This window comes from Lygodium microphyllum, chromosome 3 (genome assembly GCF_053477565.2).
Source record: "Lygodium microphyllum isolate KBCC chromosome 3, Lygodium_microphyllum_v1.1.10, whole genome shotgun sequence".
NCBI classification, from domain to species: Eukaryota; Viridiplantae; Streptophyta; class Polypodiopsida; order Schizaeales; family Lygodiaceae; genus Lygodium; species Lygodium microphyllum.
Window position 1 is genome coordinate 100,630,370 of NC_141137.1, and position 72,089 is coordinate 100,702,458.

Consider the following 72,089-nt stretch of genomic DNA (forward strand, 5'->3'; position numbering starts at 1 on the left):
ACTAGGCAGTCTACTAGTGGATACTGTTTCTTTCTAGGCAGTCATGCATTTCATGGCTAAGCAAGAAACAGCCTACAGTGGCTACCTCGTCTTGTGAGGCTGAGTACAGGGCAGCCTTCACGACAACAGTGGAATGTATGGTTATGCAAATTGTTGGCTGGGTTCTACACCCATTCTTTCTGATAGTTAGAGTGCTATTGTAGTAGCACAAAATCCTGTGTTTCATGCTTGCACAAAACACACAGAGGTGCATTACCATTATGTCAAAGAGAGATGCTATGCAGGAGAGATCAGCTTGATGTATGTACCCACACAAAAAAATGTTGCAGACATTTTCACCAAGGCACTACCATGCGAGAAGTTTGAGGCTTTTCGAAAGTCCTTAAACTTGTTACCCTTTGGTGATGGATCATCCTTGTACTTCATCACATTGGCACTGCAGGGGGGTGTTAGAATTTTCTAATTCTATGGGCAGCGCCCAATGTAATTTGTGTGGTGTAGACACTTATTAAAGTGTCAATGTAAGGTGTGTATACCTAGTGTCTTAGAAACTTAAAGTAGTGACACTAGGCTCTAGAGTAAAATAAACCTAACTCTAGTTAGTTGGTGGAAGGCTGGTTAGGTCAACCCTTGACCTAAACATAAGTTGTACTTTCACTCTATCTTTCATTCTAGCAAGTACACTACTCTTTTTGCTTCAGCTCACTCTCTTGTTGTCATTGTCTTTCCTCTCTCTCTCCGTAGCTGGCTGCGATTTTCTAACACTTATATGGGCTGAAATAAACCCCTAGTGGTACAAAAAGTTTGATACCTTCATGCTCAGCCATGGATTTAAATGCAATCATGTAGATCATTGCTTATACACTAAAAAGACTGATGATGGAAGCCTTATTGTGCTGGTCTTATATGTGGATGACATGCTGATTGCAGGAAAGCATAAGAGTACTTTGAATGCTTTTAAAAAGCAGCTGAGTTCAACCTTCTCAATGAAAGATTTGGGGGTAGCTGAATACATTTTGGGTATGCACATTAAAAGAGAGAGAGGGCAACACTTGTTGTTTCTCTCACAAGACAAGCACATTAACTAAGTATTTGACATGTTTCATATGGCTGATGCTAAGCCTCTTGATGTGCCTTTACCGCCACATACAAAGCTTAGCAAAGTTGATTGCCTAAAGGATGATGCAGCTGCTAGTGCTATGAAGGGCATACCTTATGCATTAGCTTGTGGTTGCAACTCGCCTTGACATTGCTCATGCAGTGGGAGTTATTAGTAGATTCATGTCTAACCCTGGCAAGCCACATTGGGAAGTAGTGAAATATATCTTCAGATACTTAAAAGGTACACAAGAAAAGTGTGTATGTTATGGAAAGAGTACACTAGAGTTGTAGGGATTTTGTGATTCAGATATGGTAGAAGATCTTGACACTAGGAAATCTACTAGTGGGCATGTCTTTACATTGGTTGGTGGGGCTATCTCTTGGTGTTCAAGGTTGCAGAAAGTTGTGGCACTGAGTACTATAGAGATTGAATGTATTTCAGCCATAGAAGCTTCTTCGGAATCTATTTGGCTTGGTTGTTTGGTCAAGGATTTTGGTCTTTCTTCATGTACTCCAGTGTTTGGTTGTGATAACTAGAGTGCAGTATGTTTGGCTAAGAATGCCATGTTCCATGCACGTACCAAACACACAGATGTTAGGTTCCACTTTATTCGACAGGTCTTGGATGATAGTCCAGTCACACTAACTAAGGTTAAAACCCAAGATAACCCTCCTGCAGATGTTCTCACTAAGAGTCTTGCAAAGCCTCAACATGAGCATTGCATCCGTTTAGTGGGAGTTGGTTAGCTTAAAGGTACCACTTCGGGCCTTTAAGTGGGAGGTTGTTGGATGTAAAGTCCCTTCATCTCCATGTATAAAGATATACGGGTGTGAACACACCCTTATTGTACCCTAACATATAAATACATTCTTTTATTTTTTGTGTACCATTACAATCTGGTACACTGATCTCTACGTTCACTCTCTCTCTTTCTCTTACTCTCAACACTGCTGCTCTCGCTTCTATTTCGCACTCTCATTACGCACTCTCCCCTTTAGTCCAAGGAACCATCTGCAAGGTACTTAGTCTTATAGATCCACTTCACACCTATCACCTTTCGCTTTGGGGGATGTGGAACCAATTCCCAAATCTGATTATGCTCGATAGTATTGAGCTCCTTTTGCATGGCTTGATTCCAAATATCTTGTGCAAGAGCCTTCCTAATTGTAGTAGGCTCATTGGCATGAAGAATCTGTGACATAAAAGCGTAGTTTACACAAAGTGAACTAGTCCGCTAGGCTTTTAAGTGAGTTGATTTGCATGGACCTGTAGGAGAAGTAGAAATGTGAGAAACACTTGAATCTTGCATGAGCTGTCGGTATCAACGAGGAATCTGAATAGACTTGTCCTGTGGCAAGGGAGACTAAATAGCCTTTGGTGCCTAGAATGCACTTGTTTGGGGTAGAAACTCAAAGGAAAGGTAAATCCTTCTCATCAGACGAAGACTCCCCCTTTGACGGTTGAGCATCCCTAGAGGACTCTGGAAGGGAGCTTGAAGGGGTGGATTTATGCAATGAAGTGGTGGCATCTGTCAAAGGTGGTACGGAGGCTGGGGTAGAGGGTGGAGAAGGAAGAGGGGGAGGAGTTGAAGATAAAGAAGGGATGCTAAGAGGCAACTTGGAAGGAATGAGATGAACTGAGGGTAGGGGAGGGCCAGTTAGTGATGAAGAATCACCTGCAATAGAGTCATCAGTAGGATCCTTGGAGGCCGGAGCTGCCTCATTGAAAATCACATCCTTGCTTATCTCAAGTTTCCGTGTCGTTAGGTTGTAGAGTCGATAGCCCTTCGTGGTAGTGCTGTAGCCCATCGAAATGAGCTTCTTGGACTTCGAGTTAAGCTTCGTCTTCCTCCTTTTCTTGTCCACATGGACAAATGCATCACATCCAAAGTTGCGGAAGTGAGAGATGAAGTGCTTCGGCCAAAGAAAGCCTCATAGGGAATCATATCCTATAATGTGGAAGTTGGGGAGCAGTTGTGGATGTAAACCATAGTAGCCATTGCCTCATCCCAAAGGGTATGAGGAAGACCCCGATGCTTCAACATCGATCGGGCCATCTCTAGTATGATTCAATTTTCACGCTCCACCATACCATTCTCCGAAGGTATGTTTGGATGGGTATACTCCACCCGAATGCTGTGATCTGGGCCATCTCTAGTATGATTCGATTTTCACGCTCCACCATACCATTCTTTGAAGGTATGTTTGGATGGGTATACTCCACCCGAATGTCGTGATCCTTGTTAAACTGAGAAAAAAGGTTAGAAGTAAACTCTCCACCATGATCTGCTCATATGCCATGAACTTTGAAGGTAGGTTGTCTCCACAAATAGCTTTCACTTGTAGAAACAGGAGTACATGTCACTTTTGTACTCTAGAAAATAAGGCCACACATGACAATTGAAGTTGTCTATAAGTAGCATCAAATACTTGGCCTTCCGAACGGAGGCTGTAGGCATAGGTCTGCAAAGGTCGGTATGAACCAACTCAAGTGGAGCAAAAGCTCTTCGAGTAGTAACTTGGGGATGAGGTTGCCTATGCTGCTTTCCCTGAAAATAGGTAGGGCATAAAGTGTGAATAGGAGGGAAATTAGGAAGTCCCTTTGCCATCTTCTTCCAAGAAGCCCATCATATAGCGTCAAAATTTAGATGACCATAATGGGCATGCCAAAGCAGCCCAAGCTTGTGGAAAGGCCTTGTGGCTAAGGTTGTGAGCATGTAAAGCCCATCCTCTTGGAATCCTGTTCAAAGAACGGCACCCGTAGAAGTATCCTCCATTGTTACTGCATCTTGTGTAAATACCACATAGGTACCAAGCTGTGTAAGACAATAGGTTAAAATCTATATCTGGTACATAGAGAACTTTGGCCGAAGAAGACTACTTGTCTAGTAATAAAGAAATAGTTTCCACTCCTTGAATGGAAACGGTAGAGTTGTCACCAATGATGACTTTGCCCCCTGTGGCACTTAGATCCTAAAGCCAATCTTGTCTGTAGGTTATGGGAGAAGAGGCCCCATTGTCAACGAGCCACGACTTCTCTTGAGCGGAAGCAGCAAGGGCTATGTCCTCCTCGGCAAATATATGCAAAAAGATAGACTTTGTTGTCATTGGGGCAGCCTTTGTATTCATCGAATCCTTCTCCTTTGGCTTCAAATGGGGGTACTTTTGCCAATACTTCTCTTCGAGATGAGTGTCCTTTCCACAGTGTGGACACTTGGGCTTCTTCTCTTTCTTCTCATCCTTCTTGTCCTCCTGCTTGTTGTCCTTGGCGTGTGTCTTTTTCTTCCCTCCACTTGTACTTGCAATTAATACCTTGGTGGAGCCGGAACCACTAGCCCCAACCTCTTTGAGTTGCTTGTCATACTCCCAGACGAGCAGTGAAAGCTTCTTCCCTCATAGTGTCTCATGGGTCCTTGATGTGACAAGGTTGGTGTAGAAGATATCGAATTGAGGAGATGGTAGCTAAGTCAAAAGGATCATAGCCATGTCTTTCAAAGATATCATCCAACCAAGAGAGGCAAACTTACTTCTCATGTCCTTCATCTTTGTGATGTGCTTCTTTATAGAGGAGGAATCATCAAGATTGAGCATTCGAAACTTCTCAAGGGAAATCTTGTGGGCAAACATCTTGTGTTGATACAAAGATGCAAGCTTCTTCCACACTTCTGCCGCGGTCTTCAACCTGCAAACATGCACTATGACAGAATCTTGCAAACCTCATAAAGAGAAAGGATCATGCTTGAGAGTTGAGTCGATCTCACAAGGTTGCTTGGTCCATAGAAGTTCCATTTGCTAGATCCTTCTTAAGATAGGGGATGGAATGTGAAATAAGAGTCCAAAGATCGAAGGTGTCGAGTATGTACTTCACCTTACATGACCACAACGAATAGTTTGAACCATTGAGTTTGTCTTCTCTAGGTAATGAAGGTAAGATAGATACCTGCACCAAGGGTATCAAGGATGGCATCTTCACTTTGGACAGAGTCTTTTGTGATAGATGAATAGAAGGGGACAGGTGCGAATGGGGGACTCCTCTCATTGACTATAATTGCGAAATCGTGTCTCGGCTTAGAAGAGTGTTTGGAAAGAAGCTATCCTTTGAGTTATGAAAGCTTGCGAACTAGTAAGACATCCTTGATCTTGTAATCACCCAAAAAGCTGCATTATCAAAGGAAGACTTTAGCTTGCCAATAACCAAATTTGGTCAATTTGTACAAGTAGGTGTTAAAAAAGCTGGCCGACTAGCACTTACTGTTGGTCACTAAAGAAAAATGTCAAAAAAAATAGAGAAGACCCTGGAAAAATCCCGGATGACAATGACAATGTTCGGCAAGTGTAGGTAGACTATGGAAAGCAGAAACTGGCCTAGGAGTGCACATAGGAAGGTGAAAAATAAAGAAAATGCTCCTAAACTGCTAGAGCTCCAATGTCTCCCTCAAAATCTGACAAGAGCTTACAACCAGGAGATGATAGACTGACATAACTAACTTAGGCAAGCTAACAGACTACAGTGTACATCTAGTGTCTTAGGATATTAAAGTAGTGGCAATAGGCTCTAGAGTAAATAAACCTAACTCTAGTCAGTTGGTGGAAGTGTGGTTAGGTCAATCTTAGACGTAAACCTGTTTGTACTTTCATCCTTATTTTAATTCATGAAGCAAGTACACTCGTTCAGCCCACACAGTCTATTGTTCACTGTCTACTCTCTTGTTTCTCTCTTCGCCATAGTTGGCTGCTTTCTCACATATAAGGCATAGTGTTAATGGGTGGCATTCTTGCTAACTAGGATGTAGAGTGGTTTACTTTTGAGTGTCTAGTGATGGCATAAAACCTTAATGTGCATCAAAGACAATGTGCACTAAGATTGAATAATCTATTCTAGGTCTAAAGTAAGGATCTATATTGAAAGAAAAGGAATCTAAATGTGAAGTGAATGTGGAAGGAAAGGGCTGGAAATGTAAAGTTGAATGGGATATGCCCCTCCTAAGAGGTATATCTGATATGAAGAGTCACCCGAGCCACTACAGTGTCTCTTGAGATTTCACTACTGTCATTGTCACTGTAATCTTCACTTCAAATCTTCTTCAGCTACTTTTGCTTCTTCGAGCTATTTCGAGTTTGTATTCTTCCTCTTTCAAGTTTGCAAAACATTCCCTAAGCTAAACATCCATCATTAGAACAGATATAGAAGTAAACAAAGGCTTACAAAACAAAGACAGAAGCTCTACAGAACACTACAGAAGGTCAACAGAAGGCTTAAAAACCATACAACTCAACCAAATACTCAAATGGAATAGAAAATGAAGGATATTAACTTGTGGGACATATTTGAACATAGAGTTTTCTTTTAAAACCATATCGGGTACGATACCAATCTGGGTCTCCATGGCGACTTACAATTGATTCATGCATAATAAAAGGAGTAGTATAGACAAAATTAGATTCACACAAAAAATGGATTGTACAAACTTGTGACTGGACTTGATTGTGAAGAGTTTGAACTTTATGTTGTCTTGAGTGGATAGTCTTTCCTCAACTAAGAGGTGACCAAGATATACCTTGGGAAGGAGTATGAGACAAATAAGAGTTAGGCCTCGGTGAGTGATCCCTACAAGAAGATTAAGTAGTAGGAGTGTTCCTCCAAATTGAGACCATAATGCCTCCATAGGGCCTCCATTGAATGAGTAGTTGGAGAAAGCATTAGAGGATGTGAAGATGGAGTTGTTTGAGCCATCGTGACTTAGTTACGTGTTATTGATGTATCTTGCACAAAACCAAGCTCCACAATAGCCACAGGATACTCTTTAAAAGAGCCTTGGCTGTGAAACTACGTGAAGATATGCTAAGGTTTGCATAGAGAAAACATAGAATGTATGAACATGGCTTAAAGACAATAACTCAGACTATAATGCAATAAACACAAACCCTAAATGCAAAACACAAAACTCAAGACTCAAAATGCAAAAACACAAACACAAACACAGAGAGAAGAGAACTCTAAAGTGAATGAATCAATGTTGTAAATGAACGAGAGAATGTACACAGTGCTTAAGGGCAGAGCTGCCCAATAGCTGGTGGCTCTCATGGGAGCCGGTTGAGGGAGGTGGTGTTGTGTGTCATCCACTAGAGATGGATCTTGAGTTTAGTAACCATCAATCGGAGTAGAGGCTGATGAAGAAAAGTGCTGAAAACAGAAAAATGACCTATTGTATATGCAAATGCAAATCAGGCCGATGCTGGAATTGAAGGGCAGTAGGCTGGAAACTAGAACGCAGCAGTCTGGGGGGTTGGAACTGCTAAACACAGCAGTGTACCCGCTTGAAGATGATGGCAGCTAATCATTGGCAACAATGGGAGGCTGGGGGACAGTTGTAGACTACATAGCAGTAGTCGTTGGGAGCTATATAGCTAGTGGAAGATGGCTGATGGCCGAAACTTGCAAGACAAGGATGGGCTGAATGGTGGGCAGCTTGTCTATGTAGAAGGATCCTCCCAAATTAGGGTTTTGCTCATGGGACACAAACTCTCTAGGACTGCACACCATTTAACGAAACTTTTGGTAATTTACATATTTTGGGGCTGTTTTAAATAGCTAATCAGTTTGTAATGTGTTTTTAGCTCAACATAGGATGGTAGCCAATTGTATATGGGGCAATATCGTGATGCTTATTTGACTAGCAAGGCCTAGAAGATTTACACTACTAGGCCTTATAAAAGACAAGGTTGCTTATAGGAATTGACTGTAGAACACCCTTCCATAATTGAGAAGCTTGCTGCAGAGATGCTCTTGCGTCCATTTCAAACTGAGAACATTTGACATGAATGGTCAAGCTAACAAGTGAATAGGTGATGCAATTTACAACAAGATTCATGTTGTTTGGGGAAGGTGCGCCAACAGGATTTTAAACACTACTGGTGTGTCTCTAGGTTCCACCGATGCCTGGGCTTGGGTTGTTGTAATCCAAAGATAGACTTTGCAGATAGACCATGGTTTCTTCTTTATGCAGTTTTTGTAAGGTTAAAGAAGAACATATTGTGGGCTTGTCATGTATGTAGTGAAACATGGGAATGGATTAACAATGTTTAACTGCATACTGTTCTGTAAGGGTGGTCTTCTTTGGTAAACCAGTCTGCGTATGAATGTTGCCAGTGTGTTTTGTTGTGGAATGGATTTGAGTGGGCTGGTATCATTTTGGTTCACTTTCAAGTCAGGTTTATTCTGTCATCAATAACACTCTTTTTAAGTTGTAATATCGGCATATGTTTGGGTTAGCTTAGTGTTGTTGTAAAAACTTTTGTATGGTGCAGTATTCTTATTGCATTACTTTAATGTTTCAATAAATGAAAAAGAACATTGATGGGCAATGTTTCTTAAATGTCCATGTTAAACCATGAGCTTTGACAATGTGAAGTTAGGATACTGATGCCGATTGGGTGATGGGGCTGGTATTGTAACAGCAAGGCCTAAAAGTTTTTTTCCTTCCACAGCAAATACAAGACAAGGTCAGTATATATCGTGATTCATAGATCACTCTTCCCTGTTTGGGAAACTTTGCTTGTGATAGCTAAATGACTTTGGAAGCTACTTGTCTGTGTTCAGGTTTGACTGATACTTGGAAAACTGCTGCTGGGTGGTTGCAACCCAAACATTGATCCGCATGTGAACTCTGGCTTCTTGTTTTGCTCTTTGCAAGTCTAAAAGGCATATTTGCTTTTTGCAAGTCTAAAAGGCATAAACTTATTAAATTATTTTGGGCCTTGTTTTTTTGTTTATGCTTGGTTAAAGAGGAAAATATATTTCCCTTATTTTGGGCTTGTTCAATAGCTAGTAAAATAGCACAAATGGATTAAGACATGGCTTGATAGGGTTGATTTCTTTGTGAAATCTTCCTGGTGATGGTAGTTGGTAGCTAGTTGTGCTGTAAATGTTTCTATATAGCTCAATATAATGACAGCATTAGATTAGCATTTCAATAAGCAAAAAAGAACATTGATGGGCAGATAATTTTTGAATATCCATAGGAAAATCATGAGATACTTTTGGTATTGGAGCAGTTTTTTAGCCTAGAAGATTATCTTGGTCCATGTAGACACAAGGTTGGTATTATTGTAGTGCTTTATAGGAGCGAGTCTCAGGCCACTTCCCAAATTTTGAGAAATATGCTATAGAAATGTGGTCACCATATTTTTCCCGGTAATGGTGGTGTTTCTCTTTGCTCTGATTTTGGTTGGCCTTTCCAAGTCGCTCTATCTTCCGATCGAGATTAGACTATGCGTTTTCCCAATGTAATTCCTTTTTATAAACGAAAAGTCACATGCTAAAAAGCCTCTAGTGAAGATACCTGAAGTTTGACACTTTGAAGACCGAGTATTTTAAAATGCTTAATCTCAAGTCTCAACAAACCCATCGAAGAAGTTTGACATATGGAGGCCAAGCGTTTTATGTTGTCCAATCTTACAGTTTCAATGGATCAGGTGATGCCACTTTTGCAACAACACACTCAAATCCATTGGTTGTGTCAACTTTCTTGCCTTCCTGATTTGAGGCCCTTGGGTTTAAATTGTTAATGTTATCTGTTTATACCCATTTTCTTTTTTTGTTATGCACTATGTACATAGGCACGTTTTTGAAAAAGTAAAAAAATCAAATCAAGTGTCAAGAAATAGGCTCTCTACCTAAATATATACTTTTCAAAAGTCTCTTCATTTTGTACAAATAGATGTTCACTAGTTGCAAGTCTGAAAGGTTTCTTCGGCACCTGGGACGGGTAACAACAGCATTTTATACATTTATGAGGGGGACCCCAATAGCGACAATGAGCAGGGTGGAAGGGAACCCAAACCTCAAATGCCTCCAGAATGAAAGATGGTGTTTAACTGGGGCTGTCCTGGCCTTCTCACAGACAATTAGGTTAGCTGCTGATCCTACAAGTGTCAGATTCCCAGCTATTGTACTTGCCCATGCCAATATTAGCCATGCCTTTGTAACATTTCCTCCTGAGAGAGCTGATGATGCTGCCACCCGTGGTCCAAGGAGCAGCACTGAGATATGATCAGATACATCCATTAGTCAATGTTCACATCAGAGCATATTACCATAGGATGCTCAGGTGAGGGTTTGCTGTTAAAAGTCTTTGTTACATGTTTTCAACAAAACCTGTTAAATGTGAACTCAAGTTGCATGAGTGATCTTTCGCTTTTGAATACATGGTCTACAGATTCTAAGTCATAGCTGATGAATGCACGTGGCATCATCTTTTTGTTATGCATATGGTTTGACATGGTCACCATAAATTCATTGTTTTCCATAGCCTATATTGAATGCATGCAACACAATTTTCCTTTGTACACAGCACTTGACATGGTATCGGGCCTGCTGCTAGACTTCAAGCTGCCCCTTCTGGTGTTTGCAGGGGCAACAAGAGAGCCTGCAGCATTCTGAGCTAGTTGAAAGTTTGCATATTAGTATCAAACTCATCTTAATTTACTTCTTAAATGACCAAATTGATATCAAAAGCTCACCGGTAGGAACATTGGAGGCAACGTTTGACAAGAGAAGGATCACTGCTGTAAGAACTATGACACCGGGTGCATGATTTATTCGAGCATGTGGTTCGATGGCCTTCCAGAGAGCTGCTGGTATGCCAGTCTTGTTAAATCCATCCACTGTGATGAACATTCCTGAAAAGAAAACGAGAAGCGAGTACGAAACCTGCATTGGTTCAAATCATTAGTCTAAATATACTTTCATGCTGTACTTTTGCATTAAACCTATTATGCTTTGAAAATCATCAAATTCTACTGCTGCGAACATAGAAAAGCTTTTTGAGTTTCAACATATTGCAACAAAGATAATGATAAAAGTAAATGAAATTCACAAAAAGGGTCTTCTGTAAGACAGAAAATTTCCATCAAGGCCAATTACTTATGTGCTTTTGCAAGACAACTCTCATATTTAGCATAAAACAAGAATTCTGCAGAAATAAGGAGTATTCAATGACAAGCATCTAGCATTGGGTTTGGTCTCCTTGTCCTATGTCCCCTGGAGGCATTTAGGGGCCTTTCTAAATGAGGACAGCTCTGCTAGGGGCGAGTACTCAGGCTCATTCACAGCGCGAAAGCTTGTGGCATAGTTATCGCTATGTTTTTACTATGTATGCTGTGGGTGGCCTGCTAGCAGGACTGAAATGTTTCGCAAATTTAACCCCATCCTAGGATGGTTGTTAAATACTGTGTTTGACAAACTCAATTCCAACCTGGATGGGAATTTATTGCTATAATGAGCAAGCATTCAAGTATTTTGACAGATAACAACTCAAAGGACCCTCTTGTTCAAGGCACTTGTGATACAAGTCTGTGGAAATATTTGATGACAACTTAGAACTCGCGTGCCTGTGTACAAGCACCAAACAGTGCTAAATAAACTTTGTCTTTAGGAGAATTTTGTGGAATAAGTTAGCAGCTGCACAAGCAAAAAGACAGGCAAGTAGATTGTTGTGTTCTGTGGATGGATACAAGGACAGGCAAGGTCTACTCCAGCATGGACTCCTTCATTTGCATGTGGAAAACTTGTGACTAGAATGCTATCTTCCAGATTTGGAGGTGCCAATCCTAGGCCCCAAATAGGAGAATGAGTTGATGTTTTTCTAGTATTATGAGAACTTTCCAACATTTTGTGCATAGTGCTCTTGAGCAGGAACATAAGGGATATTCACATACATCCTATGGTTGCTGACAAGCACTTACCAAGGGTCCTTGGTCCATATCCTTCCAGCTGGTGCAAGGAAGATGAATCCTGCCAAAGTAATCTATTCCCAAGCATTCAGAGTTCCCATCTTTTCTCACATGGTAGTGTTCTATGACATCTTTGTTGAGCACAATGCTCAGGTGACTAGTGCCCTCACAGATTTATCATTTGACTTGAGAGCACGGAACTATTGGGCAAAATACTGAAAGGTGATGCTTTACTAAAAAGAAAGTGAGAGGCAAGGTGCGCTTTGTTATTAGCTGAAAATGTTAAAAATCCTTCCTGTGCTCTCTATCTTTATTAGTGTTTCATTTTTGGGGATCTCTACACATGCACATCTAAACCATGAAACTCAAGATGACAGTAGAAACTGACCTTGTTAAGGCTTGGACCTGCATCAGTGAAGTCAAGTACGATAAGAGTAATAGCAGCTGCCAGTGTACTCCAGGAGAGATTGAGGCCAGCCAGAAGGGCTGCCAACATACCAATGGTAACACAATAAACACTGATCCTCAAGACCTTGTTTTTCCACTTTTTGAAGGCATTTTTCTCCTTCTCACGCTGAACTGTTAGCGGGGATTCACGAGTAGGGGGGGATCTTGGGGAGTCTAGGCTGTGAATTTCCCTCTCTGACTTTGATCCAATAGATATACAGGTACAGGTATGAGCAACACGCATCTGATCCTCTGGAAATGTCTTGTTTCCCTGAGTATGATAGGTTTTGGGATCTATCATTGCATCCAAATAGAAAGTGTTCACAACCTTTTCTCCATTAGCATGTGCAGTTAGATGATCACCAGTGCTGAAGGTGCTTTTATTGTGGTCATGATGCTCCAAATCATAAAAGTGGTTGATATCTTCGACAAATCCCAAAGACCTACAGCTTTGGAACATATCAGAATCATCAACACTTAACTTTGCATCAGGTGCATTAGGCAGACTAAATTTGTTTTTTTCATAAGAATCTGCATCTCCCAGGCTACCATTCACTTGCAGCTCTTTTTCTGAATTTCCCAGACTAGCATGTGTTGGCAGCTCTTCTCCTGAAAGTCGTTTCCAATACATTCCTAGAAGGAGCCCAGTGTTGATGGTGACTCCTAACAGCATTGCCGGTAGGATGCCCAATACAAACTTTCCGAATGGAATCTTGCTTTGTATTGCAATGACAAGATTCTGAGGATTACCTATAGGTGTCGTGGAGGAGCCCAAATTTGCACTTGATGCAAGGGCTAGTAAGAATGGCTCAGGGGGCAAGTTTTTCTCTCTACATAGACCTAGAATGAACTCAGTGAAGACCACACAGCATGTGTCATTGGTGAAAATAGCACTTGTGAGGGCTATCAAGAATGAGAGTCGACATAAAAGCTCCTTGCCACCTCTGCATTTCCATGAAAGTGCCTGAGCCAGATACTTGAACATATCTGCTCTCTCCAAGTATACGCTGACAACCATTGTTCCAAACAATAGGCCAAGAATGGGAAGATTCACCGAATCATATGCTGCATCAGGAGATTCCACTTGAAAAATCACCATCAGTGCTGCTGCTCCAATTGCTCCAGCTGTTCGGCCTATTGGCAGGCCTGGGAATGTTGGGAATGTTGCGAGTATCCAGAACATTAGGAAAGCAAAGCTGCCCAACACAACTGTTCTTATTGGCGCTAAAGCCATCTTGAGAATGCCGTCCAACTAGTAAATTGAAATGAGTTAATCTAAGATATATGATCTAGTGATTGTACGTATGGTCTTGGAAAGCTTAGATGAGAGACCTCAGCTGCTCCTGTTGCCTACAAGAACATATCCAAAGCCCAATTTAAGTAACAGTGCACACGCACATACACACACGCACACGCACACACACACACACACACAGGTGTGTGCATGCACACGTAGGAAACTACAATTGTGTGCTAAAACACATCCTTAGGGAGTCATGTAATTTATGCTAAACATGAACTGAACAAACACCCACACATCCATTCGATGCATTAGGAATTGAACCTATTGAAGGTTACTGCTTGATTCTTAAATGCGTGCATATGCATTTACACAGCAAACACACGTGTGCACCACACACAGGTACACGATGTGCATATGTACACATTCATACATGGATGCGTGCAGTGTGTGTATGAGCTTGGCATGTATTGTGCATCTCTTGTCCTATGTAGAGGTAGACTCAAAATCAGCCTCAAGGGCGCATACAGAGCAGTATTGTTGATCATGATTTCCCACCCCCACGCACACCTCCGCCCCAAAGAGAATCCTTGATCATTCATTCATGCATGTAGTTGAAGGAACACATCAAGTTCATTATTAAATCTTGTAAGTAGACTACAGTCCTCAGTTGATCCAATTCTGCACACTGGGTGCTGTGAAGGTCTGTGCTTGATACTGCTTTCTGGCTGAAATTGTGCATCTCAGTAGCTTGGATGGTTTATTACTATGAGGATTGTATGAGACTTTGTGCCAAATGTATAGGAATTCAAGCTTTCATTAGGGAGACCTGAAGTGAGGCACAGCTGCAAGTTTACTGACATGCGAGGTGTAAAACAGGCTAGATGCATGCATTCTACCGGTTTACTTTTCCAAGAAATGCTCATTTCATACTCTGCGTGCAATGCAATTATACCTGTATCTTATCAACCTTAACCTGTCTTGTCCACTTAATCCATGTTGGTCTAGTCCACTGACTCCATTATTCTCATAATTTTCAAATTGCATAATTTTAAGCAGTAAGCCAATGTGACTCCTACTTCATGATGCTACGTTAACTTCAAAGGGAAAAATAATCCAGCATAAATCAATGAGGATGTAGACTCTTGCTTCTCTCTCTCTCTCTCCCTCGTTGTAATCACATTCGATAATTAGCAGCAACGGCAATTAAACTTACAGAATTGGGCTGAAAATTTACGTGGTAATTAGCAGCTAAAGCAATCAGATTTACGAAGATGGCAGAATAATCTGTGCTGAAAATCTACTTCATAGATAGCTAAGACATCGATGCATGCAATAACTTTCTTGATCAATGAACAAGAGAGTAGGAATGGAGACGGCTGAGCTGAATGCGTGTGTATTGGCAACTACTGCACAGAAGAAGGCACTTGACTGAATAGTCAGGAGAGGGAGGGTGGTTAGTGCTAATGATGGCATGATGGGGGTGTGCAGGCGAGCTAGCCAGTTCGCCCCCATTTATAAGGATATGGATGCGAGTGCTGGAGTCTGGGCTTGCGTCCCTGTCTTCATATTCGCGAGTCGATGTGAGATAATATGTAAAACAGACGAATCTTGTTTTGGACCCATTCACACCGCTTGTCGGCCACGCCCCTTGAACCTCCAAACCTTAGAAACCTAGGACCACATTAAAATGTTCTAAGCCATCAGGTCACATTTTATGCACACTAACCTCCACATCCAAGGGTGACGCCTGAAATTTTTGGTTAGAAAATACGAGAGAGAGAGAGAGAGAGAGAGAGAGAGAGAGAGAGAGAGAGTGTGTGTGTGTGTGTGTGTGCCCACTTCTTGTCATGACAAGGTGATTAGAGTTTCTTTTCATAATTCTTCCTAAACCTTTTTTATCCCTTCTTATTTCAGCACTTTCATAAGCTCTTTTTACGAATTTGTGAAGGTGGATTCATTGTGGCTTTGATGTTCCCTTTATGTCCACATTAGAGCTTACATGAATGAGTTTTCATGTTGTTGTAAGATGTCATTCTCGAGATCCATATTCTGAAATATATGACTCATTGCTAGCTTCAAGGGCAACTTTTCTTTGAAGTGGAGTTTGCTACGAATTGCTAAGCTAGAGCATATCTTAGATTTTTGTTGGACTCTTGACGTTCCTATCTTCACTAATAAAGTGTTGAGTGTATGGAGTTTTCATTATCTTGTACGATGCCATTCTCAGTAGCCATATTCTAAAATCTATGGAGCAGAGCTTTTAAGGGTAACTTTTCTCCAAGGCATAGGTGGTAATGGATTGCTAAGCTAGAGTGGCATTAGATTTTGTTAGACTTTTGATGTTTACGCCTTTGTGAAATCTTAACCTATGTATAGTTGACAAATGGCCTTTTCTTAGACATTCATTCTAATAAAAGGCCATATTTTAAAATCTATGGAGCGGAGCTTTTAAGGGTGACTTTTCTCCAAGGCAAAGGTGGTAATGGATTGCTAAGCTAGAGTGGCATTAGATTTTGTTAGACTTTTGATGTTTATGCCTTTGTGAAGTCTTAACATACATACAGTTGACAAATGGCCTTTTCTTAGATATTCATTCTAATAAAAGGTTTGTTGTAAGACACATGCTTTATTGTTATTGCGACATGTTTTTAAGGCATAACCTTCATTCCTCCCTCTTTTTGGTACCTCTAATTTTATGATTAGAGCTAAGTTAATTAAAGATATAGATACTCTAAAACCAATTATATTTGTTAAAGCTAATATTGGTTGGATTCTCTAGTTGAATAATGTAAAGAATAACAAAAAACGTGGTACCTTGCATTCATTTTTTTGAGAGAATGTTATGCAAGATGATGTATCTAAAGAGATGTGAAGACATATGTAAAGTGCATGCTCGAGGTTCATTATTAATTATGTAACACATGCTTAGCTTGTTCCACTATTACTAAAGGGATTTAGCTTTTGATTGCCATCACTCATAAGCAACTTTCAACAATTGACACAAGTTGAAGGCTTAGTAAGTTGTGTTCCTATCCCTTAATCTAGGTTAAAATTTTGAAATCCTTGTTTTGTTTGTTTTAATAGGTGAAATTTATCACTGGTTTTAATAACTAATATGAGCCATTTAAAAATTTGATTATAAAGGAATTCCTAAATTTGCGGAGGTTGATACTTGCATATTGGCTACAAGTAGTTGAATGAGAGGGATTAGCATTGGATATCATGCTTCACCTTAGAAAATCTTGCTTATAATCATGCAAGTATGAGCTACTAAATTGTGAGTGAAGATTGAGCCTTATAAGAATTTAATTCTTAGTGATTCTAGGCATGATCAGAGTTGTTGTTTAGGTTATCTATCCCTTGAGAGTCTTTAAGATGCTAAATAGTTTGAGATGCACTTTAGGGTTCTCTTTGGGATGGATAAGATTGTCTTTGGGAAGTATTTTGTTATGCTTTATTGCTTCTAGGTTTTTGACAACTCTAGGGCTTGAGTTTCTAGCTCTGAAGTTGAAAAGTTAATTCTAAGAGAAATTACCGAAGGCATTTAGGCTCATATTTGGCCTTTCCCCTTTGTAGTTAATCTTAGGGAAAAAAATTTGTGGAATTATTTACTCAATCAAGGCTTTGTCTTTATGTACTTGATTTTACAACTTTGACTAGCAACCTTGTTCTTTTCATTACTTATATTCCATTATATATGGTTTGTGAATTGCATAAGTATCTTTCATAAATGTATGACCAATCATAATTGTGCCCACAAAAGGCATTTTGGTAGGATGTGTGTGTTTATGGATCTAATTATATGATGTATGCATGTACTTTGCCTCATGGTACATTATATGAGATGTATGATTGGGCTAATATGGTCCTTATTTTCATGGGATTGTTCCTTCTCGTTTAAACTTTTGTGAGTGGTTTAGTGATCCATTTATCCTCACTTGTTTAAAATAAACTTGTATAATAAGTTCTATAAAAAATACCTGCTAGACTTTGAATAAGCAAGTGCTATACATGCATCTAACTTTAAGTGCACACAAGCATGACGTTACTTGCATGTGCTTAAATGTTGCTAGATTTATATTGGTATGCATGCTTCATAACACTTGGATGAATTGGACACACGTACACATGTTGTATGCTTATACACAAGTTCACTTGTTAAAAGGAAAAAAACATGCAAGTAAGGACACATGGACACTATGTAAGAAAAAAGGTCATGCATGGATTGTTTTTTATTCATGTATACTTATTAAACAGGGTTATACAATGTGTAATCTTATGTGGATGAGTACAAGCATACAAAATGTTATGCATACTTGCATGATGTATTTAGAAGAAATAAGGTTAACCATGCATTTGGTATATTATACAAGCTTATGTTTGTGGATTCAAATTATAATTTATATTTGGATTTAGTTAGGGATATAGTCCTTATTTTCATGAATTGTTCATCATCTTTAAATTTTAGCGAGAGATTTACCTATGCTTTAACTTCACTTGTTTGAAATGAACTTGTGGAATCATTTCTATAGGTAACACCTATTAGATTTTGACTATTCAACATAGGGCACATATATCAAATCATTTTATATATAGGCATGCTTTTACTTGCATGTGTTCAAATGTTAATGGATCCATATATGTAGGGGAGGTGTCAAAGTGGATTGTTGTGACACGTGGGTGTTGTGCGATGACATGGTGCCATGCCATGTTGTGGTTGTGGGTAGGCTCCTAGCTCGAAGGGGGAGCTGTGACGTGTTGTGCTTTGTCCAGTTGTGGTGTCGTGCTGTGTTGAGATGCCATGTTGAGTTGGTTTGTGATGCGACGCATGAGACCAGGACCTAAGGGGATTCATAAGCAACCTCCATAGCACTCAAATGTCTCCAAATGTAAGCACATATATGCTCATATACAAGTTTGCTTAACACTCAAGCAAACATACATATAATAGCATATCTACAAAAAACTAAAGATCATTTATGCATGCTTGCACTTGTTGACATCCACATGTATGTTTATATGGAAGGAGTATGCTCTTATGTAGATGAATGCAACATATAAACTATCACATGGTATACGAATATGTAATAAACGTAGAGTAGTTGGGAAAATCTTTTCAATCCATGGACTAGAATTTTGCTACAAATTAGGTATAACCTTCACTACTAATCCATGCCTTCTAGAAAAACTATGAAATGTTCCTTTTCCACCTAAGGAATATTTATTACACCAAGCTTTGATATTGAGCCACATGTAAAAGGTTCTTGATTGAGATAATTTATGATTATGCTCAAGAGAGCACTTCTTTGATGAAGCCCTTTAGTAAGTTGAGTTTACTTTTGTGAAAAGTTGCAAGTGAATCATCAAATCCTTGTAAAAATTGTTAAGAAGATCCTTACTATTTTGGTTATCATGGTTGGTACTCCTACTTGTAGTACTCATATTTGAGTGAAAAGGGTCCTAATTCAATGCATTGTTGGCTATCATTCAACAAGATATTAGGAGAAACATGTGCTTGTATATGTGCACATGCACATGCACTCGTGCATGCACATGCACGTGTACGAATGCAGGGGTGTGCGCGTGCGCGCACATGCACACACACACACACACACACACACACACTCTCTCTCTCTCTCATGCGCGCGCACACTCTCACACACACACACACACACACACACACACTCTCTCTCTCTCTCTCTCTCTCTCTCTCTCTCTCTCTCTCTCTCTCTCTCATTCAAGACACTTGTAAAGCTTGGTGCAACAAAGGTAGCCATATCACCCACTTCCAATAATATGGATTTTAGTAGAAAACCAATCAAAACAAGAGATTATGGAAGATAAAGTTAAATAGGTGCTAGCTCCCTCTCCCTCTCAATCTCAACAAAATGAGAAACTATTGTAGCTTTTCCAAGTTGTTTAAGTTGGTATACTCATCAAACAATTATCATTTAATCACTCCTAAAAGAGTTATGCACATAGCACATAACTAGGTCGCAATCACATACTTAAGGAGCCTAGGTTCAATAATCACTTTTTGATTTTCTCGATTGAACCTTAAGAAATCTTCTAACCACTATATTGTGATTTTGATAGTATTGACCAAAAAGTGATGTATTTATATTGCTTTTAAGCGTTACCTTGCTTAAAGGTTCATGCACTCTTAAAAATTTTAATGTTAAATATCTTTTTGTAAGATATTACATGATGCTACAAATATTAGTCAGTCACCTTAATAAAGAGTATAAAAAAAATACTATGTTATTATTGTATACATGTAGTGGAAGCTCCATTAATCCATATGCATATATTCGAATTGAAGCTTGATTTGGATTTTAGAATAAAGTAAGTCAGAATTTGGATTTTAGACTACTATATCAAAAAAGCAAGTTAGGATTTAGAGAGCATACATCATTATATTATTTTGATTTAGCATCTTTTTAATGTTATAAGGTTATTCTTTTTAATGAACATGTCAATATAAAGAGCTTCATTCAAGTGGAACAGCTTGGTAAGCTATCGCAAAATTATAAGCTTAAAGTGAATTGCCATGTTCATTGTTTATGAAGAAAGTCACAAACATTTCACTTTGGGTTGAAACTTTGCATATAAAGACCTCAATTTTAAAGATCGTAGAATATATTAATATGCATTAAAGTGAACATGTGAAAGGAACCTTATTAAGATTACTCAACATTCCTACAGGACATTTAAGAAAACATGTGGCAAGAAGCTTCTCATGAGTTCATGTCACTTGTATATGAGCAATTATAGTAACACATATTGTCTAAAAGGAGACATTGGCCAAAAAATTATATTATCTATTTATAAAAAGGGTTTTGTGATAGTTTTGGCTAACAAATGTAGAAGAATATGTATTAACAACTCTAGAAAGGGGACAATAAGTTCCAACTTTGTAGCATGTGTTGAAAGCATTGACAAAGTATATTATAAATTAAAAGGTATGAGAAATAGTGACCTTAGTATTCTATTTATTTAAAGATGCAAAGTGACATCAATGTTTTCAAAGTTCATGGCTTTGATTACTCCCCCCCCCCACCAACCAAAAGCACGCGCGTGCACACGCACAGGTACTCTACATTTTAGTGAAGCTTGAGTTTGCCCCCTAATCTCTAGAGATTTGATGGAAGTTCAATTCATTGACTCAATTTTGAATAGTTGCACTTGAATATTTGGCTGCATGTAATCATGTAGTTTGTCACATGAGTAGGATGACAGAACTAGTAGGTGCAAGTTGTATGCATGGTGAAGGTCATAATTCTAAAATTTGTACATTGGATCCTTGTGTGGGATAGGATTGTGCAAATTAAACATTCCATATTTATTAATGGCATTTAAAGTATTATAAGATATTGGATGACTTGTCTTAAGTTGCATTTGTTTGGTTAAAGTTTTAAATTTATGTAATTACAAAAAATATTTGGAATTTTAATTTTTTAAATTGTATTGGTACATATAGTTTATACAATGATGTTTCCCACAAATGCTATTTATAAGAATAGATTTCAGAAGAAAAACTAGAATACATGTAAAACAACCTGAAACAACTTTGTGTGTATAATTTTTGTGACACTATGCCAAGAAAAAGAAAGAAAGTAGGAAGGTGATATATTACCATATATTAGAGGCAAATAGAACCTATATAATAAGTCTATGTCTTGATTATCATGCAAAAACCAAAAAACAATTAATTAGAGGCATATGCATCCCATGTCTAACATGCTATAAGAGTACACCAGTAATGAACTCCATCATGGGTATGACGGGGTGTAATATATCATATATGGGGTAGGGGCCTAGGAGAGCTCTCATATCTACACCAATGCATCCTAGGATATATAATCTCTCCTTTGTCTCAATTAGATCATGCATGAATTTGAGTTATTTGTGCCTAATATAGGAGTGGTGGTTTCCATCCTAGTAGTTTAGATTTCCTATTGGACTCAACGTCTGAGGCTCTTTGTATTGAGAATCCTCCATTTCATGGGGTGTGATGTGTTGGTAGGACTAAATAAGCTATTGATTTATGGTCAGGATCTCTAGCTCTATGTATGTAAAGGTCCCTTTGGTGACTTTACCTCTACACAAACCACTTTAGACAAACCAAAACACTTGGTTAAGCACATCAAAATACTCTAGACAAACCAAAACACTCTATCACTTGGTTAAACGACTCTATCACTTGTCTAAAATATCTTTGTTCAAGGTAATCTATCACTTGGTTAAGCGCACCAAAACACTATAGGCAAACCACGATTTCTCCCCCCAACTTTACCTCTCAATGACAAAGCTTACATATCTTGTCCTCCTTAGCTCAACGAAGGTGCTCTGTATGTCTCAATCTCAAGGGTGTGCAATGGTACTCTAATTTGGCTAGTAGCAACTCTCATAGGATGGACATATGTATATTTGTTTTTCTGGCTTTTGTTCTAGTTCTTATGCTTTCTATATGGTTTTCTAGTAGTGCTCAATATGGAAAGTGGAAATTGAAAGGTGTCTCTTAGTTTCATCCTTGGAAATGTGCCTCATGAGGTCATCTATAAGCTCCTTGTATGCATGTAATATTTTTGCTCTTCCCGTATTAGTGGGAATTCTAGGAAAATTTCATGCTTTTTAGTTGGAATTTCGTTAATTTGAATGTATGTGTGAGCAAGTAATATAAACTTATTATTCTTTGAGGCATTCAATTACCAGGCTATTTTATTTTTTAGATTTTGGTTTTGCCATTTTCTTTAGAGTTTTTACCTTGATTTTGATTTATTCCAGCTAGAGGGTTTCACTTCAAATTTGGAAGTACTAGCAAACAATTTTGGTGGGTCTAATAGTGTTAGCAATTGAAGATAATTGGAGAATGCTTTTAGCTTTTTATTGTTGTGCATTCCATGACTCTTTTTCTCTCTCTTTAGAATCCATTTTTATGTTGGGGTAGTGGCATGGGGATGTTGATGTTGTGTTATTTTTCTTTGTTTAGGTGACAAGTTCTTTGGATTTGGATGATTTTGGACCCTTGGATTGATTCTTAATCACCTTAGGCTGTTGATTATCGATGTTGGATGCTCAATAGCATTCTTTTCAATATTAACCCTTTTGGAAAAAGTTGTAGTGTATTGGACTGCCACTATTTCAATTCATGCTTCTAAGAAGATTGCTCCTTAGATACATTTGAGTTTCCTTTTGGCTTGGCAACTATTTTAGCCCATTGCACTTTGGTAGTTGTAGGCTTTGGTGTGTTTTAATAGACAAGTACTTGCTTTTCAATGATTAGCTTGGTTTGTTTTGACTCCTTAATAGACTTTGCTCTTGGTTTAGGTTTGTGTTTAGGTCTAGTTCTTTTTTTCCTTGATTTGGACGGAGCTTTAACCATGGTTGGCTGAGGTGGTTATGTAGGTGGCTTAGGCAACTAGATCCATCAGTTTTATGCATAATACTCTGAAGCATGCAATAAGGCTTTGGAAACCTATTGCATCATTGTGTTATCTTTGTCAATGCATGGGTCTTGGTCCCTTATTTCATGTTTGTGGATCCTTTTGATGTCTACTTGTGGCAACCATGGGGCATGTTGGAATGGTCGTAGAAGCATTATATCCCTCCTTTTCTGTTCCAAGATAAGTGGTACTAATTGACTTTTTTTCCTTCTTGTGTCTTGACTAGTTTTTAAAGTACTTTCTTGCTATCCTCACTATGTTTTGCGATTGACATAGAGGTTGGTTTCTTGCCTTTTTCTTACAGGCAAGAAAGATTACCTTTACTAGAAGTTGTGATAACCTCAACACTTGGCAAAGTTAAGCGTATGCATTGTGCTTCATAATCATCATCACATTTAGTCACATATTTGAAAGTTATTTGAAGTAGGACTTCCTTTCCATGTCTTTGTGATTTGGAAGCACATAAAACATGGTTGGCATACTTTTAGTTTCAATGGCCATGAGGATTCTACATTTTTCTAAGAGAAAATATGGGGCTTCTTTGTAAAGGATTGATGGTTGCATTTTTTGGCATAAGTTTAGGTTGTTTGATCTCAAACCATGTGTCCTACATCAAGATATTAAAATCTCCATCTTTGTCAATGAGTGCATTAGTAAGGTATATTAGGTACTAGTCTGTGGGACTACAACTGGGTGGACCAAACGCCAAAGCAACAAAAGTCGTGATTGAGGAGTCAAGAGTCATGTATTCAATCATGTCTATAGAAATCTTTTGATTAAGCGGAATGTAACCGAATGCTATAATGAAATCCAATGTAATCAATGTAATGTGCAATGCAATGCAATATGATTAGCAAACTGTTATGTACCTCAAACTTCTCAGTGTACTCTGAATAATATGTTTTGTGCACTTTTTTAAAAATGTAATGAACTAATGATACATAGGTATGTATTTCTTGGTGTTCTGTTCGAATATGATGGGTTCTTGTGTTTTTTGAGTATATTTGTTTTTAACTACACTTGGTGACCATGATGATCCTTCCCTTTGTTGTGAGTTTGCATGCACATGCGTTCTCAAGGTTTGTTGACATCCCCCACTACTTTGGTTGCATGGTGTTCGTGGTGTGAGCCATGGTTGGCACACACTCTGGAGGTTCCTAGCTTATTCACATCCTACATTGATGAGGAGTTGACAAGGATGGGATCCTTGTGTCATTGCATCCATGATTGTAGTTGCTTCCTTAGACTTAAAGATCTCTTACCACCTTCATTGATTGCCCCTCAAACACCATTAAAGTTAGATGATCAATACTTCTCCTTGGCAATTCCAATTGTCATTTTCTCTATTCCTCTTTACTGAAATTCGATGGCACCTAATGTTTTGGTGGAGTGCTGGAAAGAGTGGATGATGACTTTCCTAATGCTCAACTCTTTGTGATTATGGTACCCAAGAATCTGGCAAGTGGGCCTATTAATCCTTCATGGACCTAGTATGAAGAAATGCTCTTTTTTTAAACTATGAGTGGAGTCCTGGATCACCTTCCAATGGATCAATGTGAGCGCTTGACACTTTGTAAGGGCTCATCAAGGTGTCTTCGATGGTCATTTTTTGGTGGAAGTAATAATTTGAAAGATCCAAAAAGCTAGATTGTGGTGGCTTGCTATGCATGAAGATGTGTGTAAGTGGGTCCACAATGGTTGGGGCAGCCTTTGGCTTGAGATAGGTTACCGCTCCACCCATTTCTTCTACTACAACCCTTTTAAAAGTGGAGCCTTGATTTTTTCAGCCCGATCAAGTCAGCGACAGTTCGCACCAAGAACATGCACATTTTGACGGCCATGGATTAGTACACAAAGTGGTGGAGGCATGTGCATTAAAAGATAAAATTTTCAATTCCGTAGCATCTTGTCTTTTAAAGGAAATTCTAAACTGGTATAGTTGTCCGATTGAGCTAGTGAGTGATCAGGAGGTCACTTCCTTAATCAGGTGATCGAAGCGTTTAACGAACTTCTTTCTAGTGATTCATAATAAATCTTTGGCCAATGGATTGGCTGAATCCACCAATGAAACCTTGTGCAAAATTTTGACAAAGTTGGTGGAACATCATAAAAATTATTGGGCTAGCTACCTTCCAATAACAATATGGGCCTATCGGACTTCGTATAAAGTGGCTACTAGTCTTTCTCCATACAAATTGGCCTTCAGGTTGGAAATTGTCACTCCACTAATTTCTAGTATCCAACATGCAAATCTTAGTTTTGGATTGACTTCTTCCAAATGAGTCTCTAACCTTCTGACTAGAAAATTTGGCCCAGCTAGATGAGGATTGGATCTAGAGTGCTTACCTTTTGTCTAAAGGCTAGTTGTATGATAGAAGCATTAGATTGATCGCTTCTCTAGGGAGCACTTATTTGAATGTGGCCAAGCAATTTTGGTCTTCAATGCTTCGGATGGGGAAGCTTTCCATCAAGTTAAAATTCAGATTGAGTGGCCCTTTTTGGATTTTCTAGAGTACTTGATCAAATGCTTTCTACTCAAATCTTGAGGGAAATCTCCTTTCCCACATGGTTAATGGATTTCGGTTGTAGTATTATGATGTGCACAAGATTGTACATGTTCTCTCTATCAAATGAGTTCAATAAGTATTTGGCTTTTGCTACCCTTTAGATGGCTTCGGTTGAGATGGTGTGGCTTGTGTAGCAAGTCTTAAAGGCACTTACTCATTATCTTAGGCGAGAGGCACTATTTGGTCCCAAGATATTAGGTGAATAACGAATTAGTAATATGGCTGAGGAGCACAAGGCTAAGAATGATGCACTAAAGTTCTTCCTAGAGGACTTTTATTTGTAGGTAAAAAAATTCAATGTGTCCAAGAAGGCTACCTTCTTGTTCTTCCTCGATGAGCATCCTCGCATTAACTAGACAGAGGCTCTACAGGAGTAGATGCTCCATGAATACAAGCAGTTGGCTACTTGGGCGGCCATAGTTCCCTCATCTTGGTACTGAGAAGCTGGATCCTGGGTTGGAGGCTTGGGTGATGTAGCATGCAGCAATCCTTGCCTACGAGTGCTTCTGCTGGGTCAACATCAATTATGCTTGTTTATGGAAGGCGAGAATGCTAAACACGCAAGGGCACATTCAAGTCTTGGAGGTAGATCCCGGTGGATGTGGATGCTGAAGTGAAGAACCTGTTCAAGCACATCCCACCAAAGAAGCAAAAGACGCTGGCAACTCGTATGTAGAATGCTACTGTGCTCTTCCCTTTGTTGATGCTTTTGATGTAGTTCCATCACCTTTTGCACTCGATGAGGTAAGTCCTTTGGCAAAGGCTCCAAGCTAGCCAAGTAGAACCCGTTTGCTGGAGAGTGGTGGTCACCTAAGCAAAGAGACAAGAGGGGTAGGCGCAGGGTGGTGATTTCAAGCCAACTCCAAACATTAGGAGGCATTCTTAGCTGGTTTAGTCACATAGGATTGGCTACCAGTACTTGTCTTCTTTAATCTTTTGCAACCCCCTTTGTGGAATCGGATCAACCATTGATGCAACATCATTTGAATTATCAATCATTGCCATTGTTACCTTGTTGGCTTGCTAGCCAATAGCCAATCTACCATTCGTCTCTTTCTCTACCTCTTCCTATTCCAATGGCCCTCGGAACGGGTGGACCAGGTCCAATTCTTCTTCTTGCTTCACAATGTCCTCTGGCTCCATTCTAAGCTCTTGACAATTCCAATTTTAAATGGACCTACTCAAGTTCCCTTGGTTGTTGCTCAAGATAAGCTAGCTTTGAATGACCAAGGTGTTAACCATAGGACAGAAGGTAGCATGACAGCAAAGCAAATTAGCAAAAAGACACACAAACTCGAAACAAGTAAAGTGAAGTACAAATGAAGTGAAGGGTACAAGGCACATAATTTTTGGTTAAAGTTCACAATCATATAATTAATTATAATATTATTTTCAAAGTTGGATGTAAAGCACTCGTGCAAGTTGTAATACTTTTCACCGGGTAGAAAGACCCGTAGCTTTTCAAGGGTGTGGGTACTAGCTTTCATTCACTTTTGTGATGGTCATTGTAATCTAATATGTCTGCATAAACCAAGAAAAGCTTTTTAAGAGCCAAATAAGAGAGACGAGTGCTCAACTTAAGTGAAAGTCCAAAATCAAAAGCTCAGGTATAAAAATTGGAAAGTAAAGATTGATAAGCTCATTCTTGTAGTGTGCAAACTTGAGAGCATGTTTCTTATTCTTGCTTCTAGTCTATCCACTTGTGCTACATCTTGAGAGTGAAGGAGAGTAAGAGTGTGAGAGTGAGGGACTCGAGAGGTGAAGCTCCTTCCTTGCGCTTGCTCTTCTCTTCTTTCCCTTTTTGGGTGAGAGGCAAATTGGAGGAGGGATTGGGTGGTCTTTCTTCTTCTTCTTCGCATTTCCTCTTGTGGATCAGGTGCTTGTCGATCAAATTGGTTGGGAGCTATGGAGCAGAGGTTGTGGGATCGAGTACCATCGCATAGATTGTGGAGCTACCATTGAGCCTTAGCTTTATGGCATTGAGGAGAAGGTAAGGTAATGAGTTCACTGCACCCTTATTGATTCACTTATTCACTTTCATGTATTTTGGAAGAAGAATGGAAATATCAATGAGTTTGGAGGATGTATAGCTATGTTAGAGGTAGTCATTGCCAAATCAGATGAAGCACTTGAAACAATTAGCGTTTTGTTAAGTCGGACGGTCAATCTTGTGAAAGCTTCGATATTTCGGTTCCATTTTTGAGACATGGCATAATCATCTATGATGGCAAGCATTCTCTTTATCATGCATTGAAATAGAAGCACCTCCAAAACGGAATAGGAGTGTAGATCCGAAATAAACTAGGGATTGGGCTCAAAATGGGTGTGAGATAGAGTAGGACAAATGGAGTAGGAGAAATTTGAATAATTTTGGTTGAAATTTTTTATTTGGTATAGATTAAGGAGTTAATGTGATAAACTTTAAACAAGGAAAACCATGAAAAAATCTAAAAATTTTGGTCTCTATTTTATATCCAGTGGGAAAGATAAGGGGCATGCTTGTGAGTTTGAAGCATGGGGCTTACGAAAGTGTAATGTGCTAGCTTGAGGCATCCATGGCGGCACGATTCAATGGTCTTTCAAGATGATTCTTCTTAGGCAACACCAGCTAGTGTTCTTTCAGATAACACAAGGTTTGTTGTCTAGACTCTCTCGAGTCCACTTTGCAACAAGCAATAGAAGGTCCTGGCCATTCCTACAAGAATTGACTTGAATTTTCGGTTTCTGCGTAAGCTAAAGTCTCCTATTTGGAGTTAACTAGTGTCAGTCTTCGAGTAACTGCTTATGCTAGATTACTTGAGCTAAAGGTGACTCATATCACACTTGGTTTAAGGAGAGTGAGAAATGAGGGGGAGTATGAAAACGTCAACCCCTCTACCCATGAGATAAAGTCTCATTCCATTCCCCTAAAATAGTATGGAGTCAAGGGTCCTAGTTGATTCGAGGATCAATTTATTATATATTCTAATGTAACAAATTTGTGAGGAGCTCTCAGCTTACAAAGACCACCCTGCCCCCTTAGGACAGACAGATCGGTCAGGGATCATGCCCTCCTGCTTCCCTCTGTTCGATAGTTTTATTTATCTACTTACCTAGCATATTTAAGTTGTACACATAAAATCATCTTTCTTAATTAATCCTTTAAATCGGTGCGTTCATTTACGTAAATTAAAATCACAACACACAAATAATGAAAACAAATCCTTTGAAAGGTAGATTTTTTAATTTAATAAAATTTCTTATATAAGTGTCACCTTCTGTCCATACGAAAAAATGGTGCGAAGGCCATTAGTTATCTAAGGAATTTGGGTGATTCCCAGGAGTCTAAGAGTTTACCAGCCCCACTAGAGCTCTCTTGGCACCCTCAACTCCTCTTGCCCAAGGATTTTCTATGGAGCGACTTCTCGCCATCCGGGTTAGTCTAAAAATTCTTCGAGGTGGCAATCTGTTTCCCCCTTGGAAAGGGACATGCAACTAGCCTTGGGGGAGGTCTAGTGTGTGCTTTCCTTTTTATCATGTAGCAGACTTAGTGTATTAGGATTTTCCATTATTCAATCAATCTTCCTAAATGCATTGAGTCAAACTTGTATGCCTTGCTATAAGCACAATCATTTTTTTTTCAAGCAATATTCCTAACAAATAAAGAAGCAGTTGAGGAAGATCTTAACGTGGAGGCAACCCTTTCTGACTTGATTCTCTTCAAACTCTTAGGTTTTTCCAACTTCCCTTTGGCTTTGATTTTCTAGCTTTCCATTTTCTTAACCTTTGATTAACCTTCCTCTTTTTGGTCATTTTTCTTAATTATCATAGGTCTTTGAATATGATCTTTTGTTCATAACTCTTGTCAAGAATTTCTGATTAATCCCATCAAGAATTTAGAGCTTATCCTAAATTGGGAGAATTTCAAGGTTTTTTTTTTTTGGGAAATTTATTATAGGATTCTTCTCCCTCAAGAAGTATCCCTACTTAATAAATTGCATCATCTATTTTAACCGTCTAAATTTGCTTAATACAAGCTAAAGCTATTTTCCCTTCTATATTTATAAATACTAAGGAAATATTTTTATATATTTAATTGTAAGTTCAAAGAGAAATATCCTTGATATATTTTTCACCATCCCTTACGTTCACATGATTTGTAAAACCCAAAAAACTATTATTAATGCAACTTTACTTATCCTAACATTTAACATAATTTATAAATGTAAAAAGAAATTATTCTTAATGCAACTTCCATCTTTCCAACGTTAACATAATTTATATATGCAAAAAGAAATTATTCTCATGCACATTCTATGTTCTCAAATTTTTAACGCAAAAATAAAATAAAATCTCAATGCAACTTTTTATCTCTCCATGATTTATAAATGTGAAGGAATTAAGCTGAATGCCACTTTCATCTTTCCATGATTTTAAACATGATTTGTGAATGCTAAAAGAACTTATGCTTGATACAACTATTCATTTATAGGGATCTTAAGATAAATTTTCAATGTGATATTATACAATTTACCCTAGCTTCAAATGATAAGATTTTGACTTAATAATTCTTACTATTCTATTTCTGTGTTTCTAACCATGTATTGAACGAGCATTAATTTACAAAGGAACTTGATCTTGTGCCATATGAGGTGGTGTGTCAACCACATTTGTGACCGTGTTAGTAGCTCATGCAGTCCTTGCTCCACAATATCTCCTCTTGGGGGCCATTGAGAGAAGGCATCCATGGCACTAGCTCCGTCTTGAGCTCTAGACGGATTGGCGGTTCTTTGTGGGATCTCAATCTCACTAGGCAGGAAAGACTTGTATCAAAAATATACTCATGGGTCGGAGTGGTACTCCTCTTGTGATCGGGGAATCTCCTTCTTTATTCTCACTTCTTCTCTTTCTTTACTCTCCTTTCCCTTTATCCTTCTCTACCTCTTCAATTCTACTTCTTCTCTTCTTCTTCTCTTCTACTCTCCTCTTTCACTTTTCTCCTCTCTTCATCCCCTCTATTTTTGCTCCTTTCTTCTTCCCTTTCTCTTCTTAGGCTTCTCCTCTCCTCTTCTGCACTTCTTCTTCTCTCGTTCTCGTTCTCCCTTCTTCTCTTCTCTTCTCCTTTCACTTCTTCCTCTCACCTCCTTCCTTCTCCTCTTCTATTCTCCTTTCACTTCTTCCTCTCCACTCCTTTCTTCTTCTCCTCTTCTCCCCCCTGTGTGTGTGTGTGTGTGTGTGTGTGTGTGTGCGTGCAATCAACATGCCAAAAAAAGGTTAACTAGTCTTGCCTTAGTCTTGATCTAAGGCTTTTTAACTTGTAGTTGAATATCATGGCTCTTCATTTTCTCCCTCTACACTGCTCATAATGAGGTCGCTATTGTTCGTTCAATTGTGGAGCAAACGGCTCGAGGTGGTTCTACCAGCCCACAATGATGCTTTTGAAGACAACGAGAGTGATGGTGTAGTTAGCTAGCAGATCCGTAATTTTGATTTTCTTTTCTTTTCTTTGCTAAGGTTTTTCTTTAACCTTATAATCTACCTCCCCTCCCCCCTCCCCCCTCCCTCCCCCTTTTATACTAGTTCACACGAAGAAGGGAAGGAGGGGGGAAGAACATTACATCCTCCTCCCCTTAGAGGAATCGAGATGTCCTCATCTTGAAGGAACTTAGGATTATTGATTCTAGCAGAAGAAGCGGAGATCATAGTGCTTGTGGGTTAGGACTCATTCATATCCTTGCTACGCTACATGACTACATGCATCACTAAAATTTTAAGATTATAAGGACAAGGCAAAGTAATTATTACAGTACAAGTGCAGGATTTATTATAGTTGAAGAAGATCTTTCCAAGATCTTAGTCCTCTATTGGAAAGGAAACTGTGGATGCTATCTACATAGGGTATCCTCATCCACCCAAATGGCATCCTCTTGAAGATAGTCTTTCCATTGGATAATATATTTCCTAATGGTATTTCTTCTAAGGCTCAAGGAATCCTTTTTTTAGCATTACAACTTCTTGATTATCAATAACATGATTAAGACTGGGTACATAACCTTTTAAGAGGCTAACATGAAATACATTATGAACTTTTAGGTGTTTAGGATGTTATAACTTGTAAGCATTGAGCCCTAGACACTTGAGAATTTTAATAGGGTCCACAATATCTTGCGTTTGGCTTCTTGTATTGCCCTAAGGAGAAAGATCTCTTCTTGAGACAAACACTAATGAAAACTATGTCTCCTTCTTTTAAGATCTATTCTTGTCTTCCTAGATCAGCATATACTTTTTGTTGATCCTTGGAAACCTAGCTATCTTATCTGATAGCCTTAACTTACTCATCCATTTCTTCTAACATATTGTTGGAAGCTTCTACCTTTAAGATAGGGTTTGAAAAGTATAGTGAGGTGAGGCACTGTTGTCCATACAAAGCGTTGAATGGGGTCATCTGGATGCTTTGATGATAGGATGAATTCTGTAAGCAAACTCCACCAAAGTTAGGTATTATATACATCACTTAGGGTCCCTGTAGCAGTAAGCTCTAAGTATGTCTTCAATGACTTGGTTGCCTCATTCAGTTTGTCCATCAATTTTTGAGGGTGATAGGTAGTGTTAAAACAAAATTGGGTACTAATGGCCTCAAATAAACTTTTCCGAAATTGAGAAGTGAAGAGTCACGATCATAATGATCATTTTAGGTAATCCATGTAGCCTACAGATTTCCTTTGGAAAGATCCTTGCAATATTTGAAGCCTAGCATAAGGTGAGCAACCTTGGTTAGCATATCCACAATGACTAAGATTGAATTCATTAGGGCCAAAAACGCTTCAAAAATGGCACTTGTAAGAAAGTGATTAAGTTGCTAATTAGTTGAGGTTTAGGAAGAATAAAACCTCTAAATCTGGTTGTCCAGACGTGATTAATGAGAGAATATTTGGTTCATTGAAGAGGTCGGCCATTAATTGCCCTCATCTTTTAATCCAGGTCAGGGGTCACCTTTTCGGCCGTTTATTGTCTTGGAACTCGAGAGATTTTGTATTTTCGAGATTTTCGTACGAACTTCGCATTTGTTTGCTCCCGCGTTTTCTTTCTATACACTATTCTCTTTTACCATTCCTTTTGTTGCACTTGCTTCCTACCACTGTGAGATTCTTGCTCGGTTCATTTGCTAGAATGTCTAGCAATACTACTTCAAATAACACAGGCGCAAGCACACGTAAATACAAGCTATCTATTCAGCTAGATCCGACTTACACATCTTGGAGAAGTATACATCATCGAGTATTGATAGATGAGATTGAAGCCAACAGGTTGCGAACACAAGGAATGAAGCATATAGATTTGTGGGTGGATGGAAATATCTATCCCAGGGATCCTTCTACAGGTAAACCACCTCCTTTTTTGAATGTCCATGACTATATAAGATATGCTGGAGAAGGTTACAATGGAATGCTTGGCTACTGTATGAGGTTATACTCTGCATCTTACACATATATAGCTCAAGTGCACGAAATGAAAAAAGCACTAGAAACTACACAAACAAATATTTTAGAGTTGACAAGTTAAATTGATATTTTGAAAAATGTTAACAATTCATTGTAGGATAAGCTAACACGCTTGAGAGAAACTCCAGTAGGATTTAGAGAGAGGAAGAGACCATTAAAAAATATAACCAGCTTGTGTGAGAGAGCAAAGAAAAGGAGACTAAATCTTACAAAGAAATATGTCTCTAACATACTAGGCATAAATATCCGAGAGAATGAGGAAAGAATCAAACTTTTGAAGGAAACCATGAATAAGAAAGACATTTTGAGGATTCTTAAGTCACCAGAAAATGTGGATTTGAGAGGTCCAACTCTGAGAGAGTTAGTGAAGGATTTAAAAGGCACAGTGAAAGCAAATGAAATCGTAGAGACATGTGATACTGTGGGTATAAGTCGAAAAGGTTATCGTGCTATCTCTGGATTATGGTTTAAAAATCTTAAACGCAATAGGGTAACTATATTTGGATTGCCCCGAGCCCTTGCAGTTTCGACTGCAAGAATTTCCATGAATTGCAAGATTCCACATGTTTTTGGAGATTACATTCACATCGAAAGGTCTATGTCCTATGAAAAACAAAAAAAACATGCAATTTTTTATTACAATGAGTTTAACAATATATGGGTTGATCTAAAAAAGGTGCAAATTGCAATGGTTCACATGTATAAAATCACAGTAGAAGAAAGTTATGGTGTTCTAAAGTTTGCCTTGAAGTTGGATGAAGCACAGATTCAAAAGGGACAGAAGATGGAAAGAATTAGCATTTGCCTCATGAACATGCCATTGGACCATGGCAATGGCGAGGGCAAAGCTCCATTGCATAAGATCCAATCCGAGATGGAGATTTTGTGGATTGGTGCAGCCCAGGTACCAATTGAAAATCATCAAACGTTGAAATGGTTGTTCAACCATACAGGTATTCCAAATATCATTAAGTCTCAAAGTAAAGGCGAAATGTTGGTAGTTGATGGGGTTGGTAAATTTAATGTGGAATAGCATATGAGTGCTGATTTGAAAACTATCAAATGTATGCTTGGAATATGTAATGGTGCAAATGCAAAATATCCTTGCATTTATTGCATGGAAAGTATTGGATCCAAAGATTGGAGTAGTTTGCGACCAGTAAGAAGAGCCCCAAATAGAGACTCTATAGATTTGAGTAAATTTAAAAACATAGAAGACATCTGGGATCCCATTCTTTCCATCTCTCTTAAGAATGTTCATATTTGTACTTTGCATGCAGAGATTAGAATAATCGATAAGCTTCTCAGATTGCATCTTGACTACGCATATTCCATTAAGCCATTATCTTTATCAGATGAGTGTATTGATAAATGCGAGGCATTGCTATCGAAAATGGGATTTCATGGGGGCCAAGTTCACTTGAGAAAGGATCCAATACTTTCAGGAAAAACAAGAGATATCTTGGCCGATGTCTCTATGGGAGGCTCAAAAGCTAGACGATTCTTAGGAAACCATTCAGGAAGGCAGGTGAATGCGGCTTGGGAGTGTTGGAGAGAGCTATGTGAGATCACAACAAATGTTGCAAGCACGCCGAGGCTTGCGTTTCTTAGAATGCAAGTGTGGATACACCTTGATGTTTTTCTGAAACTCCTCAGGCAACATAAGACAACATATACATATGCGGAAGAGTTCAAAAGATCAATCACAAAGCTTGTTCAGGCGATAAAAGAGGCATGGGGAGAAAAAGATATCACTTTTTATATGGTAAAGTAATAATTATTTAATATGGGCTTATTTTGATAGGTTTTTCAATTGGTATAAAATTTGTGTTACTTTGTATTGCAGCATATTCTTCATATTCATGGACCTTTCTTTGTGGAGGAGCATGGCCCCTTAGCAACTTATAGCAACCAAGGCATGGAAAAATCCCACTATCAAGCACGCACAAGTTATTTTCGAAGCACAAGGCATGGGGGAGGAGTTACAAAAAGCAATGCTTTGGAGGAGCTATTCAACTGGTTTTTTCGACGACAACTTCAAAGAATGCAAATAAAAGACGACAATGACACATGAGCAATCGCACTTTTATATATAAGAAAGAATATATACAAAGCTAGTTTTCCAAAACTCTCACATTCTCTTCCTCCTCATGAATCTTTCCTCTATATCGTAGAAATTTTTTTCTCTTGTAGCCAGCTATAGATTTTACATCAGTTCGGTCTGCAGCTAAGGCGTAGGATGAAAACGCCAAAAAGTATCATGCTCTAGAAGCAGAGTAACCTGGACCGTAGCCGAAAATCCTAATTGCTGCAATCTTTTCCAAAAACATTACTTTGTGGGCATTATATTGTAATCCTGAGAAACCTAGAAGCCTTGTAATAGCTTTAATACAAAGTATCGGCCATGCTGCATCCTCTGAGAAACTACTATGAAGTACAAAAAAGGAATCAGGGTCAATCCTAGCCAAGTAGTGGCCGAGTGCAATGTCTTTGGTGGTGTTACTAGCATCTCTCGATCCTTTGCCACGCCCCAAGAAGTTATCTGTATCAGCAATCTCCAACTGCAAATAAAACCCATACTGAATGAGCATGAAATGTAAACCTACCAATGTGTAAAAGCAAATTCAAAATTATCTTACCACTTGATTTTCATCGTACTCCAATTTAAATGGATTCCATAAATTAATTGATGATGCTGTCTCATTGGTGTTAGTCAATTCTTTAACATATTCAGGCTCCTTTCAAAATTGGAAATCCCGAGTTCGCTTTGAATGCGATCGAAGTCCTCATCAGTAATACTCAACTCTTTCTCAGCTTCTTTGGCCTTTTCAAAACAAAGAGAGAGGGCCTCACCAGCATCAATAAACTTATCATCTAGAGTTTCTTTATCAAGTTTCAGAATCTCTTTCTTTGATTCATTTTCTGTGTCAATTATCCCATTTGCAGCATCAGAAGCCTCTGCAATAATTGCAAGACAATAATCTTCCCTGAGATTAAAATTTTTTTGAATATCTGACAGTAAAATGTACTCCTTGTCCTTGAAAGGTATACATGGTAGGGAAGGAACAATATGGTGAGAACTCTCATCAAGTTGAGGGTTTGTATCTCCTTGGCTCTCCTCAATGATAGTCTCAGCTTTGAAGTGAGCAACATTCAAATTCTCAGCAATAGAAGCCTCAAAATCTGTATCTACAACCTCCTCTGTTTCCTTTTCATCTACCAGATCATCTAACATGCAAAAGCTGGCAGACTTTGCTCCTTCCAACTGTTGCTCCTCAGCTTTCACAGGGTATTTGACAAGGCTAAAAACAATAAAAGTAGCAGATTTTCTCATCATCTTGCAGTTTTTGGAATGAGTGCAGCAAAATATATCTCTTGAATAAAACCTCTCCAGAGAGTGGACCATGCACTTTTTAGTAAATACTGACTTTTCATTTCCTGTTGACCCAATGGGAACATGGACATATTCAATTGTGCCAACTTCAACAGAAGGACCTGCAAGATTTTCAAACTCCAAAAAGTCCTCCACAATATATTTTTCACAAGATTTCAGAACTTTGTTAAGTCCCTAATCAGGATTAAACACATTTTTCACAACTCCATAGAATGAGAGATCCATTCCATTCTGAAGCATAAAATCAAGTAGCCTCTCTAATGGAGTGATATCAGTGAGCTCTGATACTCCTTGACCTCTCACTACCGACGTTCGCTTCCCTGGAGATGTACTTGGCCTTCTCACACTGGTGGCAGAGGATGGAGAGGAAAAAGAATGCACAGGCTCATCACATGTTGATGCCCTTGAGCCTTTTGAAAGCCTTCTTCTTTTACAAGTGACCTGGAGAAACCCTGGATCCTAGGAATTCTATGGGTTCAGACATGTTTACAACTTTTGCCGATACGGCGCGATAAGAGAGAAACGATTCAGACGGATAGGCCCCCTTGCGCCGTATCGATGATTCCAGTAAGAAGCCCGAATGCCACAACAGTGGTCACACGAGCTTGGGCAGAATGAGCTTGAGAGGAGAGCTGAAAGAAGACTCTGCAGAACCTCTAAAACGACGTGAAGAGAGGAAAGCGAAGAAGGCAAACAGTCACCCTCACGCCGTATTAGCAATACAAACAGAGCTCCCGAAAAACCGAAAAAAAACGTATGGATAAGAAACACACCATTATGTAGGCGCGGAATTATGCCACCTGGTAGTATCCGTTGGTTTCCGACACGTGGCAGTAGCCATTGGCCAACACGTGGCCGATAACCACGTGGCAAAGAAGTGGACCGGTCGTTACTTGACACGTAGCACACGGACCATAAATGCAGATACGTGGCACAATCAGCGTCGGACACGTGTCCGACACGTATCATGATTGACGTGGGTATATAAGTGGTAATTTTTCCTACGTGTACACTTTTCATTTCTCGAGCTCTTCCCGCCTTGCTTACCGATACGGTGCGATACAAGACTTGCATCTTCTCCGTTTCTTAACTCTCGTGTTGTATCGGTGGTCTTTCGGCTCAGTTCTTTATTCGCTAGTAAAAAAGAGGTGTGCCGATACGGAGCGAGGGCGTTCGAACGTTGTTCTCGTTTCCTCCATATCGCGCCGTATCAGCAGTTTGGTTTCACCAATACGGACCAGGTCTATTGACATTCCGCTTTTGTCATTGCCAATACTAAGCGAGGGCGTCCATACGCTGTGTTCGTTTGCTCCATATCGCGCTGTATCAGCATTTCGGTCTCACCCTTGTGTCATTGCCAATACGGAGCGAGGGCGTCCATACGTAGTCTTGGTTTCCTCCATATCGCGCCGTATCGGCATTCTGGTGTCCAATACGGAGCGAGGGCGTTGTTCCATTGTGCTCGTTTTGTTCATATCGCGCCGTATCCGAGTTGCTCATTTCGTCCCTTTTCGTGCCAATTAGCCTGTTTGATTTACTATATCAGATATTGTCCTTCTGGTTGTTATTTTTGCATTTCTGGATGGCAAGGACAAAGCAAACTGCAAGAAGAGTGTATCTGGATGGGAAGGACAGTGGGGGTAAAAGAAAGTTAAAATTTGATGAATCTGAGGAGGAGCCCTCTTCCAAGTTTACTGAAGCTGGTCCATCACAGGCCCTAGAGCATTTTACAACAGAAATCCCCTCTACACCTGGTGTTGGCCTTACATCTTCTATAAATGTTTCTTCTCCTGAAGTTGAGGAAGCAAAGGGTGATTCTTGCCTTGTGAAAGACTCATTCCCTACAATGGCACATGAGGCTACATTTGCTGAAGCCACTGAACCTCCCAAGCCACAAAAGAGAAAGAGGAAGTCCAGGTTCTTCTATATGCAGAGATGTTTCAGTGAGATAAGGAAAGCCCAGAGAGCTACACAGCATGTCATTCCAAAAGCTGCTTTTATAAGGGTCGTTAAAGAGATCTCTGATAGATTGTCTCAAGTGGCAACTGTCTCTGGTCTAAATAAGAAGTGGCAACTCTCAGCCATTCTTGCCCTGCAAGAGGCCACAAAAGATTTTGTTATTGATTTCATGAACGACGCTTACATTGCTGCCGCCCATGCTCATAGGATCACCCTTATGAATAAAGATTTCAGCATCATCAGCAGAGTCAGGTATAGGTTTGACAAAGTGCTGAGACCCTTGCCTTCCAATGATAAAAAAGCCTTTGAAATCCTTAACGTTCCCCCAAAATTGTCCAGGAAAGAGAAAAAGCTAAATGTTGAGGATGTTACTCACCTTTACCCTACAAGGGGTGCCACCCAGCAGGAGGCTTTCTTGAGTGAAAAAAATCAGGAGGTGCTTGAAACTGAAGACGATGTTTACAAGAGGAAAGCCGCACTACTTGCTCCCGTCAACAGTGAGAGGATGGGCAAAGTGTATGGGCAAATTCTTCTGAATGTCTCTGCGGAACCTGAGGAGGAATATCTTAGTATATCTCCCGAGGACAAGCCTATGTTGGAAAAAAGGGATATCCAACTATTTGACTCCGTGGTTTTTTGTTGCATAAGGTAAGGTTTATATATATATATTTTGCGTAAGTTAAGTCTTTAAGGTTCAAGTATATTTTGGATGAAATTTGTATTGAATAGCTTTTGCTATTGTCTGCAGGGCATTGGTCTCCTTGCTCACTCTCGATATCCGAAGAACCATATACATTGTTGATCCACTTCTCTCTGTGGAACTTTTTGCAAAATCTGGTTCTAATATTTCACCATTTTTTCGTAGCTTCGATAGTGTGACAAATTACCACATCTTTTTCCCTTATGTAGAAAGGTATTTTTCTTTTTCTGTAGAGGAAAATTTATATTCATTTGCTTTCATCCTTCTACTCACCTCTTTTATGAATTTGCAGAGGGCATTGGAGTCTCATCTACATTAATTGTCTTTCAAGGGAAATTATCTTTATGAATTCTCTCAACGGTGTTCATGGTCAAGCACAAATGTATGTTGAAAGAAAATTACTTACTTTGATTTTATTTATAAAGAAAATTTTGAACTTACAAAGTTTCCTTTTGCAGTGCTGGTAGACTCGTTTCTACATTTTTGGATACAACATACGAGGATCTTGATGATCCTCAAAGGCCTTATACTTTTCTTCTACAAGAAGTTCCATTGCAAAGCAATGTGCATTCTTGTGGATGGAGAGTTATCTCAAACATTTGCAGAACAGTGGATTCAAAGTTGTTACAAATAGAAGGAGTGAATGTAAGTTAATTTCATTTGATGTTTGTGCAACCCTTATCATGATTTCTTTTCACTAACTTATAACATTTATTCTTACAGTGTAAGGACTATCCCGAATCATATGTTTGGTGGATAAGGGAGAGATGCATCGAGGTGATTCTGGACAAGGCAATCACACCGTATGATCCTGACTCCCCTCTTCCTCCCAAAACTTCAATGGCCAAGGGCACAAGCAAGGGAAAGGTCAAGGGAAAGGGTAAGGACAATGGCAATGGTAAAGGCAAGGGCAAAGGCAATGGAACCACTACTGCAGAGTCAAAGAAAAAAGGAATGCCAATGCTCTCTCCTCTTAAATTTGATCCATCCCCTCTTAAGCCCCAAGAAAAGAGACTACCTGTAAAGGTGAAATTTTTTCAACAATCAAAGAAAGGCCCTGTGAGAAAAAATATCTTTGAAGAAATCGATAAAGAATGAAAATAGCAAACATAAGCATACACGAGCCTTATTATTTTGGCATTGTACATTTTTATGCAATTTTTGTACCTCATTGTGTAATGAAAATTTTCACTTGTAAATCGAATGTAATGTACATTTTATTTATACACATTCGAAAGGCAACTTGCTTCCTTATGAGTTCCCATTAAAAAATATCTTAAGGACAATCTATTAAGATAAATTCCTGCCAAGTTTTCATTCTCAAGGCTCAAAACTCACAATTGTGGGAGACAAACAACTCGTACAAAAGAAAGAGCGCTCGACTCTTTTACCAATTGTTACACCATTCACTTTGAACTTATATCTAGGGGATGTATTGTCTAGCAATTCCAAGGTATCCCTCACATCTTTCAGACTCCAATTGGAAGTAACATTCACCTTCTTTACTTCTTCATGCGGCAAAACGTGCACCACAAGTTTATATGGTGTGTAATCTGTATCGGAATCCAAGGGAACCCAAATACCCAATCTGAGTTTGTATCTCCTGTAATTAAAGCCCAAAGCAAGAGTTTGGCGAGGGATACTGTAAGCCAAAGCCAAGGATTGAGGGCATACACTGCACCTCAAGATATCACCCTTATGATCGCACTCTCTAGATTTCCAATGCGTCCCTATAGTGTTGTCCAAATCCTCTTCTGAAAAGTTTCTACTTAGCCAGGATACCTTCGTTCTTTGTAAATTTGCTGTTTTGAAGCAAGCCACGAAGATATGGAGGGGTACAAACCATGATAAATGTATTCTTCTTGAGATCCTTCCAACTGTCATGGACTTTTTAATATCCTGAGATATTTTGAATTTGAAACTCTGCACCGTTACCTTGTCAGGAATCTCCCAGTTTAGAGATGAAAGACTTGGCAATGGCAAATCTTCGATATTCCCATACCTATCCGCTTTAGAGGGAACCACATACTGTGCATAATATATAAAAACCTTGCATTCACTATAAAAAGACACAGTTTGATCAGCATAAATAATGTCTGCCAATACCTTATGAATGGCATGGAAAGTCCCACTTAGGCTTTCCACAGGTTGCCATTCAATACTTGTTGACGGAAAGATATCTACAATGACGAACCGTTTGTTAGAACTTGCATAAATGGAAAAGAATTATATACGTTATTCAACTTATAACTTACAATGTGTTTGTTGGGGAACGCGTTCGTTTGGAGGCAAGTACATATCCTTGGCCATGTAAACATGTTGCACCTTGACAAACCAGCCTTCGCGCATAATTTTGAAGGCAATGACACGCCCCTTCCAGTGATGTTTTATATCTTCTCGTTTTCTTCTTTTCACCTTATGAGAGCCCTTGCAAGAAGGCAGCATGGTAACCCAATCGTTTACAGCAAAGGTTTTGGGCTCAAAATTTCCATCTACTCCCTGGCTATAGACTGTGTAAGAGTGTATTAAACGAGAAGGGCGCCTGGAGGAAGCCATGAAAAGAAAGAAAGCGCAGAGAAAGAAGCTCAAAGAGGGGTGAATGAACTAAAAAGTAGCGCCAAGAACCCAAATGAGTATGTATTGGGCGCCAAAAACAATATTGAAAGATCTCCCGACTTTCAAAAAACTCATTATTAATTTCATCACATCTCTGTCACGTATTTTGTCAGATTTGTAAGTAAATAACGTCTTTGGGACTCCAAAACATGTCAGACTTTAGGGGTTTTGGCTAAAAAAGAAGAGAGAATCACGAAATGGACTCCACTATCTCTAAAAAAGAGGAGACAAGAATACCATATTCTTGCACACGTGGCGAACTCTCTTTGGCCCTTTCCTTAATCCTGTGATTAACAAAAGTGCATTTTTTGAAGCGTTTTTGGCCCTAATGTGTATCCTCCTTGGACACAAGTCAATCCAACCACAAAATCCATGCTAATAAATTTCCACTTCATTTGGGGATGTTTGGTTGGAGCTTCCCTTACTTTTTGACATGCTTAGCCTTAACCCATTGGCAACTCAAGCATTTAGTGACATATTTAAGCACATCCCCCTTGAGCTTTTCCCAATGAAATCTTGTTCTTACCATGTTGGCATAGCCTAGATGTCTTGAGAAAGAAGAATCATGGGCTTCCAAAAGTACCTTTTTCTTAAGGTCTTGACTTCTTGAAATGCATAGTCTTGTTTTGAAGTAGATAAGTTCTCCTTTTGTTGAGAAGTTCAAATACTTGAACTTGAATTTAGGGTCTGGCTCTTTGAATAGGACTTCCTTATCATCTATTGGTATCTTAGGTCCTTACTTGCTTCTTCCTTAGCCATTTCTAGGATTGAGTTACTAGGCATTGACACCATTGTTGTTGAGAACACTTGACAAAAGAGCTAGTTGGTAACCCAATTGTGCCAATCTCAAACCCCTTTAACGACCTCACAAAGGAGCCAAGGTGGCAGTGGATCGAACTGCATGACTTGAACTTAATGTACATGAGGATTTGAATAACAAGTACAAAGACTGCTACTCAATAAATGAGGAAAGTGATGAAGAGGCTGAAACAATAGAGTACAATACAAATGGCCAAGTGATCAAACAGAGACGAGTAGACTTCACGCCTAGGAATCCAACATCTTTACGATCGAAAGAGGAGTCATCAAGAGTGAATGCCACCGTACTTGGTTGGACCACCTAGGTATAATAGACTATGAGCAAGCTAGATAAGTTCAACCTAGTACTGCACCACTCTTTAGAACTGGAGATCTTGCCTTGGAGGGTTCTTCCTCTAAGATAAGGGCATCGAGAAATGCCTTGTAGCTCAGGGCATCCACAATGGCATTCTTCTTACCTAGCATATACTTGAAGTCATACTCTTGCAAGACTTCAATCCATCGTCGTTGCCTCATGTTTAGATCGGGTTGAGTAAAGATCCATTTGAGGCTTTTATGGTTGGTGACTAAGGTATACTTACTGTCAAGAAAATAGTGCCTCCATAGATTGAGAGTGTGAATTACAACAATAGCACTAGATCATGGGTAGCATAGTTCTTCTCATGAATCTTCAGTTTTCTAGAAGAGTAGGCTATCAGATGGCCTTTTTACATAAGTACACAACCTAATGCAAGAGAGCTTGCATAAATGACAACTTCAAATTCTTTGTTCAAGTCGAGTAGTTTTAGGATAAGAGTTGTGGTCAAAAACTCTATTGAAGCTTCTTGAAACTAGACTACTTTGCGGGAGTCCATACAATGGCAGTTTGCTTCTTGAGTAAGTTAGTCAAGGGTGTGGCAATCAAGGTATAATCCTTGATAAAAATCATGTACCATCCAATCAAGCCCAAAAAACTTTGGACTTTCCTAACTGTCATTGGGAATGCCTATTCTTTTACATCTTTAAACTTAGCGAGGTCTATAACAATTCATTTGTCGGAGACTATAAATCCAAGGTACTCAATCTACCTCTTATAGAAGGCACATTTCTCCTTCTTGGTATAAAGCTTGTATGTCCTCATTATTTCAAGGACAACTTAGGGTTGTGACTCGTGGTCTTTATCCTTCTTTGGTTGGTCAAGTTGTCTCGAAGAAGACAAGAAAAATTTCATTAAGATAGGGCCAAAAAATGACTTGCATTAGCCTATTAAAGATTGTGGGTGTATTAGTTAACCCAAAAGATATTACAATGAATTCGTAGTGGCTATACGTAGTATTGAATGCATTTTTTTGGAATGCCCTCTTCTTTAATCCTTATTTGATAATAGCTTGATCTTGGAGATGGCCAAGTAATTCATCTATCCTTGGAATTGGATGTTCATTCTTGATCGTCACTTGATTTAGCCCACGGTAGTCGATGCAGAAACAAAGGATTCTGTTTTCCTTCTTTTGAAACAACACCAGTGCTCCCCATGGTGAATTGCTAAGCCTGATGTATCCTTGATCCAAAATTTTCTTGAGTTATTATTTCAACTCAATGGCTTTTGGAATGGACATACGATAGGGTCACTTTTCTATCGGTGCAGCTCCTAGTGTTAGCTTGATCTCATGATCAACTTCTCTTGGTGGAGGAAGCTTTGTCAGCTCTTTAGGGAATACATTTGCATATTCTTGTAGCCAAGATGGCTCTTTATTTGATTCACTCTCTTGCTCAACCTTATTAAGTATGATTAGGTAAATAGGCAATCCCTTTCTCAGCCCCTGCATGATTCGATAACCTTTTGTTGGGTAGCTGAATTCTAGGGTTCCTAGATTCACCTTGAGTGTTACTTATTTTCCTTTTTGATCCAAAAATGTGTGACCTTTTTTGCAATGAATGTGAGCATCATTGGGGATTAGTTAATCCATTCCTAATAGGTACTCGTAAGCTCCTAAATCCATGATTCTAAAACCCCATGTTGGAAAGATTGCCTCCTAAGTTAAAATCTACTCTCCTAGTCTATTGAGCGAAAATTACATCTTTTCTATTTGCCAACTCTACTAATAATTTAGATGCAAGTTTAGTGTTTACTCCTAGCATCTTTGCACACTTTGGTGAAATAAACGAGTGATGGTTGGGGCCCTTCTTATTGAGAGTAGCATGTATTATTGCTCTCTCCATGTCCGCTTCTAAGGTGGGATCTTCTCCTTCTTCCATATCTTTGTTTATTTCCTTAAAGGTTATTATGGCAACCTTCCCTTTGGTGTCTAATACTACTCAAAATTTGCCACAAACTTGTCCTTGGAGGATTGGTTGCCCTAACTTTAGACATTGTCTTTTAAGGTGGCCGAGCTCATTGCAATGAAAACATCTTGGTAACTCCTTGTTGTCGATACAATAGGCATGAAGTTTCCAACTATCGTTGTCTTGGCCTTCTTCCTTACCTGGTTTGGTATTGTCCTTGGATCCTCTTGACATATCCTAGTGGCCCTTTGTATGGAGAACTTTGTCCCCAAAGTCAACCACTCTTGGATATTGATTAGAGTTCCTATATAAGGGGCCTTGCTCAAGTTAATGCATCTTGTAGGTCAAATGGACACATTACTTCAAGACGAGTATCCAACGAGAGTTTAGCCTATGACAAAACTTTGACACCTACTGTGTGATTTCCATGGGTGTGGCATACTTCAGAAGGGATACAAATCTAGAATAATAAGTCTCCAAGGTTAATCTAGATTGCTTTAAGCTAAAGAATCCATTCATTTTTAGTATGTAGTAGGCTAGTGGGAGGTAGCGCCTGTGTATAGCCTCCTTCAACTTGTCCCAAGTAATGGTCACTTTCGCAACCCCTTGGTCCTTGCACCATTGCTTTCACTAAAGTTAGGCTTTGCTTGTCAACTTTAGCTTAGTTATCATTGTTTGATTTGAAGGAGCAGTTCCCACGGCAATGAAGTAATCCTCCATAGATTCAATCCAAATTTTTGCTTTCGATTCGACATTCTTTCATTTACTATCAAACTTAGGTAGTTTGATTCGTTCGAGAAGGAATCTGTTATCTTGCACTTTAGCTAGGGTAAGCATAGGAAGGCACAATACCGTGATTTAGTTAACATTCACTAGATTAAGATCTTGTTTTTTTAACACAAGCCTACAAATCTTAACTTTTTAATGTACGATTAGAATGAAGTACAGAATCTTGCAAAAAGTTGAGACTCTTTTATGATTCGTGGTTTACAACAAGGCTAATTGGATCTCTTTATTACATTGAATAGATAGTTAGAATCAAGGCATGCATTTTTTTGGGTTAGAACAATTCTAATTGCGAAATTCAGATACATCAATGGTTTTGTAAGTTAGAGGTTCATAAAATATTTTTAGGATGTTGTACTTCTAGGGAAGATTCGAGTGAAAGGTGAGAAGGATCGAAGCTTGCACGCGAGCTATGGCGGGAGAGCAAGAGCAAGAAAGAGAGAGACAAGAAATGGGAACTCCAACAGTCACAATGTGTGACTGGGCCTTCCTTTATTCAAACTGTCACTAAAAGAATAAAGAATAAAGTGACGTGACGGGCGCCTGCCATCTGCAGTGTGCAGTGGCGGGTACTGTCAGTGTAGTAATACACGGGGCGGCACGGTGGAGGCGCCTTTACCCCCAACAACCTCCCACTTAAAGTCGAATCTGCCCTAGTGAGAGAGAAAAGAAAAAAGAAAAGACAGTACAAATGTACATAGGTACAAGGGATGAGGAAAGGCAACATCTCATCCTATGCCCATCAATCTCCTGAGGAAGGCAAAGCGCTCAGTAGTGAGGCTTTTCGTGAGTAGATCTGTAGGATTCTCGTCAGTGGAGATCTTGACAAGGTCAACAGACTTGTCCTCCACAACACCACGTATGAAGTGATACCTCACCTCAATGTGTTTTGTCTTGGCATGGAAGACCGGATTCTTAGCCAACTGAATGGCACTCATAGAATCCGAATGTAGTGTAGGTATAGCATCAATCCCAAGGTCAACAACTAGACGGCCTAGCCATATGGCCTCCTTGCAAGCCTCAGTGGCTGCAACATACTTGGCCTCAGTGGTAGACAAAGCCGTATACTTCTAAACCCTGGACATCCAAGAGACAGCCCCTCCAGCATAGGTGAATACATAGCTAGAAGTGGACTTCCTACTATCTGCATGTCCTGCATAATCGAAGTTAGTGTACCCCATGACCCATGTATCCTGGATGCCATAGCAAATACACATATCTGTTGTGCCCTTCAGGTACCTCATGATACCCTTCACGACATCCCAATGTCTGCCTGCCAGGTGTAGCCATATAGCGTGCCACAACACCAACTGCATGTGCAATATTTGGACGAGTGGCTATCATGGCATACATCAAACTGCCCACGGCTGAAGCATAAGGGATCTTGGCCATCTCAGCCCCCTGCTCATCTGTCTGCGGGCAATCGGCCTGTGATACCTTCACATAAGAAGGTAATGGACAGCTAATAGGCTTTACGTCCTGCATGCGAAAGCGCTCAAGGACTTTATGAATGTACTCCCGCTGTGAGAGATACAAAAGCCCCTGATGCCTATTGCGCTTAATGCGCATCCCAAGTATATGTGAGGCCTGTCCCAAATCCTTCATCTCAAAGCTCTTCTTCAGCTGAGATTTAAGAGCATCTAGCTCATCATGAGCTTTCCTTGCTATCAGCATATCATCAACATAGAGTACCAAGATAAGCAAACTGCCATCACGGGCTTTCTTCGTGTAAAGACACGGATCCATAGCACTCCTGCTGTAGCCCTGTGACTGCATAAAGGCATCAAACTTATGATACCATTCCCTAGGTGCTTGCTTCAAGCCATACAAGCTCTTCTTCAACTTGCACACTAGGTGCTCCCTGCCAGGTTCTGCAAAGCCCTTAGGCTGAACCATATAGATCTCATCATGCAAGTCCCCATGTAGAAAAGCCGTCTTGACATCCATCTGATATAGATCTAAGTCAAGTTGTGCAACCAAAGCCAAGACTAAGCGTAGGGTGGTCATCTTAACTACAGGAGAGAAGATCTCATCAAAGTCCACACCATGTTCCTGCTTAAAACCCTTTGCTACCAATCTAGCCTTGTATGCCGGCTTGGGGTGTCCAGGGGTACTTTTCAGCCTGTACACCCACTTGCATGGCAAAGCCTTCTTGCCCTTAGGCAAGGCAACCAAATCCCAAGTCTCATTCTTATGCAGGGAGTCTATCTTAGACTGCATAGCCCTCTCCCAGGAGTGACTGTCACCCCTGCGCATAGCCTCATCATAAGTGAAAGGCTCTTGTGCATTTGTAACCAAAACATAATGTATAGAGGACTGAAATCTGTCAGGTGGACGTCTGTCTCTAGCAGACCGTCTCACCGCAGGCTCTGCTGCCTGTCTAACTGCCTGTCCAACACCCTGGCCCTATGGAGGAACTGTTACAGGCTGTACTACTGGTTGTGCTGGAGCTCTAGGCTCCTCCTGAAAGATCACTATGCGGATCTCAACCACCTTCTCAGGCTGCCTGTGCATCTTGTCTTCATGGAAGACGACATCATGGCTGCGTACTATTTTCCGCGCCTGCGGATCCCATAGGCGATAGCCCATCTCTCCTGACTCACCATAGCCAAGGAATATGCATTTAATGCTCTTTGGATCCAATTTACTCCTCTTGTCGTTAGGCACATGGCAGAATGCCTCACATCCAAAGACACGCAGATGCACATAAAAGGGTGGCTTACCAGCCCAAACTTCCTCTGCAACCTGGAAATCCAATCCATTGGAAGGCGATCGGTTTATGACATGCACTGCCGTACTAACTGCCTCAGCCCAAAAACTCTGGGGTAGGCCTGCATGGCTAAGCATAGAGTGCACACGCTCTTGAATAGTCCTGTTCATGCGCTCAGCCAAACCATTCTGGGGTGGGGTGTAAGGGGCGGTCAACTGACGCTTAATACCCCTGTCATCACAAAACTGCTCAAAAGCATGCGAGACATATTCTCCCCCATTGTTAGTCCTAAGGCATTTCAGCCTATACCCAGTCCGGTTCTCAACAAGAGCAAGCCAATGCTGAAAGACTGCCAAGACATCCGACTTTTGCTTTATGGGATAAGCCCACACTTTCCTAGAAAAATCATCAATGAAGGTAACAAAATACTTCGTGCCACCCATAGACATGCAAGGCATAGGCCCACAAACATCTGAATGCACCAATGCCAAGGGCTCACTCATGCGTGGCCTACCCGATTTCTTATGGTAGACCTATTCTGCTTACCATAAAGACAATGATCACACGAGTCAAAACATGCATAATCCAAAGGTGGAAGATACTGCAAACCAGATAACATTTTCATTCCCTTCAAAGACATGTGCCCTAAACGAGCATGCCAAAGTGATACATGTGGGATAGAACCCACTACCAAAACATGGTCAACTGAGGACCCAGATACAACAAGAGGATAGAGGCTGCCAGCCTTGGCGCCTCTAGCAAGCACAAGTCTGCCACGAGTAATCTTCCAGGCAGAATCCCCAAAACATACATGAAATCCTGCATCATCCAGCTGTCCTGCAGACATAAGACTGCGCATAAGCGCAGGTACATGATGTACATCTCTAAGCAAAAATGAACTGCCAGTGGAAAACTGCAACTGAATATCACCCATGCCCACAATGTCAAGAGACCTGTCATCTCCAAGTCTGACTGAACCAGATATAGTGCGGTAAGAGTGGAACCACTCACGGTAAGGCGTCACATGGAAGGATGCTCCTAAATCCAATAACCAGCACTGTGCATACATACTAGATGTCTCAGTCAAGTGTGAAGCATCAGAAGAACTAGCTGCAAGTATAAACTCATCACCACCATCAGACTCCTCAGTCTGGATGACATTAATTTCCTCAATCTTGATGCTAGACTTTGCAGGTACTATGCTGCGATCAGAGGACTTCTCCTGCACTTTATCTTTCCCCTTATCCTTGCGCTTCTCATTGCGCAACTCATGACACTGTGGTCTAATATGGCCCTTTTTCCCACAATGATGACAAGTGACATTTGCATTGCGCCCACGCGACTTACTACGCGACTTGCCACGAGATTTAGACCGACCCTTCTGCGAGTCACGGCCACGGTTATTACCACGATCATTCCTGTCATTCCTACCTCTAACTGTCAAAGCATGACTACCACGAGAGGCATCCAAGTTTTTGCGATTCACCTCTTCCTGAAGAAGAGCACTCTCAACATCTGCCAATTTTAGAGTAGCACTAGAGGCACAAAGAGCAGTGCGGAATACATCCCATGACTCATTCAGAGTCCCAAGCAAGAAAAGAGGAGTTACTTCCTCTCCAAAGGTGATATCCTGCGAAGTCAGGTTCTTTAGTATAGCATGGAACTGGCTCAAGTGAGTAGACATAGTCGCATTATCCTTCATGCGTAGATCCATAAGCTGCTTCAACCAGTACATCTGACTCGTCGGACTTTTCTTATCATAAAGATTTTTTATCTTATTCCATAGATCCCATGCACTCTGTGCTTCCTCAAATACATTATAATGTACCTGTTCAGTGAGAGACAATACAATCGTGGACTTGCATAGCTCATCAAGTTCAAGCCAGTCATCATTGTCCATAGTTTCAGGCTGCTCCCCACTCAACCGAAGTGGCTTAATCTGAGATTTCTGCACCAAGACTTGCCAAATTTGACTCTTCCAATAAGAGTAGTTGGTACCATCCAACTTTGTAATGTTAAAGATGGCACTATCATGCGAAGATGACGCCATTATGCAGGCTGGAAATGCCCAAACAGTCCAAAACTACTTGCTGTTTTACTGCAGAAACTGCCCAAAAATGACCAAAACGGGGTCCAAAGGGCGAGCAAAGTGTGCCAAAAGTTGCTGCCCACTTAGTACTAGGTGCGGTACACCAAATCATGATATTTCAGCATAAAAAGTACACCTCAGTCCACCAATAAGTGCTTGCTGTAATAAATTGCAGGTATGCAGTCTAGAGAGCAAACTGTCCCAAAATAGGATCCAATGTCAAGCAAACAATGCTAGGTCCAAAGCGGCATGAAACGGACATAAGCAAGGCCAATGACAGTGAAAAGAACATGAGCTCAACACCGAAGCATGTCAAAATAACATTTGCCAGTGAAAGGCACACCCCCAGACACTCTAGGCAAAGTGTTCCTGTAACTGCCAAAACCTGACACAAATAGGTGTCTGTTCAAAGAGAAAGATCCAAATATGAGACTCAGCTCATAAGCATCCTGTGAACCAAGAGTACATCAATGCATATCCATAAAGATCGGAGTATGATCCCAAAGTCTCAATGCATATGTAGCTGCTCAAGACATAAACTGCTCCAAATACATGTAAGTGCTCCAATAGCATGCAACTGTTAGAGGTCAAGCAAGCATGTAAAATGCTCCCACTGGCACAAAAGGCGTACAAAGCAAGCTCAGAAGCTCAAACAACCCAAGAGAAAGCACCAGTGATAAGGGACCCTGTCAATGCATCAAGCGCATCCAAGAGAGCATGACATACATGAAGCACCGGTCGTATTAACCATGAAGTAATACATAAGCCCAAATAAGCTCTCGGTCAACTCAATGACATCCAAATAGCAACCAAGATCAGTGATGAAGTAAGCCGGGAATGCTCAAATACATCCAAATCCAAGCTTCAAATGTCGGTATGGCATACACGAACCAAATAGCATATGTCACAAACCAAAGCATGTAATGCAAAAGCCTAACTGTCAAGCAGAGACATGAGGCATAGGCGGTCCACGAGCATGCCAAGTCGGTCCAAATGCCAGTGAAGATGGAGCTAATTCGAAGCTCAAAAGCATCCCATAATCTCATACATATGCTCCAAGTCGTCCCCAAATGTCAGAGACATCATGCCAAAGCTCAAAGCATATATTCGGTATCGGTAGGTAAGTGCCAAAGCATGTAAAGTACCTTCAGCCCACTGTTATTCCAACATGTATTTACTATTCTAAACAGTAGATTTCAGCCCCTCATTCAAGCCAAAATCGCTCTAAGTCGTCCCCAAATGTCAGAGACATCTTGCCAAAGCTCAAAGCATACATCCGGTATCGGTAGGTAAGTGCCAAAGCATGTAAAGTACCTTCAGCCCACTGTTATTCCAGCATGTATTTACTGTTCTAAACAGTAGATTTCAGCCCCGAATTCAAGCCAAAATCATGGTCAAACCAAATGCATACATCCCCAATACATCCGGGTAGGAAGTAGACCGCATACGAGCATCAAATAGCTCCAATGGAATGAGGCATAAGCAACAAATGTCAGTGTCAGGGGTGCTGCCCTGTTTCCAGCACTGTTATGCAGTGAATGACAGTTTCAAAGCTGAGAATGATCAGCTCCCAACCTCAATGTCAAGCCAAAGCATCAAAATGACATCCAAAAATGGCTCAAATGCCCTCCAAATTGGCCAATGATGAGTGCTCCATGAGCAACAAAGCATTCAGCTGTAAAACGTGGAGGTCAAAGTCTAAAAATGGGCGCCATATTCAGCGTGTTGAGGCCTGGAGTGCTGCTGCCAATCACGTGGAGTTAGGATGGTTGGGGGGGCTCAATGATGGCCCAAGGTAGGCACATACCAAGCCATGAAGGCCCAATGCAAAGGGGAGGGAAGATATGAGCTATGGAGCTCAAGAAGAGTGGCTGCCCTTTGTTCCTGCCCTGTTTCAAACTGAGAATACACTCAAATGCCTGCAAATGCTGAAACAATACCTCAAGGGCAAGGCCCTGATGAAGCTCAAGAAGGTCGGGATGGAGCTCGGGAAGCCGGGGAGAGTCGGGAGCTCGAGAGGTCGGCTATGGTTGCCGGGATGGAGACCCAATGCGTGAAGCGAGTCGATGCGAAGGTCGGGAAGCACCGAGTCGAGCTCGAGCAAGAGAATGCCAAGCTCTGATACCAGTTGAAAGGTGAGAAGGATCGAAGCTTGCACGCGAGCTATGGCGGGAGAGCAAGAGCAAGAAAGAGAGAGACAAGAAATGGGAACTCCAACAGTCACAATGTGTGACCGGGCCTTCCTTTATTCAAACTGTCACTAAAAGAATAAAGAATAAAGTGACGTGACGGGCGCCCACCACCTGCAGTGTGCAGTGGCGGGTACTGTCAGTGTAGTAATACACGGGGCGGCACGGCGGAGGCGCCTTTACCCCCAACATCGAGAAACCATCTTTACAATAATTGTGACAGTGCTAGCACCCTAATTTGGTGACATGCTCGGTTGGGAGAATTCAGAGCACTTGGCCTTAGAGATAATGGTTCTGAGAAACTCATTCTCTACCTATGTTGAGGATGGGATTTAGACATGATTCTTTGAAGACGAATACCTTGACCAGTTTAAGGATCTTCATCCGTTTGATTCTCTTAAGGTTATTTTGAAGATAGGCAAGTCGATTAGCATTGATGAAGTACTAGACCACCCTACTTCATCCATTTGATTCTCTTAAGGTTGTTTTGAAGATAGACAATTGGATCACGGCATTGATGAAGCAATAGACCCTGCTTCACATCCATTGATGCTCTTGATAGAGTGGCAAAGGATTGTATATATGCTCGAAGATCCTCGTGAAATGATCCCGCCAACCAAAGTCAAAGAATGCATTGTTGAGGAAAATATTTCTCGGAATACCAATTTTTTTTTTCCAATCTTCAAGGTTCTAAGATAGATTCCATAGATTTGTTAGAGAGAGTCATTTTTGCATCAAATGTTCTTTTAATAAGGTTACAAATAAATCATTCTATACATTAGTTTTTTTTTTTTTGGGCTCTGATACCACGTGTGATGTGCTCGCTTGAGGCATCCTTAGTGGCATAATTTAGTGGTCTTTTGAGATGATTCTTTCTAGGTAGCGCCATTCGGTACTCTTTTGAATAATACAAGATTTGTTGTTCGGACTCTCTAAAATCCACTTCACAATGGAAGGTCTTGGCTATTCTCATGTGAATCGACCTAAATTTTTGGTTTCTACATAAGCTAAAGCCTCCTATTTGGAGTTAACTAGCATTAGTCCCTTCAAGCAATTCCTTATGCTGGATTGCTTGATCTGAAGTTGATTGGTATCGCACTTGGGTTCAAGGAGAGTGAGAAACGAGTGGGTGTATGAAAATGTCAACCCCTCTACCAATAAGGTAAAGTCCCACTCCATTTTCCTAAAACGATATGGAGTTAACGGCCCTAGTTGATTCGAGGTCAATTTCTTCATATTTTAATGTAACGAATTTATGAGAAGCTCTCGGCTTATTGAAATGCCTTAGGTAAGATTTGTCACGAATCGCGCCCTCTCGTTTCCCTCAGTTTGATAGTTTTAGTTATTTATTTACCTAACAAATTTAATTTGTGCACATAAAATCAATTTTCTTAATTAATCCTTTAAATCATAGTGTTCATTTATGTAAATTAAAATCACAATACACAAGTAATGAAAAGACATGTTCTTTATCTAATAAAACTTCTTATACAAGTATTCACATTTTTCCCATACAAAAGAATGGCGTGAAGGCCATTATTTATCCAAGATTTATACCCCTAACTAGTACACCGAGGCCTCAAGAAACCCATCATGAGTCACATAGGAATTTTGGCGATTCCTAGGAGTCTTAGAGTTTACTTGCCAAAGCCCCCCTAGCACCCTCAACTTCTCTTGCTGAAGTACTTCCTATGGAGTGACCTCACGTCATCAGCATTAGTCCAAAAACTCTTTGAGGCGGCAATTTGTTTCCCTCTTGAAAAGAGATATGTAACTAACCTTGGGGGAGATCTAGTGCGCTTTCCCTTTTATCTTGTAGAGTAGCCTTAGTGTATTAGGATTATCCATTATTCAATCAATTTCCTAAGTGCATTGAGTCAAACTTGTATGCATTGCTAGAAGCATAAGCATTTTTTTTTCAAGCAATATTCCTAACAACTAAAGAGGCAATTGAGTAAGATCTTAACTTGGAGGTATCCTTTTCTGACCTGATTCTCTTATAACACTTAGGTTTTCCCAACTTCCCTTCAGCTTTGATTTTCTAACTTTCATTTCTTCCTCTTTTTTGTCATTTTTCTTAATTATTGTAGGTCTTTTAATATGATCTTTCATTCATAATTCTTGTCAAGAATTGGTCATTAATCCCATCAAGAATCTAGAGATTATCCTAAATTGGGAGAATTTATCAGGTCTTTTTTTAAATCAATAGTGGGATTCTTCTCTCTAGAAGTACCCCTAATCGATAAACTTGATAATCTATTTTAACCTTCTTAATTTGCTTAATACAAGCTAAAGCTATTTATTCTTCTATGTTAATAAATACTAAGGAAATATTTTTAGATATTTAAGAATTTTGTAAGCATAAAGAGAAATATCCTTGATATGATTTTCGCCATCCCTTACATTTACATGATTTGTAAAAACTAAAGAAACTATTATTAATGAAACATCACTTATCCTAATATTGTACATCATTTATAAGCATAAAAAGAAATTATTCTTAATGTAATCTCTATCTTTTCAATGTTTACATAATTTATAGATACAAAAAGAAATTATTCTCAATGCAACTTCTATCTTCACAACATTTTCATGCAAAAAGAAATTATTCTCAATGTGACTTTTTATCTTTCCATGATTTTAACATGATTTGTAAATGCTAAAAGAACTTATTTTTTATGCAACTATATGTTTATAAGGATCTTAAGATAATTTTTCAATGAGATATTATACCATTTACCCTAGCTTCGAATATACAATTCGGACTAAATAATCCTTACATGTCCTAATTTTACGTCTCTAACCATGTATTGAACGAGTATTAATTTACGAAGGAATGTGATATTGTGCCATGTGAGGTGGTGTGTCAACCACGTTTATGACTGCATTAGTAGCTCCCCTGCTCCTCTAGAATATCTCTTATTGGGGGCCATTACGAGAAGGTGTCCATAGCACTAGCTCTCTCTTGAGCTTCAGACAGATTGGTGATTCCTTGGGAGATCATTATATCACTAGGGAGAAAGGACTTGTGTCGAAAATGAACTTCTGGGCCAGAGTGATACTCCTCTTCTGATCACAGGATGTCCTTCTTTGTTCTCACTTCCCCTCTTTCTTTACTCTCCTTTCCCTCTATCCTTCTCTACCTCTTCAACTCTCCTCCTTCTCTTCTTCTTCTCTTCTGCTCTCCTATTTCTCTTTTTTCCTCTCTTCACCCCCTCTAATTTTGCTTCTTTCTTCTTCCCTTCCTCTTCTTCCTTCTCGTCTCCTCTTCTTCACTTCTTTTTCTCTTCTTCTCCCTTCTTCTCTTCTCTTCTCCTTTCACTTCTTCCTATCTCCTCTCTCCTCCTTCCTTCTTCTTCTCTCTCTCTCTCTCTCTCTCTCTCTCTCTCTCTCTCTCTCTCTCTCTCTCTCTCTCTCTCTCTCTCTCTCTCTCTCTCTCTCTCTCTCTCTCTCTCTCTCTCTCTCTCTCTCAACAATTGATGCACAAGAAAAAGGCCAACTAGCCTCGCCTTAGTCCTAAGCGAAGGCTTTATAGCTCGTAATCGAACATAACAACTCTTCCTTCTCCCTCTACACTACTCGTAATACTCTTGAGGTCGCTATTATCCGGTCAGTTGTGGAGTAGATGGCGATGAGTTCAAGTTTCTGCCAACAATCCGTGAGGATGCTTTTGAAGACGACAACGGTGATGGTGTAGTTAGCTGGTGGCCGCGATTCTTTTTTTCTTCTTTTCTTTACCAAGGTTTTCGTTTAACCTTTTTCTCCCATTCAAACTCAAGTCTTGTGCTAACTGAGGTCAAGGTGTCGAGTATAAGGCCTATTGGATTGGGCCTTCACCCTCCAGTCGGCCAAGTTCTCCATTCGGCCATGACCCCATGTTTTGATGCATTTCGGGTCATACGGACATCGTTTGGGATCCGAATTGGATGTTTCTTGTTGGGAAATGAGTGTATGACATGTTGGCATCATGGATGGATGTATATGATAGATTTTGGACACATGTATGACAATCATATTACTGGAAGCTATTTTTACATGCATTTTGGACTATTTTTTATGCTTTTTGGTCTCCGATTAGACCATTGATGTTACGGATTGGGGCATACTATTGAATATCATTTATGGACAGTTTGTATTGCTTTTGTTTTTTTGAATTTGCAGCATCCATAATGTCTGACATGGCACAGATCACTCAGATTGTGGGAGACAAATTGACCAAAGACAATTATAGTGTTTGGTCTTACAGGATGGAGAATTTTTTTATGGGTAGAGGTCTATGAGACCTCATAACAAGTGATGATGAATGTTCAGAATTTCCTAAACATCTAACTGAAGAGCAAAAGAAAGCGTACAAGGATTGGACAAGGAAGAATAGGAAGGTTTTACATTGGATCTCCATATGTATTTCAGAAACATTGATTCCTCATATCAAAAAGGCAAGTACTTGTAAGGAGGCATGGGAAATCATAGAAAAACTATATGGAACATGTACAGAGGCTTGTAAGATACAACTCAAGCAAAGATTACATAGTGCATGGAGAGGCAATCGCAATATCAATGACTATATGGTAGAAATCAAGCAAATTGCAAAAGACCTTGCATCCATTAATGCACCTGTTGATGATGATGATCTAGTGTCAGTGACACTAAATGGACTTGGACATACCATCTTTCAAATCTTTGGATACCTCTATTTCAGTTTAGAGGAGGCTCTATGCCTGACTTTGAGGAGCTTATTGGATTGCTACTTACAGAAGAAATCAAGTTGGGATTGAATGCATCTAGCAGTGGCAAAAATGCAGGCGGAGATAGTGTTTTCTATCACCAAAGAGGTCGTGGCAGCTCATCTAGAAGTAGAGGCTCTTCACTTGGTCGTGGTAATTATGGTTTTGCTCGTGGAAGAGGTAACTTTAGTCATGGTGACTACATGCATAGAGGCAGGGGGAGAACTTTCCCTAGAGGTAGAGGATGGTCTAGTCCTTCTTCACAGAGAGGTGGCAATTGTTATCATTATGGGCAGTTTGGTCATTTTGAGAAGGATTGTTATCATAAACAAAATGCCATGTCTAGGGGTTGTGGAAGGACCCAATATGGCCACTATGAAAACACTTATGGTGATACAGGTTATGGACCTAGAGGTGGATCGCCTAGAGGTCACCTATTTGCTATGGAGCATGTGCTTGGGAGCATGACTCACCCTCTTTGTGAGAATGATTGGTTTTTGGATTTAGGAGCTACAAACCACATGACTCATCATGCTGAGTGGTTTGATAGCAAGGAGCAAATGCAGAATGAGGAATATGTTGCCACTGGTGATGATACTTTACATAAAACACTCATATTGGTAGTGTGCCACTTGTTACTAAAGATGGGATTGAGAACAAGCTTGGTGATGTACCTTATGTGCCCACAATAACTAAGAACTTAGCATCAGTTGGTCAAATGACAGATCAAGGATTGCAGGTGAGATTCAATAAGTTTGGATGTTTCATTGAGGAGTTCCATAATGGAAGACTTGGCAAGGTAATTGCTCATGGTAGAAAGAAAGGGAGATTATTTGCTTTGGATGCAGGTACTTCAGTGATTCAAAACTCTATGTATGTTGAGAGAGGACATGGGTAAGATAAGGATGTGAAATTATGGCATAGAAGGATTGGTCATGTCAATTTGCAAAGATTGAAGCAAATGCAATCGAGACAAATAGTCCGTGGTCTACCGGATTTTGGATATGTCAATTTTGATCATGTATGTGAGGCTTGTCAATTTGACAAGCAGTCCAGATTGCCATTTCCAAATAGGGGGAGAATAAGCAGCTATCCTTTGAAAATAATACACTCAGATATTTGGGGCTCATGTCAGAATGTTTCCATGAGTAGAAGATGTAGATTCTATATCACTTTCATTGAAGATTTTAGCAGAATGACTTGGGTGTACTTTATGTAGCATAAAAGTGAAGCATTTGAAAAGTTCTTGGAATTTAAATCTATGGGGCTGAAAAGCAGTTTGGATGCTATATAAAATGTTTGAGGTCAGATAATGGTGGAGAGTACATGTCATATGAGTTTTGTGACTTCTTGAGAGATCATGGTATCAAAAGGAAATTGACATGCAGGTACACACCTCAGCAAAATGGTGTGATTGAAAGGAAGAATCGAATTATTGCAGAGGTTGCAAGGACAATGATGAACCAAATGAGCATGCCATTATCATATTGGGCAGAAGCAGTGCATACTGCAGTTCACATTATGAATAGAATACCTATAGCCTTGACTCATAATATGTCACCATATGAGAGAATGTATGGCAGGACACCCACCATTGCATACCTTAGAGTCTTTGGATGTGTTTGTTGTGTTCGTGTTCCGGATGATTTGAGAAAGAAGATGGAACCAAAGGCTGTAAAATGCATTTTTCTTGGATATCCTGATGAGAAGAAGGGATACAAATGCTATGATCCACTGAGTAAGGAAGTATACATAAGCAGGGATGTCAAATTCAGTGAATATGAATCATGGCACAAGCCCAAAATTGCAGTGGATGTTGATTCCTATGAAAGCAATGATGTTGATGGCTATGGAAGGAAAATTTCAGCAAACAACAAGTCTGAAAATCAGCATGTGGAAGATGCTTCAGGACCTCAAGAGAATGTGGAAAGCAGTGGCAGCTACAATCCATGGAGTGGTAGATTGAGAAATGCACAAAGGAGTGCAGAAGTTGCAAAAGGAAAGAGACCTATAGCTGAAAGTTCAAAAGATGAATCTATAGATGACGAGTATGGCATTCCACATGTTAAAACACCTGGCACTAGAAATGCAGGAAAGTATGTTCCACCACATGCTAGATCAGATGAGACACATGGTAATGCACCTCAATTGAGAAGGTCATAAAGGATAAGGTATCTAGTTGATAGATTGACTTATAATGGGTTCATGAAGATGCATTATGCATACATGGTTTCTTATGTACAACATGTGGAGCCTACTTGCTTTGAAGAAGCAGTAGAGAGCAAAGAGTGGAGACAAGCAATGGATGAAGAGATGGATGCACTAAGGAAAAACAAGACGTGGGATTTGGTGAAATTACCTCATGGCAAGAAATCCATTAGATGTTAATGGGTTTATAAGGTCAAATGGAAGTCAAATGGTTCTCTTGAGAGGTATAAAGCAAGGCTGGTTGCAAAAGTATATGCACAAACTTATGGTTTGGACTATGAAGAAACATTCTGTCCAGTAGCTAAAATGACGACAGTGAGATCGGTAATTGCTTTGGCTTCTATCTATGGCTGGAAACTTTATCAAATGGATGTGAAAAATGTATTTTTGAATGGCAACTTAGAAGAGGAAATGTACATGGATCAGCCAGAGGGCTATGTGGATCCAAAATACCCACATTATGTATGCATGTTGAAGAAGGATTTATATGGATTGAAGCAAGCACCAAGAGCATGGTGTGATAGAATCAGCAAATTCTTATGCAGTATGGGATTTTAGCAAAGCAAAGATGATTATTCACTTTATGTGAGGCATACAGAAGATGGCATGGTTGTTGTTGTCATCTATGTTGATGATATCATTATTACAAGTACACTTGAGAAGGAGATTACTGAAGTCAAGCATGGGTTACATAAAGAGTTTGATATAAAGGACCTCGGTTTGTTGAGATACTTCTTGGGTATTGAGGTTATTGGCACACCTCATGGTATGTGGCTAATACAAAGGCAATATGCATTGGAGATGTTGGAAAAATATGGCATGACAGGATGCAAACCGGTTGATACACCATTGGATCAAAATGTTAAGTTGATGGATGATGGATCTTATGTTGAGGATGTCACTATGTTCAGAAAGATGGTTGGTAGTCTTATCTACTTGACCATTACAAGACCAGACTTGAGTTATGATGTTGGATTGATAAGTCAATTTATGCAGAAACCATGCAAATCACATTTGGATATAGTGAGAAGATTTCTTAGGTATGTGAAGAAGACAACTGGATTCCGCTTGTTTTATGAAAAAGGAATCAAGCCTACATTGTTTGAGACTCAGACGCAGACTGGGTAGGTAGTTCTATGGATAGAAGATCTACTAGTGGCTATGAATTCTCATTTGGATTAGCCATAGTAAGTTGGAGTAGTAAGTAGCAACCTACAGTTGATCGATCAAGCACTGAAGCAGAGTATAGAGGCATTGCATTGGCAGCATGTGAGCAGACATGGTTGAGATTGATCTTATACGACATGGGGATAGAGATTAATGATGGAGTCATTATGTATTGTGACAATCTTAGCAGCATTATGTTGGCAAAGAACCCAGCCTACCATGCAAGGACAAAACACATAGAAGTGCACTATCATTTCATTAGAGAAAAAGTCATTGATAGAGAGATTGACTTGGTCTATGTGAAAACAAATGACCAACTTGCTAATATTTTTACCAAAGCATTAGGTAAAGATAAGTTTGAGTACTTTAGGAGTGCACTTGGAGTCTTATGTGTGCAAGCTCATTCTGAGCTTGAGGGGGAATGTTGATAAATATGACATATCCTAAGCCATACCCTATGGATGTATGTATCTAAAATAGAAGCATATGTAAAGTGTCCTTAAGTTGGGGGTATCTATCTTTGGAGGACACCACTTGTTGTAGGTGACTTTGAGAATGAAGAAGAATAATGCAAGAGAAGATAACATGTAGCTCCTGACCTCTGATTTGCTCCATCTCTCGGACTCCCTCCACTTTAGTTTTTTCAACTTTTGCCACACACCAAGAATGAGCTTCTCTATTCACTTTTTGGCTTTTATACAATGCTCTCATTCCTTTGGGCACCCATTCCCTTTTTTACATGACAGGCCATCTCGCCAAGGTCCTCTTTTCCTATTCCCTTCTATTTGCATTATGCCTTCACCTATGCCTATCTACTCTTTACAACTTGCACAGGAGGAAGCCTGGTGCTCTTTTATAAAAATTTGGGGGCACCTTTACATTTTAAATTGCATCTTTGCCATTGCCTCAACTAAAAAGATTGCCCTTGTGCTTTTGGCCTTTTCTTCTCTTATCCTTTTGTCAAGCTACCTTTTTCCACTTTGCTCCACATTTTTGAAATTTCTTGAATTTTTTTTGCTTTCTTTTTTCTCCATCTTGAAACTGGGGATAACATTAGCCCCCTCCTAGTCAAGTGCTAGCCCCATGGCACTTGTGGGACTTTATTGATGAGGGCTAGGATAATTGAAGGGTGGTTAGGTAAGTTAATGATGGGTCCTTTATGGGGATTGCACATGGGAGAGAAGCATGTCGAGATGGTTGAGCTTGCGGAGACTGAGGGTATATTGAGTGGGTGATGGGGGCCACTGAAGTCAGTGGTTAGGCACGGGTTGTTAGACTCCCTGAAAAAGAAAAGAGAGTGCACTACTTAGTAGTGGGCCTACCCTTACAGTGCCATGCATCATGTTCATGCTGGTGGAACTAGGAGCTAGGTCTAAGCCTAGGGTATTCTCCCACACTTGAGGACCTAGTTCGTGTACCAAGGGAGGTGTTGTGGGTGCAACTTAGGGAGGTAGGTCTAATAGAGTGGGAGCCAGCTAGGTGTGTCAAGCTGCTTAAGGTGCCCTAAGTGTGTGAAGTAAGGAGAGGGCTAGGGTGGTCCCTAGGTGCAGTGTTTGTGATGCTTTTAGAGTACAAATGGCTAATTTCCTTGTGGCTTCTATGCTTTTTACTTCCTTCCTTCTTGTCCCCGGACTTTTCTCATCCTTTCTTCTCTTTTGCTTCTTTTGCTTTGCTTTTTTTTTTAACTTTTCTTTTTTATCTCTTTTTTTTAATGAATAGATTTAATCAGGGAGCATGCTAAGAGGCATCCCGTTGTGGAGCAAGGGCCAAACTATGTAGTGGCTTGAGGGCTTTGCTGAGCAATGCCCTACTTTGTAGATACCCCTTTAAGCTGGTTTTTACATTGAGTGGAGGAGCTAACAAAAACAGGTGGTTACACGATGAATCTATTGTCATCATGTCCTCTAAGAGATTTATATAAAATGTTGGCATGAGATGGCTCTCATCATGAGGCACACCATCGCACAACTATCAATCCCAACATTGAGGTTAAAAAAGAGGGGTGTTAGCCACTCTTCCTCTACATTAGGATTTTGTTTTAATAACACTCATAAGTAGAGGCAATTAGAAGTGGTGATGAAATCAAGGTCAGTGCATGATGAGAAATCATTAAGGAAACTTGCTATAGAGGAGGGGCAACGGTCCCTTTTGGTAAATATCAGGCTCTATTCATGGATTGAGGTATTTACATTATAAATCAAAGGGAAGTTGTATTTACCATTCACCTTCGGGTTGAAATCAACTTTGTTGATTCTTCTTGGGTAGGGCATGTAGATAGGATCATCCCACTCATAAGATAGGGTGTTGCAAAAAGTGATCCATGCCTCAAAGCTAGAGTCCTAGATGTTCCAATGCCACCTTGGTTGTGCCTCATATCCCTCCACCTTCTAGGGTACCTTTGTTGCCTTATCTTCCTAGTAGTTGACAGGTTCCTACCACCACCTTGTGGGGTGCCTCCTTCGGTCCTCTAGCCATCTCCTTCCCAGACTAGCTGAAAGCTTGATGACATCCTCCACCACCCTAGGAGATAATACTCTATCCAATGAGCGAGGGAAGGTGAAAGAGAACTCAAAGGGACTGCGGTTCTCTAGCCATCTCCTTCCCATACTAGCTAAAAGCTTGATGACATCCTCCACCACCCTAGGAGACAGTACTCTGTCCAATGAGCAAGGGAAAGTGAAAGAGAACTCGAAGGGGCTGCGGTTCTCCCATTACTCCCATACCGCAAGTTCTTGGTCCTAGTTGATGGGATTGTGCTCTTCGCTTTGAGGGATGGCCACTTGAGGAACTTGCGGTGTCCTAGCTTGAAACTTTCTATGAGCAGTTTCCACTTGCTCCTTGTGCTTGTGCCTTGCCTCCACCATTTTCTCAAGTGGCTGATTTCCTCCCCTTCTTCTTCTATTTGCTCTTATGGTAGCATAGGTGGGTTTGATTCTTGCGTTTGCCCCTCCTCTTAATGATTCGCTTCAAAATCATGTCCTTCCTCCTAGACTAGCTCTAGTGGCTCCTATTGCAGTGGTTATATTGGTTGTTCTAGCTCCTCAAGCCCTAGCAAAGTGAGTTCTTGTGCGGTTAAGCCAATTGAGAGTAGATGAGTGCATTGCTCCTCTAGTCCCAAACTGGTGCTAGTCTCGGTTGCTCTGTCATGTAGTCCATGTTGTAGATCCCTCCTTGTCAATATTAAATTTTCTCTTAAGCTGATCCTCCATCTCTTCTCCTCTTGGCCACGTGGCATTCAACATTGTTCATAAGAATACACGTTGTTACTCCAACATTCTTGTCTCAACAGCTGTGGCTTTGCTTTCTACTAAAAGGCACTCACTCTTGGCATGGGCCATCTTGTAGGCCAAGTTTCTGATTCGATCTTGATTTTTGGCCACCCATTCTTTTGCTCTTTCCTTCATCTACTCTAACCCTTGGTTTTGGTACTAGGCTAGAGTGGCAATTACTCGCTCTTGCTCCTACCACAGTGTCTTCATTTCCTCAAGCTCATGGGTTTTTCTCATCACATGCTCTTTAAGTATGCCTTGCTCATGGAGAATTGATTATAGCTGGTTGTATAGCTTGACTAGTTTCCTCTTGTTCTCCTCATCCTATTGGTTTGGTGCATCTTGCAACTCCTTCGCAGCATGTTCTTTTTACCTCTTTTTCAACTCTATTTCCAGTTCTAGGCATTTATTTTCGCAGGAGTTGAAGGCACACATTTTTCCCAAGGAGATGTGATATTCCCTCTCTTCATCATATAACCCCTTGAGACTCTCCTCTCCCTCTCTTTCCTTCGGGCCTCTTTTAATGAAATCATTTCCCCATTAATGATCATCATCACCCTTGCTTGCTCCATCCTATAGTCTATGAATGCAACCTTTTCTTTTTTGAGTTGAGCAAGGGTGGCCTTTTTGTCTTCAGGTGCCTTGTGGAGTTGGCTTTGAAATTCCTTCACCAATTCATCTTGATCTTCATTATGGCGCATGGCTAAAGGTACCAAAGTGGTTGATACTTCTATGTGGGGTACCTTTGGCCCTTGGCATGACTTGGCATCCTGCAGCAGGCAATTGATCTATTGGTTCCTACAAGAGGGGCTCCTTCACTGGGTGCAAGTGCAATCTCTTATACTTTGCCAACTAGGTACTGCACCCAAGCCATGAGGTTACTTTCATTGACCGCCCCCTCTACAGCACCCTGTGTTGGAGTGGTTGTTTGTGTGGCCAAGACTAGTGGGATAGGGTCCATTATTGGGGTTTTACCCTTGCCTTCCACCACTTGGTATAGCTTCCTCCATTGATGCACTTGTACTCGGTACATCCTCCCTTACTGGGCTCATCATCGCCAATTCTTGATATCAAGAGGGTTTCTCCATTGATCTCCGAATGGCAAGGGAAACTTACTCTTCTTCTTGTTTTCTCAGCCTTTCTTCCTCCTCTTCTTGACTCCTTCAGTGCTCTTCTTCTAGCCTTTTAGACTGCTCCTCTACCCTTTGCAGCTCTCTGTTTTCTTCAATGGTGGAGCAAGCCTTCTGTATGGGGATTTTGAGGGTAATCTTCCTTCTTTGCCCTTGGCTTGAGAGCTCTAAGCCTGGCTACTCACTAACTATTCTTTCACTCGAGGCTTCTTGGGGTTGAGGTGGTTTCTCATGCTCCTTTTCATTAATGATTTTTGTCGTATCATCATGTTGCTCTTTACGGGTTTTTTCTCTCTCCTATTCTCCTCCTAACATTGAGATGGTAGGGCTTGCTGGGGTGGGGGAGCGATGCTCCTCACAAACTAGTGATGGCTCTTGGTGATGGCTCTAGGGTTTCCTCTACCACCTCTTTGTCTATGTCCTCTAGTGCTTCCTAAATGATGGCTGTTAATACTCCTTCAAAACCTATGGTTGAGGCCTTGGAGGGAGGTTTTTTCCTTTCAAATTCTGTAGTGGTTGTTGGGGACTCTCCTCCTACCATCTTGGTGTTGCGCCTAGCACCCTTGTCAAGGCATGTATTGTTTTTCAAACGTAGGAATTCTAGTTCACCTCATCCAAGGTGTTGGGGGATGCAAGGATTTCCAACAAGGGTACCCCGATTTTACTCATAAGAGCATTGTATATTTGGCTTGAAAAGAGTGCATGGATCATTTTAGCATGCAACCAAATCGTAGGATCTAGAATATTTGCTAGATTGATGCCATCCTTGTTGTAGACCCTTCTTTTATCCATCCCTAGCATTCCATACACATCCATCTCGAGTCTTCTTTTTAGCTTCTCTGCTAGCCCCAGTGCCTTTTTTACAATATCTAGGCTAAGGGAAACCACCACACTTCTAGAAGTCTTGCCTTGCTTGACCGTCACTATGCCAATGCTCGTTTGGACATCAAAGGTCCTCAAAAATTTAGTGCACTTACTATGGTCTATGTCTTGTTCCACCTTCTCTAAGTACTTGGTAAGGTTACATCGTTTCACCATCTGGGCCATCACCTCTTTGACTGTCACCACTCCTTCGAGATTGTGGATGTTGCAATACTTTAATTGGTTGAATGCCCTAATTTCCATGGCTAGTCCATATCTTCTATGCTCCTCCTCCGAAAAGGGAAGCATGTTGACTTTATCATGCTATCCTACCATTTAGGTTCCTATCACCACACAACATCCATGATTAGTTCTCTTTAAAGGGCATTTCTTGCACGAAAAGTAAGCAAACTAGAATATTAGTGTTTGAAAATAACACTCTCATGCACTGAGGAATATAACCCACAAAAACCTAGAAGTTAAGAATTTGCATACCAATCAATCCATACCTTCATTCTTTTCTTTTAAAATTCAATTCTAATTTTAAGTTTTCATCCATTATCCCCTTTCCCCAAGAAGGATAAAAATCCTTTGTAGGATTGTGGGAATCAAAGTGTATGGCATTCAGTGTGTGCACGGTGTGCCTTACTATCTCAAGAACTAGTCATAAAACTTGGGGTTATATTCAAGGGTCGCATAATGGTCCAAATCCAAGAGACAAATCCCTACTTGTGTGATGTATGTCAATATGTCAATCAAGAGGTCACGTGAGTTGAGTTGACCTTCTTATAGTTCACACACACTCAAATCTTCCCATTCTTCTTCATGACTATGACTTTGGTGATACCTACTTTGTATGCTCTATCTTGTGAATGAATATTGCCTTCAATAGCTTATTAATCTCCTCCTTTATAGCATGTGCATGCTTAGGATACATTGCATATGGCCATTGCCTGATTGGTGCTGTGTTAGGGGTCATAGGAATGTTATGAGTCATGATACTCGAATCTATTCCCTTTAGTTCCCATGCAAACACATTAGTGAACTCCCTTAGGATATTTATGAGATCATGTTGTTCCTTCTCAGTTAGGTTGTCCGCTATGTATACGGGTTAAGGCTTATCCTCCCCTCTCACCAATTTGACCTTCTTAACCTTGGTTGTTGATGGGTTCACTTGACTGGTCCTTCGATGGGCTTACTTGCTTTCCCCTTCCGTTTGGCTCCTACCAACACCACTATTTTGTCACCCCTTTTGTACCTTATGAAGCGCTAGGGTAGGTCTTGGGGTCTCTTCTCTATCATTCAGTGTCTCTCGACTGTGACCATCTCCTCTTCTCCTCCTTTAGCTTCCTACACCTTAGGTGGACTGGAAGGTCCCCCTTGGTGAGTCGGGTCCTGAGCGTTGAGGTATCTCGGGGTCACTATCATAGCTTGCCTCTCTGACTCGGAATTGTACTCACCCTCCTCACTGGAAGAAGCTATCTCCCCTAGTGCTACCCACAACTTTGAAGCTATCTCAACTCCTAATAATGATTGGGGGCAAGGACGAGATAGTCATGCTTGCTCATGATTTACACCTCGAGACATTCTAGCCAAGCTCGATCATAGTCTACCTTAGCTGCTCCTTTGCTCACTTGGAACATGTTCATCTCTTAGGGTTTAGAGTATGCTCTAATCTGCTCAATTATCCTTCCTTCTAAATCATATTCTATGGTCTTTATTTCCTCCTTGCTCTCCTCACTATTGGAGCCACAGTCCTCGTACTTATCTTTGGAACTTTTAGACTGAGTCTATAGGTTTATTGCAGGGTACTCCTGGATGCATTCTCGCTCATCAAGAGATCCCAATTATAAGACAAGTTTAGGTCGTGCACCTTAGTCAATTTTCCACTCCCTACTTTTCATAAGATCCTTGAGGAACTTAAAGTTGCTGGTGGCTAGTTTGCCAGCCAACTTTCTTGACAAGTGCTCAAGGATTCTGTGAAGTTCAAGTTTGTTTGCTGGAGCATGATAGGTAATTGACCTTGATTGGCTCATGGGACTTCCGGCCATCATGCACATAGGTAGTGTGGGCAACTTACAAGTGATGGCACTCTTAGAGTTGCTCGTGGAATCCATAGCTTTCTTATTCTCATCCTCTTCCTTCGAGAATGGGAGGTCGATGGTTGCCAGCACGTGCATCCAATCATGCTTATCCTCAGGGCAAGGAATGTACTTTGTTAGAGCCCCATAATCGCTTTTCACTTTTGAGTCCCCCTTCAGCAGATTAGAGATGGCATCTAAATCCACAGGTGAGGTCTTCCAAGTGTCCATTTCTACTTGCACTACTTCAAATCTATTGCCCAAGAATATTAGACTATTACCCCAGTCCTCTATTACTCTGGCATTTCTCATCCATGGCCTTCCCAGTAGGATATCATAATCCACTCCCTTCATTACTATGAAGTTTACTTAGAATTGGATTCTCACTATATTTAGTGGTCAATCCTTTCTTTAGGACTCCAAAGGGTCTAACCTTCATTCCATTCGCTAGGGTGACATTGAACCTTGCAGTTTCCACTAGTGGATTTTTCCAAGTTTGCAAGATCACATGACTAAGTACACTAACCCTTGCTCTCGTGTCCACTATCCACCTTAGTGTAGTATCTCCTAAGGTAACGACAAGTAAGACTATGTGCATCTCAGTGCCTTCCCAAAAGGCATTTATTTGTGGGGGCTTAGACATGGGATTCACTGTTAGGCTAGGTATGTGTGCCACAGCATTGTGGTCAGGAAGTTCTTGCGGCTTATGGTTGTTTAATGTGTTCTACCCATCGCTTCAGTACGGGGTTTTGTCTAACTAGTTTCCCCAATGATATAGTCACATGAGTCATTATGAGTGTTGCTAGCAAGCTGTTATTCCTCTTTCCCTCCTTAGCTTTGTGGTTTCCTTCCCAATGTTCTTGGACTATTTGTGTATTCCCGATCCTCTCACTCTACCCATGCAACTACTCACAGGGTGGTGTTACCTCTCCTAGCCTCAAATATGTATGTGAGGCTAGTGGGCTCATGGTTGAGAATTCCTCAACCTCTCCCTCAACTATAGGTTCGACATCTTGAAGATGTGCCTTCGCTTCTTTTATCCACTCCTTGACCTTATCTGCAACTTTCAGCTCTACTGGTTGGGGTCAAGTACTCTCCAACCTTAGCACTTTCCTTCTCTCTTGTCTTAGAAGTGAATGTTTCTGCTTCGGCATCTATAACTTGCTTACCCTTGGTTAATGCCCTCTCACTCTTGATTTTGTGCCTTATTTTAGCCTCGGTTCTTTTCTTCTGCCATCGTTGATTCTTCTTCCCTGTGGAGGATGCATCCAAGTTGCTAGACCTAGGTATTGAGATACCCCCTGGAAGGTTGCAAAGCTCAAACAAATAAGGTTTTGGTCAATTGGTTCGAGTCCCAGACTCAAACATCCAGGTAGTCAGGCTCAAACTCGGACAACGAGTACTCATCCAAGTGTCCAAGAGGTGGACATCCATGTAGTCAGGCTCAAACTCAGATGAGGAGTACTCGTCCGAGTGTCCGAGAGGTGGTCATCCGAGGCCCAGTTTCAATAGTTGACCGTCCAAGGCCAAGTTGTCTCATACAAGTGTGGCCGTCCGAGGTTGAGTTGTCTAAGTGGTCACTAACTAGTTTGGACATCCGAGCCCAATCCATTTGAGGCAAGCAGCACACGAAAGTCACCGAATGATACAAATGTGCTTCCATTGCATTCAATACATGCTTATTAATGCTACAACTATTCTAAAACAACACAATAGATTGCAACAGGGATCCTGAGCATACCTAGTAGGGCCAAATGTGTCAAACCAAGGATTGTGGCAATGCAATCTGCAACCTATAACTCTTTATCTCTCTCTCACAAGCTCTCTCTCTCAAACTCCTTGAATTGCAAATGAGCTCTCTTCCCCTTGTTCCCCCTTTTGTATTCTCTCCTTCTCCCCTTGCCTCTATTTTTCTTCTTGGATATGCAAAATTCTAGTTTCTTTCTTCCCCTATTTCCATGTTCCCTTGTTATCCGAAGAGTTATCTTTCTCCTCTTTTTACTTATTTTCCAAACCTTAGTGCCTCAAATTTGATACAAAACACACAACTCCTATCCCAACCAATGCACAGAAAGCTTCTTACACCTAAACTAATCTGCAAAAGAGATCAAACGGCCTCCAACTCACTTGCATCCTACCTAAGACCAAGTTTTTTTTTTAGGGTTGAACTCCTACTTCGTCGCTTGATTAGAAGCACGCAAGAACTCAAGCTTAAATCCATTGATCCTGGCAATGGAACCAAAATGTGGGAGCTTTCACTCGACTGCCAAGACCCACAGACCGCTTATTGCTCAAGCGTTTCAAGCCGAATGCTAATCTACCTCTCACATAGCTATACACACTCCCAAGCCTACGAGTGTAGTAAGCTTACCTTAATTCCCGCTTGAGTACCCTTCTCTCTCAAGCACATTGGTAGCTCCACGATCCGAGATATAAGCTCAAGCAAGCTCAATCCTCTGCCTTCAAGCTCCATGATCCATAGTTGCGTGTGTGAGACAAGAGAAGAGAAGAGAGGAGATGTTAGAGAGCTTCTCCACCACAGTCCCTCACCTTTACTCCCTCACACTCTCACACTCCCTCTCTCAAGCACAAGCACAAGGAAGCAAGCAAGAAAGCAAGAAGAAGAAGAAGAGCCACTTTTTCCACATACCAAGAATGAGCTTCTCTATTCATTTTTTGGCTTTTATACATACCCTCATCCTTTTGGGCACCCATCCCCTTTTTTACATGACTGGCCATCTTGCCAAGGTCCTCTTTTTCTATTCCCTTCTATTTACATTATGCCTTCACATATGCCCATCTACTCTTTACAACTTGCATAGGAGGGAGCATGGCGCTCTTTTACAAAAATTTGGGGGTGCCTTTACATTTTAAAATGTGGTTTTGCCTTTGCCTCAACTAAAAATGTTGCCCTTGTCCTTTTGGCTATTTCTTCTCTTATCCTTCTGTCATGCCACCTTTTCCACTTTGCTCCGCATTTTTTAATTTTCTTTTGCTTCCTTTTTTCTCCGTCTTGCGCACAAGGGTTAATAGCAATCATCCATTCCTTCCATTGTAAGTTCTTCTTAAGCTCCTATGTGGAGCCACCTACACATGGTTCTAATGCTTCAAGCAATATATTGGCAAAACTATGTTGCTAGATTTTCATTATCTTTTGAATTATCCTAGCCCTTTCCTTTGCCATATTATTGCAATTGGTCCAGCCTTATGGCCAAGTTGAGGATGGTATTGGGTTTCTTTTCTCCCAATTGGTTGATCGTTTGTTTGGACAACTCCAGTCCCCTATTTTACCACATATTCAAAATCTCTAACATTGCATGCTAGTCCCTCCAATCTTGGCTCAATTCCTTTCCTATTTTGCCTCTTATTTAGGCTTTTATTGCTTCTTCTAGCTCTATCTTAAGCAATTCAGGTAGGTATAGTTGTGCATTCATGTCCCTTCTATGCAAGCTTTATGCTTGATGGCATAGATATATTGACTTTCTAGTTGTACTTTCTTATCCCTTTCCACTTTGATTTGCTCTTACATCTCCTCATACTTTCTTCTAGTTTCCTCTACTTTTAGTGCTACTACCTTCCTGTTTAAATCATACATGTCTTTGATTTGCTTTTTTTGTTTGTACGTAGCAAAGGCTTCTTTTTCTCTTTTGAGTCGATAGCCAGGAAATCTTTCCATTCTTCATCTTATTGGTATCTTGTTCTATAATTCCTTTAGTAGGTCTTCAAAGTCTTGTATGGGACCCTGTGTGGGGAGTAGCACTGATCCAATGATCCTTTAACTCTTTCCACCTTTAGCACTCTCTGCTTCAATTTCATGCCTATGTCTTTTGCACTTTAGATCCCATGATTTAGAGGTCCTCTAACCTTCCTTAAGACAAGATTGCAAGTTTTGCTTCTAAATTGTGCACCCTATCTTCTAATTCACTTTTGATATTACCTCCTATTATGGCTATTGAAATGGGGGAGTAATGGTCATGATGTGTGGTACTGAAGCTTCTAGTGGTGCTTTACCCTTGCCAATTATTGGTGAATGCATCGATGTGCCTACTATATTCAAGCCTACTTTTCTTGAGAGATTCTAAGATTTGGGTCCATGAATGTTAATT

The 72,089-nt window shown here is 40.3% G+C and overlaps 1 protein-coding gene and 1 long non-coding RNA gene across 4 annotated transcripts; one reads left to right on the top strand and one right to left on the bottom strand.

Annotated features, from left to right (window-relative positions):
• Positions 1-8,470: 8,470 nt before the first annotated feature.
• On the top strand, positions 8,471-12,578 carry LOC148038673 (uncharacterized). Of its 2 annotated transcripts, none has more exons than XR_015690141.1 (3): positions 8,471-8,604; positions 8,702-10,211; positions 10,455-12,578. It is a non-coding gene; the product is annotated as an uncharacterized LOC148038673 (long non-coding RNA). The 2 variants fall into 2 exon arrangements; XR_015690147.1 differs by having other exon boundaries at positions 10,515-12,578.
• On the bottom strand, positions 9,883-15,081 carry LOC148038674 (silicon efflux transporter LSI2-like). 2 transcript variants are annotated; one of them, XM_087674258.1, is made up of 4 exons: positions 14,760-15,081; positions 12,224-13,632; positions 10,624-10,813; positions 9,883-10,143 (listed from the first exon to the last, which is right to left on the bottom strand). In XM_087674258.1, exons 2-4 carry the CDS (start codon positions 13,514-13,516, stop codon positions 9,884-9,886), a joined length of 1,743 nt encoding a protein of 580 aa, XP_087530384.1. In that variant the 5' UTR covers positions 13,517-13,632; positions 14,760-15,081; the 3' UTR covers position 9,883. The 2 variants fall into 2 exon arrangements, with proteins under 2 accessions (XP_087530384.1, XP_087530382.1); XM_087674256.1 differs by having other exon boundaries at positions 14,739-15,081.
• Between the last annotated feature and the right edge of the window lie 57,008 nt (positions 15,082-72,089).

Coding starts and splice junctions, on each gene's coding strand:
- LOC148038674 (XM_087674258.1), bottom strand. CDS start 13,516: ATGGCTTTAGCGCCAATAAGAACAGTTGTGTTGGGCAGCTTTGCTTTC. Junction 10,814..12,223: donor CAGGTCCAAGCCTTAACAAG/GTCAGTTTCTAC, acceptor GAACCAATGCAG/GTTTCGTACTCGCTTCTCGT. Junction 10,144..10,623: donor TGCCTCCAATGTTCCTACCG/GTGAGCTTTTGA, acceptor ATCATATCTCAG/TGCTGCTCCTTGGACCACGG.